The sequence below is a fragment of the Prionailurus viverrinus genome, chromosome C1 (genome assembly GCF_022837055.1).
Source record: "Prionailurus viverrinus isolate Anna chromosome C1, UM_Priviv_1.0, whole genome shotgun sequence".
In the NCBI taxonomy this organism is placed as follows: domain Eukaryota; kingdom Metazoa; phylum Chordata; class Mammalia; order Carnivora; family Felidae; genus Prionailurus; species Prionailurus viverrinus.
This window is the reverse complement of record NC_062568.1, coordinates 170950691-171016678: the sequence shown is the minus strand read 5'-3', so window position 1 is coordinate 171016678 and position 65988 is coordinate 170950691. Positions and strand designations below refer to the sequence as shown.

Sequence of the window (65988 nt, the reverse complement as noted above, 5' to 3'; positions counted from 1 at the left end):
GGAAAGGGGCAGAGGGAAAGAGAGAGAAAGAATCCCAAGTAAGCTCCATGCTCAGTGTGGAGCCTGACACGGAGCTCGATCTCACCACCTTGGGATCATGACCTGTGCCGAAATCAAGAGTTGGACGCTCAACTGACTGAGCCACCCAGGCGTCCCAAAGATGCTCTTTTTTAGAACAAAGAAAACCCCCTGAAGAATCCTAATATGGAACACAGTCATAAAGGACCAATAAAGATGTTCTAGATAAAATCTCAAATATGATTAGGGAGACTAAGAACCAACTGAAAGTAGGAATAGGAAGGAACTTTCTTAACTAGAAAAAGGGCATCTACAAAAACAAAACCTACCATCACACATTTACACTATACTTAGTGGTAAAAGAGGAATGATTTCCCCCTAAGATTAAGAACAAATAAGGATATCTGCTTTCACTATTCCTATTCAGCAATCACACTGGAGGTCCTAAGCAAGTGCAGTAAGGCAAGGGGAAAAAAAATTGACACACACAAGTTGGAAAGTAAGAACTAATATTCTCTATTGGCAGGCAACATTATCATCGATGTATAAAATCCCATGGAAACTATCCCAAAAACCCTCCTAGAGCTAATAAATGATGAGTTTATCAAGGTTGCAGGATACAAGGTTAATATAGAAAAATCCATCACGTTTATATATACTAGCAATAAACCACTAGAAATTTTTTTTTTAATTTTGCCCATTCTCTTTTCCCCATCTTCCGATGTCACCATAATAGTACACATGAACATCCTGGCAGATGCTCTCAAGAGCATTAATGTGACAGGAGAGACAAACGCCAGGGCCTTATTAGGCCATGCTCCAAAGTCATCATCCGGTTTCTAACTGTGATGATGGAGCACAGTTACATTGGCAAATTGGAAATCACTGATGATCACAGAGCTGGGAAAATTGTTGTGAACCTCACAGGCAGGTTAAACAAGTGTGGACTGATCAGCCCCAGGTTTGCTGTACAACTTAAAGATCTAGAAAAATGGCAGAATAATCTGTTCCCGTGTCACCAGCTTGGTTTCATTGTACTGACAACCTCAGCTGGCATCATGAACCATGAAGAAGCAAGATGAAAACACACAGGAGGGGAAAAAAATCCTGGGATTTTTTTTCTAGGGATGGAATACATACATGCAAATAAAATGCCTCAATGGACAAAACAAAAAAAAAAACAAAAAAAAAAGCAACTCAGTTGGTTGAGCGTCCAGCTTTGGCTCAGGTCATGATCTCAGTTGGTGAGTTCAAGCCCTGCGTCAGGCTCTGTGCTGACAGCTCAGAGCCTGGAGCATACTTCAGATTCTGTGTGTGTGTGTGTGTGTGTGTGTGTGTGTGTGTGTGTGTGTCTGCCCCTTACAGGCTCATGCTCTGTCTCTCTCTCCTTCAAAAATAAGTAAACAGTAAAAAAAATTTTTTTAAAAGATATAGTTAGATATAAATCTAACAAATAAGTGCAGAATATATATGCTGAAAACTACAAAACTCTGATTAAAGAAATCAAAGTAGATCTAAGTAAACAAAAGAGGTATACTTTATTCATCATTTGGAAGATTAAATATTATTAAGATGTCCATTCTCCCCAGATTAATCTATAAATTCAGCACAACTTCATTCAAAATGCCAGCAGGAGTTTGTTGTTGTTGTTGTTGTTGTTGTTGTTGTTGTTTTTAATAGAAAGCAACAAGCTGGTTTGAAAAACCTATTTGGAAAGCCAAAGGAATTAGAATGGCCACAGTTATGAAAAAGAAAAAGATGAAGGACTCACTACCTGATTTTAAAACTCAACATAAAGCTATAATAATCAAGACAGTGTGACAATAAATTATATTTTAAAAAATCAAGGCAGTGTGATACTGGCAAAAGGATATTCACATAGATTAATGGAACAGAATATTCCATATTCTATGGAACCTACATATGGCGAAGAGATTTTGTCAAAAGTACAAAACAATTGAGTGGAGAAAGGACAGTCTTTCAACAAATAGTGCTGGAGTACCTGAATATAAATATACAAAAAAACAAACCTCAGCCTATACATCACACGCTATAAAAAATTAACCCCAAATGGATCAAAATGCAAAGCTGCGACTTCTGGAAGAAAATAGAGAAGAAAATACTTGTGACTTCAGATTAGGTGAAGAGTAACTAGATATGATGCCAAAAGCACAATCCATAAAGAAAAAAAATGTTAAATTGGACTTGATAAAAAATTAAATTGCTCTTCAAAAGCCACTATTTTTGCTCTTCAAAAGCCACTATTAAGAGAATGAAAGGACAAGCCACAAACAGGGAGAAAATATTTGCAAATCATATATCCATCTAATGGCTTGCATTCAGAATTTCTGAAGAACTCTTACAACTTAAGAAAAAGAAAACAACCAACGGTTTTAAATGGGCAAAAGATCTGAACAGATACTTCACCAAAGAAAATATGCAAAATAAGTACATAAAAAGATGTTCATCATCATTAGTCATGAGGGAATGCAAATGATAAACACACTGCAATACCATTACACATCTATTAGAATGGTTATAATTTTAAATTTAAAAATAAAAATTTAAAAGTATCAAATGCTGGCAAGGATGTGAAGCAAGTGAAACTCACATAAATTGCTGGTAGAAATGCAAAAAGGCACAACCACTTTGGAAAAGTTTGATATTTTCTTACAAAGTTAAACATAATACTTGCCATACAACCCATACAAGCCAGCAACCTCCTTCCCAGTATGCAATGAAAATCTAGGTTTACACAAAAACCTGTACACAAAGATTTTTTAGGAACATTGTTTGTAATCCTCAAAAATAGAAAACCAAATGTTCCTCAACTGCAGACCAGATAAACCATGGTAAATGCACAGAATGAAATACTATTCAACAGTAACATAAAGTTGATTATTGACATACATAACAACATGGATGAATCAGATGTATCATGCTGAGTAAAAGAAGCCAGACTCAGCGTGCCTAGGGTGGCTCAGTAGGTTGAATCTGACTCTTGATTTTGGCTCAGGTCATGATCCAGACTCACGGTTCATGAGTTCCAGCCCTGCATCAGGCTCTGCACTGACAGTGAGGAGCCTGCTTGGGATTCTCTCTCTCTCTCCGCCTCTCATTCCCCGCCCCACACTCTCAAAATGAATAAATAAATCTTAAAAAAAAAAAAAAGAAGCAGCAGCCAGACTCAAAAAACTACATACTGTATGATTCCATTGATGTAACATTCTGGAAAAGGCAAAATTATAAAGAACAGATCAACAATTGCCAGGAGTTAAGGGTTAGAAAAGATCTGACTACAAGAAATGAGGCAATTTGGGGGAGGAAGGGCCACGATAGAACTGTTCTGTATCTTGATTGTGGCAGTGTTTACACGACTCTATGCATTTATCAAAGCCCTTATATCTGTACACAGTGAATTTTACTGTATGTAAATTAAAAACAGAGTCAAGTTGGTTATTCCTAAAAGTGGAGTCTCTTCTAAATGACGCCTTAGGCTCATCAAACTCTCTCTACAAATAGAAACTGATAAATGGCTTGAGAAGTCAAGTTTCTCCCCACCCCCACCTTCTCCTTTCTCCTCTCCTCCTGTTTTCTCTTACATGAATGATGGCACCATCAAGCTGGGATCCTAGGGGTTATCCCAGGCTCCTTCTCTCCCTCCACCCACATCTAGACTCCAAGGCCTGTAATTCCTACCTCCCGTGTACTTCCTGTAAGTGCTCCTTCTCTCCATCTCCACACTGTGGCCTTCACCAGGCCTCATCATCTCTAGTCTGTATCACTGGACCAGCTTCCCATCTGGGTCTCCTGCCTGGCCCCTGCAATCCAACCTCCTCCCTGCAGCCAGAGTGGTCTTTCTAAATTACGAATCCCACCATGTTGCTCTCCTAGCTAAAAGCCTTCTGAGTGCCCCCAGCTCTTTGGGGGCAGGAATTGTGCCACTCTAGCCCTGGTACTGAGCACCTGGTATGTGCCTGGTGTCCATGCACACTCAGTGAATTATGGTTGAATAGATGCATAAGTTAATAGAGTGAATTAAGGAGTTGCCAAAGGATGTGAAGACCCTCCAGAAACTCATTCTGAGAGATCAGAGGTAGTGTATGCACATTCCCATCCATCTTGATCCAACAATATTGACTGAGCACCTACCATGCCCAGGATCTGTTCTAAGGAGCCAGAGACTCATGGAGCTTCCAACTGGTAGTGGACAGAAAGTATTCAACTAATCATACAAATCCATGCACGTACGTGAATCACACAATTGAACAAAGATATAAGGTCCTGAAGGAGAAATGCCCCATGTGATGAGAGGCTGTGAAGTAGGCAGGGGTGTTGGGGGCTTGATGAAGGGTCACAGAAGGCTTCCCTGAGGAGGTGATGATTCAGATGGAATCTTGGAGGAAACAAAGTCACTGGTCTCAGAGCTGAGGAAGAGCTTTCCAGTAGATGGCCGAGCATGTGCAAAAAGCCCTGAGATGAGAGGAACGAAGATCCCTTCCAGGCAGCAAAAGAAGGGCAGTGTGAATGGAAGCCAGTGAGTGAGGGGAGGGGAGGCCCCAGATGAGGCCAGGGAAGGGAAAGGGCTGGATCCAAAACTGATGAAGAATTTTAGGCTGGAGACTGACATAATCAGATCTGTTCTGAAAATACCATTCTACCTGTTGTGTAGAAAGTGGATTGAGAAAGAGGCAAGTGCAGATGCTGTCAGAATCATCAGGCCTAGTCCCAAAGAGCAATGCTGGGGAGCCTGGACTCAGGTGGCCAGGGTTGGTGGGGATGGACAGAAGTGGCTAAATGCAGCTTTATTTAGGAAGTTAACCTGACAGGCCCGGGTGATGGGGGCGACAGAGATGGAAGGGAAGGGAGAGGTCAAGCATTTGGAAGTTGCAGTTTTCAACTTTGGAACTTCCCCTGGGTGGCCCAAGGCATCCCTCATCCTTAATGGTGGTTTCTGGAAGCCACGTTGCCGCAATTACCAGGCCACTAAGTTATACCCCTTCCTCACTCTCATTACTGGGCAACTGCTCTCCCATAAAAACTTTAGTTGGCTTTCAGCACATCACTGTATTTGTCAGGAAACAGAACCAGACAATATAGTAGCCTCTTAAGTAGTCTCCCTGCTTTCATTCTTACCAGCCACCCCCTCTCCCCCGTCTACTTTCCACAGAACAGATTGAATTTTGAAAAAACATAAGTGGGCCCAAGTTACTCCTTTGCTCAGAACTTTCCGATGGTTGCCTCTGACTCAGAGTAAAAGCAAAGTCCTTATTGTAGCCTACCAGTCCGGACATGGATTGGTCCTCTCCTACGTCGCTGACCTCACCTCTGCCACCCCCCACTGTGCCCAGCCACTCTGCCCTCTTTGCTATCCCTTGAACTTATCAAGCGCACTCTGGTATTGGGGTCCTGCTTTCTGGGACTTTTCTCCCAGTTATCTGGCCAAACATCACTTTACCAGGAAGGCCTTCCCTGACCTCCCCACCTAAAATGGACGACTCTGCTAGTTACTACCTACTTGCTTTATCTACTTGCTTTTCAGAATACTCACCGTCACGTGACGTTGGTTTATATTCATTGCCTATCTCCTCCAACTACAGCCTTAGTTTGCCTACTCTGAGCTACTTGCTATCCGTATGAAAACGTGTCAAATATTTGCTGACAAAGAGAATAAGCCAGTTCCATCTTATTATTTAAGAAGATCTAAAAGGGTAATATGGTCTTCTGTCCTAATAATAACAATAATTGTTATTATTATCATAGTTAATAGCAACCACGAAAACATTACAATTTTTGAAATAAGAATGATGGACTTCAGTATACCAGGCCAATTTGTAAGGCTGACTCCAGAACCCAGTGTCCTTTTATAGCAGCCCAAAAGATACAAAGCTTTTCTTACTGTTCTCACATGACCTCTTCAGTGAGAACGAGGCGGGGCAAACTGACCACTCGTTATCTGGTGATGGACACAGCTGTCCTCTCATAACTGTCTAGCTTTGTGGAAAATCCTGGTGACTTATTCATGTTTTAAAACACGAATAAATAAAAGTCCACTAAAACAGATTTATCTTTTCATTCACAAACAGTACTTCTGTCCAAAGTTAGGAGGTTTTCCATTGGACTTGTACATCAAAATAAGAATTCTCTTTACTAAACTTGATTCGACTAAATAAGTCTTAAGCTTGAGACATATTTGGAGACAATGTTCCATTTTCACGAGGAGAAGGAGCAAAGCCTGACAGAGCATCACAGTTCCGTTTCAAAGAAGACAAGGAGTAAAGTCTAGATTCTGCAAGAAAATCACAGGCTGAAATTTGCAAAGGAAAAATAGCAAGCTATTTCTAAGGTTTTGCTTCAAAAATACATACTCCTCTCACACATTCTTGGGGATTGTTTCTTCAAGATGATAAAATATTCCTTCCTGGGGCGGGGGGGAGTGGAGGGGTGGGGTGGGAAGTACAGCTCCCAAGAAAATTAAGAGCCTGGCTTTGAAGACAGATCTCCATGCATCTGAATCCCATCTCTATTAGTTGTGTGTCCTTGGGCAAATCATGTCATTTCTCGCCTCAGCCTCCTCTCCTAGAAAACTGAGGTAAACGACATAACCCTGACAGATAAATGGCTATTAAAGATAATGTGTATGGAGTACGGAACCTGTTGTCCAGCACCCAGCAGGTGCTCAATAAATGGTAGCAGTTATTGCTCTATGAGCATCTATCTACAGAATCCCACTCAAGCCATCAGCACTTTCAAATGTAAGATACTAAAACAATCGATTTTAAAAGAACATTTAGAAAATACAGAAAAAAATAAATCTCCACCAGTACTATGAATAAAATCTCCCCCCCTAAACAAATGAGAAGTGGTGTGGACTGCAGACATCTCTCCTTTAACAACTTTGAAATAGTGACCTCTGCTGGTCAGTGGAAAACCAGAGCTTTCCAGCCAATTCTTTCATGATTGAGCAAGGGTTGAGTCAGCGAGGCTTGGTCCCTGTCCCTGGAACAAAAACCAGGTGTTGCATTACAAGGGACAGAAATCGTCACAAGGGTTACCACGATGTAATTGGGATGTTAACAAAATTAAAGGCCGGCCTTTCCATTTGCTCATCTGCCCAGAAGAATCTTTTTTTCAAACCCCGTGGTCTCCTATTTTTAAAATGTCATAATTGCATGCAAATGTTACAGCTGAAAAACAACGCAAGGGGCATTAAAAATCAATCTTCCATGTAAGCCTCAGATTTTCCAGCATGAAGATCCAAAAGCAGAAGTGGTGACAAATGTGTAGAAAACAGAGTGAAAAAGTCAGAATGCATCATTAAGAATATTACAACAAAAGGAGGGAAAAAAAACTTTGGGAATGAATACACGTCTGATTCAGCTGGGGTAAACAGCCAACTACAAAGAAGGCTTTAAAGAACCCTGCAAACTTCTTACAGATATGACCCAGAAATCCAATTAGGAAGCCGCCATGTCCCTTCTGTTCAGTCAGAAATACACTTGATGGAAGAGGCTACTTAAGAGTCTGTGGGCTGGGACATTTAGACATGAAACACATTCCTACTGCTTAAGGTGTGAAATAAAACAGAGGTTGAAAACTGGCAGCCAAAGGGCCATGTCGTTTGGTTTGGCACTTGCCCAATTTTTTAAATTAGTTTCCAACACTTTAAAAATGGAGATTTCACATCAAAATCTGAATTTCTGCCTTCTTATAAACAACAAATGGAGAGATCTAGTCCTCTCAGGCCAACATTCTCCCACAGCGACAACCAACTAGGGCCAAGCAGCCGCGGTCCTCCCTCCAGATGGGGCGCGTGCTCTCTGGTCTGCCTCGCTCATCACATCACCTGTCTGGCTTTTGCAAGTGCTTGAGTCTGAGACTCTGGATTTCTAAAAGCCCAAAGGCACTGATGATGAACCCAGTTCAGTTCAAACAAGTATCAACCACATGCCAGGCACTTAATATAGGCACTGGGGTTATAAAAAATGAGATATCACCCCTGAACCCAAGGAACTCACAGATTTCAGTTTCCAGTGAGAGCTAGTAAATTGGAAATTATACATTTCCACACATGCACTGAAAAGGTATAGGAATGGTAAAGACTAAGTTCACTTTCTAGCTTCTTGAGATGGTACTTAACTCACTCATTTCAGTCTTTCTTCTTTTCTGCTATATGCATTTAAGGGTATACGTTTCCCTCCAAGCATAGCATTAGCTGTATCTCATAAGTTCAACATGTATTTTTATTATTGCCCATTTAAAATAATTTTTCCCACCCATGTGGTTTCTTCTTTGACCTGTGGGCTATTTAAAAGTGTAGTTCTTATTTTCCAAACATATGGAGTGTTCTAATTATCACTTTTAACTGATCTCTACCTTAATTGTCCTATGGCCAACATACTCTAAATGATTTTAATCCTTTGAAATTTGTTGAGACTTGCTTTATGGACCCACATATGGCCAGCTTTGTAAATGTTCAGTGTAAGCTTGAAGAGAATGTGTGTTCTTCAGTTGTTAGGTGCCATGTTCCCTATGTGTCCATTGGGTCAGATTTGCTGATCCTGTCATTTAAATATTCTACATCCTTACTGATTTCTAAAACCCACTTGTCCTATCAGCTAAGAGAGGTATGTAAAATACCTTGTTATACTGTGGACTGGTCTATCCCTCCTTGTAAGTGGTTCTGTCCATTATAATGGATATTTTTTAAATTCATAATATTTTTAATTCATATTTTTTTAATTCAAGCGTAACATACATAAAGGACAGAAATCTTATATAGTTCATTGAATTTCCATATGTATACACCCACATAACCCAAATCAAGATAGAGAACATTTCCAGCACTTCAGGATTGCTCATGACTCTCCCAAGTCAATATAACGCCCCTCTCCCCATTATTCATAGGGTGAAAACATAGGGTGCTGTGCTTGAAATGTATGTAAATATAATCACAGTATATATTCCTTTCTGTCTGGCTTCTTTTGCTTAATATTATGTCTATGAACTTCACTCACATTGTTTAACACAGAAGTAGTTCATTCTTTTGATTGCTCTGTAAAATTGTATTGTGAAAGTACAGCACATTTATCCATTCTACTGTAGTGATGGACATTTGAATTGTCTCCAATCTGGGGCTACTGTGAAAAATCCTAAGACTCCTACAAGCATCCTTAGTAAGTGAATTTTGGAGGGGGAGATGCACTAATCTCTCTTACATATCTTGGGATATGCACTAATACCAATTAGTGAAACTGGTAGATTCTGGGGTAGGCATATGCTTAGCTTTAGTAGTTACTGCCCATTTGTTCACTCCTTCCAGCAAGTCTATGGGAGTTTTAGTTGCTCCACATCCTCATCAACACCTGTCATTGTCTTTTTTTTTTTTTAAGCCCTTCTGATGGGTGAGTAGTGGGATGTCAGTATAGTTGAAATTTTTACTTCCGGGGATACCTGGGTGGCTCAGTCTGTTAAGCGACCAGCTCTTGATCTCAGCTCAGATCATGATCTCGCAGTTGTGGGATCAAGCCCTGCGTTGGGCTCTGTGCTGTCAGCATGGAGCCAGCTTGGGGCTCTCTCTCTCCCTCTCTCTCTGCCCCTCCCCTGCTTGCTCTCTATCTTCTAAAACAAATAAGTTTTTAAAATAGTTTAAATTTGGGGGCACCTAGGTGGCTCAGCTAAGCGTCTGACTTTGGTTCATGTCATAAATGCAGTTTGTGGGTTTGAGCCCCGCGTCAGGCTTTGTGCTGACAGCTCAGAGCCTGGAGCCTGCTTCGGATTCTGTGTCTCCCTCGCTCTCTGCCCCTCCCCCGCTCATCCTCGGTCTTTCTCAAAAATAAATATTGAAAAAAAAAAAAAAGAGTCCACGTATCTTTAAAAGACTGTCAAGGTAAAGGTCTGTGATTTAGAGGTCACCTTTTAATGTTTGCCTGCCAGGGAACATCCCATAGATCTTCCAGGACTGCTTTACCACCAGGATCACTTGCAAGGCACACTCAACAGAATCTGATAAGACGTGTGTTCAGAGAGACCATGAGAAGTTGAGAGCAAGGCAGAGTCACACAGCTCCTGCAAAATAATACAAGTGACAAAGCAAGCTAGCACCAGGACACCTAAGGAGATGCTGCATTTAGTGCTGAAAGGGTCCGTAAAGGAAGTGGGCACAAATGCAAGCAACAGCTATTGCTTGGAGTAGGCTAGGGCCAGAATAGATGCTCAATTAGCAAACAGCAACAGCAAGACAGATCAATTTTGACTTCTTTTGTCTTTTGTTTTTAATGTTTATTTCTGAAAGAGCATGAGCAGGGGAAGGGCAGAGAGAGAGGGAGACAGAAGATCTGAAGCAGGCTCTGCACTGACAGCACAGGGCCCAATGAGGGGCTCAAACTCATGAACCATGAGATCATGACATGAGCTGAAGTTGGAGGCTTAACTGACTGAGCCGCCCGGGCGCCCCAGGACACGTCAATTTTGTAAATAAATAGGGAAAGGTTCTGTGGGAACATGCGTTGCCTCCATTTACTTCTCTCACACAGGGTGGAGAACCCTTTGAGGATAAGGTCTATGACCTTGTACGATCAGAGCCTATCACAGGGTCTGGTATACAGTAGGCAGTGAGTGAATGCTGGATGAGTGAATGGAAGAATTAACAGCATTTTGCAAAAATGCTACAACACCTTGTCTTAAATGCCCAAGGCCAGATGTTTCAGAATGCAGTTTTTCAGGTGTTAGGTAATCACGATGTGTATTACATAACACTCTCATGGGGTCTGGGACAGCACCTCATAAGCAAGCATACTACAGCAAACGTAAGCATAGTCTCACTATGTGGAATAAATTAAGTCTACAAAGAGCCTCACATCAGGTCAGGTTTTGCTGCCAAATAAATTTTGTCACAAAACTTACCAACAAAAAAACGCTCTAGATTTCAGACTTTGTAGACAAAGCTCTGCTAAAGATGAAAACTAAAGTAACCATAGAAAGGACTACTAACTTTCACTTATTTATTGGGAAACCATGGTTAGTGGAGCACATAGTCTCCATGGGTTCACAGATAAATTTAACCGCTGATTAGACTTACTGGAAGAAAATGATAGGTCAGAAGAAACTATCCAAAATAAAGCATAGAAAGTCAAAAATATTAAAATAGAGAAGACGAGTTAAGACACATATGGTATATTAAGAAAGTGTAACTGGAATCCTGGAAAGAGAGAGAGCTCATAGTCTAAAAGGAGATACATATTATAATCAGTTAAATTACAAATCAATGTGATAAGTACAAAGAGGGAATGACAACATGTTGAAAAAAACACATCGAATTCTATCTGGGAGGATGTAGAAAGGCTAAGCTCATCCTGAAGACCAGGAAGTATGCCAAGACACAAACCCAGGCAAAGGGAACATGAACATGAGTATATAATGACATGGAAGGGCAGTTCATGTTCTATCACTTGCTGCAATTTCAAAGGAAGTATATGAACACCTATTTCTCAGCCTTTGGGGTCTAACCATATTCTTCACGCTTTCCAATAAGTGCATCAGAAGTATGCCTTATAGCAAATGATGGTTCACATGCTTCAGACACTCATCTGAGAGCACCACATAGAAGACCAGCCACTAGGGCCATGGTTCTCAAAGTGAGGTCTCTTAACTAGCAGCATCGGCACCACCTGCCCCTTGCCAGAAATACAAACTCTTGGGCCCCACCCCAAACTTACTGAATCAGAAACTCTGGAGGTGGGGCCTAGCCATCTGTTTTAACAAGCTTTCCAAGGGATTCCGACGTATGCTAAGTTTGAGAACTCCTGATCTAAAATAAACCCTTCTCACAGTGTGATTCTCAGACCACTGCTTAGAATTTGTTACAAACTACATCTCTTGGGAACCAGTGCACAGGCATCATCTGTACCAAAGGGGAGCCTGGACTCTACACCTCTAATAAGCACTCTCTGAGAGGCTCATGTTTCTGATTCCAAGTTTCAAATGCCACTGCATTAGATTATAAACTTCTCAAGGGCAAGCAAGAACTGTCTTGTTCACAGTTCAATTTGTTTCCAATAGCTGGACTGTAACAGACATTCAGTGAATGTTTTTGAATGATTAGCTAGCTCTGGATCAACCTGCACATCAGTACAGCAACTGCCAAGGTTGCTTAGGACCATGACTGAGAACTACAGGCCTATGTGCTTGTCCTACCTTGTCTTATACCCCTTAAAACAAGAACAATTTTGTCTATTTTAAAACAGTGGTCAGCAGCTTGCTAATAACAACTGGATTATTAACTGAGGAATTAAAGCCATCTTTGTTTTAAGCTATTTGGTTTTAAAGAAAGAGAACTATGGGTTGGGAGAGCATAAGAGGGAGTTGAGGGCCTTAGGGTAGTGCCTCAACAACCTCGAGGTGACGTTCAGACTGAGACTAATTTAAGTAAAGTTGACAGACATAACCGTGAGCCTGGGGAATATGAGCCATTCAGAAACAGTATACTGGCAAGAAAAGAAAATTCTATTAAGAGATGGCTTTCAGCACCTACATCCTTTGCTTAGTTCTGGAAGAAAGGCAGCCAAGACAAGGAAGAAAGAGACCTTCAGAATTCAGGTTCCTTGGTTATCGTTGAACACAGATATCCACCAAATTAGTTCAGTTAGGGGCAATAGCTAATTTATCAAGAAGTTAAACCTTTTCAAGTTTTGTAAGCAACTGAGGCTTGATTGAAAGGGCTAAAAGAACACACACACACCAGATATTAAATAAATGACCTTAAGGATACACGTATTTTAACAGTCCCATTTAGCAAAACTGTTGATTTATTTTTCTACCCAATTCAGTATCAGTGATATACAAAAGGATAAAATAGATTACCACATTTACAGGAAGATACACAAACCAACTATCAAGGAACAATCCAGCAAAGTAACAAATTGTTGCTTACACACATCTACTCAAGGGTATATACACGGTTCATTCTAGGACAGTTTCCCGGTTCCCCAGGAAAGAAGCTACCTGAATTTATACCCCCCATAAGGTGAAGCAAACATTACAAGTGCTGAAAAGAACCATGTTTTGTACTGACAGAGAAACACTTTTAAAGAACACTCTCTAATTTTCAGGCCAATGTTATAAAGCACCTGTGGGCTCACAGGCAGGATAGGACTTCGTCAAAGGAAATGCTTCCCTCCTCTTAGCCTTTCTAAGACCCTCCTCCTTGTACACAGGAGAGGGAGCTCCCTTTAATAACAGGTGGCCGAGCAATACCCTACCTCAGCGGATGGTGTATAGGTTATCAACACATAATGGGGAAAAGGAACTACCTCTCTTATCTACTGAATACAATCCACATTTGGGCGGAGTTTCCAAATCTCCACCAGGCGGACATTATGTGACCTGTATTTTGTACACAGCACATTCCCTTGAGAGAAAATAGGGATGAACACCTCTCAAATTTTCACATTGCTCATCACATGTACCTTTTCCCAAAGCATATGAGAAATGGCAAAAACCTAAGCCTGGCCAGATACTTTACCCAAGTCACTGAAAGCTTACAGGAACCATCTCTTCGTCAATCTCCAGGATCCAGTGGGTGAAGTGCCACAATTCTTTAAGGGAAGCAGAAGGTTAAGAGTCCTTTTCTCCCAAAATGCCTCAGCCAGAGACAGCACAGACAGTGCAACAGAAAAAGCTCAACGGCTCCAAAACATGGAATTCAACAGTCTTCAGTCAACCTCGCCACACTCTTCTGGCCATCTCCAAGGAATTACCACATTCGAAATTCAATTTTCATATTCAAAAAAGAGATCACTCCACTTCAGATGAGAAAAAATAAAGCAATGGCAATTAGCCTAAATACTCCAAACACTTGACAACTGGGGAACTGTCTCCTAAAGACGCTCAAAAGGCCAGCAGGATTCATTTATAATTTGGCATGCGCTGGTTGATGGGGCAACAAATAAAAGGAATAAAGATATAATACATCAAGTAATCAGACAAATGGCAGACATACATACCACATTAAAGATTCATATACAATACTGTGCTGACTTTAAAGAAAAAACTGGGAAAGGGTGGAAGGAAAAGATAATAGGGAAAGAATTACAAGGGAGCATTTCAGTCTAACGCTAGTCCAGTGAATACTACCAGTGGGATTTCCAATCTTCCATCTCCAAAGAAGCTGATCTAATAAATTGTAAAATTACTTTGCTCATTTTGGGGGCATACAACATACTCCCAAGTACAGTAAGCCCTCTGACATTTTGGTTTCACTTGCTATTTGATGACTAAGTTGTTTCTGGTTGTAAAGATTTTCCTAATATATTTTTATTAGCCAGTTAACACAGCAAAGGCTGCTCCCTCTGTGAGGCCAAACGAGCTTCACCAAATAATTTGATCTAATGAAGATGAAGGGGGGGGGGGGCGGGGGGAAAGGGAAAGTTTCCTGGTTTTTGTTGCAAAACTTCTTCTCTCACTTAAAAAGCTCTGCAATCGCTTAATGTTTTGTTCCAGAAAAAGAAAGCAAAACTAGTTAGGGAAAATACCCGTACACTTATTGTTTACTAGCATGATACAAAACAAATTCATAGTTGTCAGTCAATCGTCTTTCAAAAATCAAATATGAATGTTTGATCTTGTAACTTAAGAACTGAATTTTTCCACATTCCTTTATAGAGAGTTAGCATCTGTAAATTGAGACCTTTTTTTTGGACAATCATGCAAATTTAATTTGTCCCTGGAAAGAAAAACACAACCTACCAGATTAACAAAATATGTCCTTTAAACAATAATTTTTCTGTGAATTTTTCTCCACTATTACCATTTCATCCTTCAGTAAGCAGAAACCACTCTTAAAAAGTTTATGTATTTGGAGTGCACAGAGAGTTAAACTCACAGCAATCAGGAAGACTGAATCAAGTCAATCTATTTTACCTTCTGAACTGGTTCTACTCAGCTCAAAAGTAAATTCTAAACATTTTCCAGTTATTATTATTAAGCTATAGAAGCTAAAGACATTTCTACTGCCAGAGAGGCTTCTGTAAAATTGAATAAAGATTTTATTATACCACACACACAAAAAGCCATCGGTACAGAAAAGGCAGTTTTCGGTTATTCTGTTGAGAATTTCTTTCCATGATTTCTCCCATTAAAGTATAGTTTTCAAAGCAACCACCACGACAAAGGAAGCATCTAATTAGTCCATTTTCTTCTGATCCAAGAATGCTGAACATTTACTGTCCCATCTGTAGCTGTATCAGCAGTGTAATGAACACAGTTTATATTACTGAGCTATTCTTTGAACTCCAAGAACTGTTGAAGTCTTTTCTGATGTTCTGCAGATGCTTGCACAGCACTAAATGAAACATAAATTCAAAGCATAAGCTTTATTTTACATTAAGCATATTAAGTGAACCACAGAGCACAGAGTCAATATTTTTCAAAACAATTAAAAATGAATAGAAATCTTCACTTATTTAGTACTTCTGAGAAAGCTGGATGAAAACCCTCCTTAATCTAATGAGGAGGAGGGCTTGCATTCAGTAACAGCATGCTTCTACCTTCTAAGAGACCAAAGCAAATTAAGACTGACAAGTGAAAGCATCGATTTTAACCTGCTCTGCTGTGGAACCTGCTGTGCAGAGTTCCAGGCCTTGCAGTAGATTTTCTGGATTTTATTATTTTATTTAAACCAGATTCCAACATTATCTTTGAGTTGTGGAGTATTTGAATTGCCTTTAATATAAAATCCTTTAAACTAAAATGTTTGGTTAAAACACAATAGACTCCACTAATCGTTTTCAAAGGTAACAGCTTGGTGGTTTAGATTTAGTTTTCCCTTTGAACATAAGTTATGTCTTGGATGGGGAAATAGAGTTCTCTCCCTACCCTTGCCTCCCACAAAAATACATTACCTTGATAAAAGCGGAGTAAATATATTCTGTAATTAGTATAAAACTTCTTTTCAAATTTTTGGGTAAAAAATGAATAAAGATTCTGGTCTTCTAGTTGAAGATGGTATTATTAAATGATTTAAAAAATCCAGGTTATAAAAGTTACCACTTTTAAAAGTGCCAAAAAAGTCTTCTTACAATAATTCTGCTTCAAATCATCCCAAATCGCCTTATAAATACGCATCTCTGCTTGCTGAAACCAGAGTACTGAAACCAGTTCAGTTAGGGGCAATAGCTAATTTATCAAATGAACCATTTCAAGTACTTTACTGTGTGGACTCCCTCCGGGTGCTAGTGAGGCCAGATAACATACCCATTTCACAGGAGGGTAAACAGTATCACAAAGGTCAGAGATTAGGGGAGACAACTCAGCCTACTGGTTAAGATTATAGACACCATTAAATAGAACACTAGGTCAGAGAGACTGGAGTCTGAATTCTGGTTCTACATAATCGTGGGCAAGTTAAATCATTAGGTAACTTGACTGCAACCACAGATAGTCAATGATGTAACCAGACATAAATCCAAATGTTTTAACTCCAAATCTTTTTTCCCCACCATACCATTCTGTCCTGGACATACAACAGTCTACTGACCTCATCATATATAAAAGATGGCTCTTCTCAGAGAAAAGAAACTAAGGCAGAATTTCAATGTCATAATTTATCAGTCATGCATCCCCCATTCTTATCTAAAACTCTCTATTTCCCCCTTTCTCCCTGCTTTTGCTCTATCATCATATACATATTTCATGCTCCACATTCATCAAGCATCCTCCATGGTGGTTTATATCTCAGAGGCAGTCTATAATATAGGGAGAAATGGTGGGATTTTAAGAGTAAGTAAGACCAGATTTCAGATTCATGTTCTAAACCCAACTAGACTGTGCTATTAGGCAAGTCCTTAATCTCCTTGAGCCTCAGTTTCCATATCTGTACAGTTATGATAACCTCTATACCTCATAGATGCTTTGAGAGAAGGAAATGAAAAAATGTATTTAAAGTGCTAAGTGTATTGTCTAGAACAGTGCTGTCTTGATAAACTTTCTGCAATGACACAAATGTTTTTTTTTTTTAATTTTTTTTTTTTTAACGTTTATTTATTTTTGGGACAGAGAGAGACAGAGCATGAACGGGGGAGGGGCAGAGAGAGAGGGAGACACAGAATCGGAAGCAGGCTCTAGGCTCTGAGCCATCAGCCCAGAGCCCGACGCAGGGCTCGAACTCACGGACCGCGAGATCGTGACCTGAGCTGAAGTCGACGCTTAACCGACTGAGCCACCCAGGCGCCCCAACAAATGTTTTAGACCTAAGATGTCCAATACAGTAGCCACTAGCCACATGTAGTTACTGGGGACTTAAAATGTGGCCAGTTTGACTGACAAACTGAATTTTTAGTTAATTTAAATTTGAACAGTAATATGGAGTTATCATATTGGAGAGCACAGAGGTAGAAGGCACTCCATAAATTGTTTTTTTTTTTTTGTTTTTAAACAAGTGAATAAGCCTCTGAAAAGAGAGAGGATTATCTAGTGCTCTTTACATTGCCACAGAGCCACGTGTCCCATAAAAACCTGCTATTACTGCTGTGCATTGTGGAAGTAAAAGGAAATATACTACTCTTTCTAAAAGTAGGCAGCATGCAGAAGTTCTAAACTACTCATTGACCGCATACAGAAAAAACAATCTTTTGTGCCTTCTAAAGTTCATTTATAATTGTGATAAACACAGTTTAGTTAATAAACTAGCATCCCTTATCCTGCCGAGCTGGATTATTTCATGAGAAGAAAGCAGTAAACATCAATGAAACTAAATATAAACAGGCTTGGCATTTGTGGTTTTCTTTCTGGTTCTGTTTCCAAAGGTGTCATGATCTGTCATTGTTTTTCTAGCATGATTCACAAAGCACCAAGGACTCATTTATGGAACACTCTGCTCACCTAAAGTCTTAGCTGACTAAGATGTAATATCAGAATTATTTTTAATATGCTTTTCTGGAAAGGTACTCAATTTTTTGCTTTTTATCTCATAAGGATGTTTGCTGCTTTTATAACTTTCTATCCTTTTTTGTCTGTTTGAAAGAAGGCCCCAAAGCTTATATGATAGGCCCAATTTTAAAATATAACGTCGATATCAAAGCTGTTAATTCCCAGTAGGAATCATGAAAGTCACATGTTGAACATGTGAGCCTTTATAATTCTCATACCTGTTCCTCATGGGAACTCCTGAAAGTAGATTATCATCATGGGTTAAAACAGGTAAACTTACTTCAGATGTTCACCAAATGTAGTAGTTATTCGATAGATGGCAGTTTTTAATGATGCTCTAAATGCAAATCTTAGTGTTTTATAAGAAGTGTCCACAAGGCTTCCTGAAATCCGAGGTGGTTTACTGGAAGCATGAGGAAGCTTGAAGTACTTGTCAACTGCCTAGATCAAGAAAGAAAGAAGGCACATTAGTTCAGAATATCAATAAAGCCATATTAGTCCAAAGAATCAAGGAGATTTTATTTCAAATAAATTAAGAGAGAGAGATACACACATCATACAGGCATTCTAGAAAACATTTATTTTGGATCACAGTCAAAAGTTTGAAAGACAATGCAGTGGATGTTTAGCCACTACAGCAGTTAGCAGAGAAAAGTTCAGACCTGTCGTCTCAAGAGGAGCCATTCTGCAATGGTCTTGAAAATGCAAAGCTGGGAAGTGAAATACAGATATCCTACTTTGCTTATGGTGTGTGACAGCTAAGAGTACTTTTATTATAAATTTCAGAAAAAAAAAAAAGACCAAAACTTTATGCTTTACATAAATAAACTTATTTACTATAAGCTAGCTTATCTTCCTTTCTAGATGATAAAACATCTATGAGCAAGAATAGGTAGAGAGAGAGAGAATCCATAAATGAAAGTGACTTTATTTATACTTGATAGAAAAAGAAATATAGATTTAAGTGTATTTTTTGAAGGCCAACGGTAAATAATATAATTTTTAAATGATATAACCACATTAAGAAAAGGAAGAACTAAAGATACAGAAGTATAAGTGTATTAAACTATTACAGAAAGATGATACTATAGTGACAAGAAATAATACTTTAAGATTATTGTTCATAGTTATGGAAAGAACCACCAAAAGAACTAAATACAGTTAAAATGATTTCTGCCATCATGTTTTTAATTTCAAGAGCTCTTTTATATCATCTGAGTGATCCCTTTTATTTTAGCATCCTATTTTTGTTTCAAGGATGCAATATCCTCTCCTATTTCTGGGGATTTTGATGATTGTTGTGGTGTTGGTTTTTGGTTTTATAGTTTCTTCCAAGCTACTTTCCCCATCTTTGTTTCTTTGGTCTCTATTTTCTGCATTAGAGACTGTCCTCGGAAATCTAGTGATCCCTGGCTCATGAATGCGAGAGGGACCTCCTAAAAAGCTGACCAAAAGCACTGAATACATAGAGATTACTGACAACAGGCTTCACAAGAGGTGACCTGCATGGATTTTTTAGGGTTGCCCAACTCAGTAACTTTGTTTTTCTTCTTGGATTAGTCAGAGTTCCCAGAGAAGAGTTTTCCAGTACTCTGTCTGGTGGGCCTGTATTCAGGGGAGTATACCCCTATCTATTTAATACAGAAGCCACAAGCGTGTCTGTCGTGTCCACTCACAACTCTGCCAGCCCAGAGAGCCCAGTGCTCTATCCTCTCTAAAGGACAAACCTCAGCTGCTGGAGGCGGGGGCACCAGCAGCAGAGAATCTACAGATCTAATTTTCGAACAGCTCTCAGCCATCGTTCTTATTTTGGTACCTATCTCTTCATCCTTCGTTCCAGAGGTACTGGGGGCCTGTCTCATTACCAACTTCAGATTTGCTTCTGGGGTCTGCCAAGTTAGTTATCTCAACCATCTCCTCTCCAGCTTTGAAGACTCTGTTGCTGTTGTCTCCTCTCCTGTTTGTGGATTTATGTCTTTTTAAAAGTCCTTTTACTGTGGTTTAGCAGAGTGTGGGGGAAGGAACAAGATTTAGTGTGTGTGTTCGGTCTGCCACGACAAGTTCAAGTCCAATCATTTATTCTTTCAACAGTAACTTATAAGAGTGTTTCCTGAGACCAGGACATACCTGAAATAATTTTAGGCAGAATGGGAGGTGGTATTCAGTGACGTACCTAAGCAACATTAGATAACACCGAATCATAATGGAAAAGTTACTTCCTTTTCAATTTTCTTGCAAACTTTGATTAACCCTCATTAGACCAGGAAAAATAGCTATCATCATTTACCGCCTGGGTCCAATGGTCCCTTTTTATAATTTAAAGTCACCTTATAAAAAATCTACAGAAGAATGATACCATCAAAATGCAATTATTTTTTGACAGCTCATAATTTTGTTGAAGAGAGTTTATCCATTTTCCTTGCACCATAATGGTAAAATATTTTCATTCTTAGGTTTATAAAGAAAAATTCAAATGACGAATCTAGTGAGTTTTTTCATTTCAACATCATCTATTTCTTTCCAATCACCTCTGTATACACCTTTGTATCCCTTCAGCATTTATCCACTTATAAGCCATATAAAGTAAATTTTGGTGTAAAATATCACAGAAAATGAAAGAATACTGTCACATATACTCTCAACAAAATGGGATGATCCACAGGTTCTTATTATAAAATATTTTGGGACAAAGTCCTTCCTCTTGAATGACTTACTGAATGAGAATATCACATATATTTCCTTTTTCCTTAAAAATACATCATTCTGGGGGCGCCTGGGTGGCGCAGTCGGTTAAGCGTCTGACTTCAGCCAGGTCACGATCTCGCGGTCCGTGAGTTCGAGCCCCACGTCAGGCTCTGGGCTGATGGCTCAGAGCCTGGAGCCTGTTTCCGATTCTATGTCTCCCTCTCTCTCTGCCCCTCCCCCGTTCATGCTCTGTCTCTCTCTGTCCCAAAAATAAATAAACGTTGAAAAAAAAAATTTTTTTTTAAAAATAATAAAATAAAAAAAAATACATCATTCTGTCATCAATTCTTGAGTTTGAAAAAATACATCTAGAATATTATCATCTGAAGATTTACGGTTTAAAATTTCTCTTCTATGATCCTCATTAAAATCTAGAGCTGTGCGATCCAATACGGTAACCACTAAGATACATGGAAATGTGGCAGGTTTGAACTGAGATTTGCCTAAGTGAAAAGTACACATCAGATTTTGAGGACTTAGTGTTAAAAAATATATAAAATATCTAAGGGTTCCTGGGTGGCTCAGTCAGTTGAGCGACCAAACTCTTGATTTCGGCTCAGGTCATGATCCCAGGGTCGTAGGCTCAAGCCAAACGTCAGGCTCTGTACTGAGTGTGGAGCCTGCTGAACTCTACCCCTTTCCCTGACCCGCAAATGCTCTCTCTAAAATAAAAAATAAATACGTATAAAATATCTCAATAATTTTGTATTGATTACATAATAAAATTACATTTTAGATAAACTGAGTTAAATAAAATATATCCTTAAAATTAACCTCACCTGTATTTTTTTAATGTAACTACTAGAAAATGTAAAATTATATTGCATTATATTTCTATCTGACAAAGCTGGTCTAGAGTGCTATTTGCATTCATCTTCTGATTTATCTAAATAATATTGCACATACTGGCAATTTTCTTCCAATTGCCAAAGTGAGTAAAAAATGTTTTTAATTCTGAATTAGCAACTATATTCAATGAAAGTTTAAAAAAAAAAAAGACTATAAAAACGTATGTCCATATTGCTTATATACTTTTCTTGAAAGATGATGGAATACTATGTGATTCCATCATTTTCCTGTTTCTTATTGGGCTTTTCTACCACAATTGGGAATAAATAATGAGTAATGATGAAATAATTCCTAGGATGCTCAAACAGCAAATCTTGAAATCTTTACATTTCAAGATACCGGAAAACATCAAATCACTAAGATTCCAAAATACATCTTGGGTTTTATTTACTTATTTATTTTAAATGGTTAGCTTACTTTTCTTTAGACTGCTGATTTTTTTTAAATGTTTATTTACTTTTTCTGAAAGGCAGAGAGAGAGAGAGAGAGAGAGAGAGAGAGAGCACGCGCGCACGCACACACACAAGTGGGGGAGAAGCAGAGAGACAGGGAGACTCAGAATCAGAAGTAGGCTCCAGGCTCTGAGCTGTCAGCACACAGCCCTATGTAGGGCTTGAACCCACAAACTGCAAGATCATGACCTGAGCTGAAGTCGAACACTTAACCGACTGAGCCACCCAAGCACCCGCATCTTAGATTTTAAAAGGGTCTGAAGGGTAAATGCAAAAGAATGAATTTTGTTAAATTGTTTTTTATCTGTTCTCTGAAAGACCTCTAAGAGTAAAAGTCATAAAATATCAGCTCTTAAAAAATAAGGAACGACAGACCCTAATGAGATAAGGGTTAAACAAGGGAGGAAAGTCTGGGTTTGGAGCTAATGTGTCCCTAACACATCTTGAATCCTCATTAATCTCTTTCTATGACAAAGGACAAATAGGTTTCAGGTTCAGGGACTTCAGCAAACAACAGTATCTACAGCTAGAGCTTTCAATTATTATCTTTTCTCACTTTGACTGTCTTACCCTTAATACTGAAATCCAAAAAGCCCTGAAAACAAAAACTTTTCTAACTGTTGGTGGCAAAAGCTGACCTGACTTCATCTGGCAGTAAAACCTGACCTGAGCTGACACAGGCTATTTACAGTCTTTATTTACTTAATATGAAGACCCAGATATTTCACTGCAGAAAAGTATTAATGTATCTGATTAAGGGGATTCTGCCTCAGATTCCAATAGGAGTATTTTGTAATCTAGGATATATATACAATGTTATATTTTTAAGATCCAAAAAAATCTGAATTTTGAAATATATCCTAAGGTTTGAGATAAGGAACTGTGCACCTATGTTCTATTTGTAGCAATTCAAGCTAGTTTTCCTTTTACAAAAGTGATATAAAATTTCCTTTTAAGTAAATTTAAGTTAGGGGTACCTGGCTGACTCAGTTGGGAGAGCGTGAGACTCTTGATCTCAGGGTTGTGAGTTCAAGCCCCATGTTAGGTATAGAAATCACTTAAAAATAAAATCCAAATTAATGAATTAATTAAGCTTATAATGAACGACTTAAAATACTAAATAAGTAAATAATAGTTCAGGTGGCAAATAGGACTAAAATTATGGCAATAACATGTGGTAATAAACAATGACAGCAAAAACTATGGAAGTAGCACATGAATAACTTCACTCTAGGAAACACCAGTTTGCAGTATTTAGTGATATATGCCATAGTTAGAACCAAAGTACTTAATCAGCTGTGAGGTTAAACAAGTATCTATTGACCACTCATTTTATGCACTACACATGGTTTCTGGCCTGAAGATTGAGATTACACAACTGGGATCTCAAATATCCAGTTAAGAATTATCCCAAACAACGAAAAGGGTAAACAGTGAGTAGAGTACACCACTAAACAACATACTCTTCAGTAAAAATGAAAAATCCCCAAAAGGCCTTACGTTAGCCCTTATAGAAGCCTGAAAAAGGGCTATACTATGAAAACAGGCACTTTTGGCCCATTTATATTTATATGCACCGTATATGCACAAAAGCCGAATAAAGAGAAAACTCTCGTTGCTCTCCTGTGACTATTTATCTGTCAGTGTCATTAACAAATTGTCCACCGTGCAGAGCTTTGAAAGCACCTCGTCTCAAGGATCTTACTCACAACCTAGTTAAAATAGAGGTTTATTCCACCAAAGCCAGAGTCCCAAACAAATGGCAAGGAGAACACCAGACTCTGTTAAATGTAATCATGACTACAGAGTTTCTCAACCTCAGCACTACTGACATCTTGGACTGGGTAATACTCAGTTGTGGGGGCCGCTTTGTGCATTATGGGCTGTTTAGCAGCATCCCTGGCCTCCACAAAGGATGCCAGTAGCATTCCCCTCTATCTGTGACAATCAAAATGTCTCCAGACATTGCCCAAAGTTTCCTGGGAAACAAAACTGCCCCTGGCAAAAACCATAGCTACAAAATGATACTCTTAGATGATTCTGATAGCTAAATTTACTGATGGCAGTTATTGTGTGCCAGGCACGGAGTTTAACTGCTTTATATATGTTACCTCATTTAAATATTAAAATAATTTGCTAACAAAGACACCATGCTGACATCACAAGCATTTCATTTAATGTTCATTTAATTGTTATTTATTGCATACCTGTTTCATGTTCTCTGATCATTCTACATTTCTGTACATTGTGGCACTTATTACAATTGTAGTTAATTATTCATAGATTATCTGTTTTATACTCTGTAAACTAGAGGGCTGGAACCATGTCTGTCTTTCTCTATTCTGTATCTTAGCACATGGTAACTGTTTGATTATTGTCAGGCAATTGATAACTTAGGACACCACTCTAGACTCTGTATACAGATTTTATCTTGAACCCTCATAATAACCCTGCAAGGTACTATTTCTGTTTTAAAGATGAAGACTCTAACCTGACAGATGTTTTATAAATTACCCTTGATCATTCAGAAAGTACAAGAGCCTGGACTTGAACTGGGCATCTGTCTGACACTATGTCTCTTAGACTGCTTGCTTACAGTAGTGATAGCAATACTTTTTTTTAATCTTGAAAGATGTTTTCTCCTGTACACTGTATAAGAATTCTGTCATACAACATGGAAATAATAACGAAGTAATAAAAGCTTACATTTGTTGGGTACTTAATATGGGACAGGCATCCTGAGTACTGATCTCATTCATCGTTCACATCCCCATGAGGTAAGTACTACTATTACTATCTCATTTTCCAGATACAGAAACTGATGTTTAGAGATTACTATTTTCACTGGTTATACAATGCACTCCCCCGCCCCGCCATTTTAAAATTCCTGAAATGGAGATGTATCTTCTAATTAATGATATCTTAGACTCAATGAAATATGGTAAATGTATTTCTAAGGTTGCACAGCTAGGAAGTAGTAGGAGCTAGGACTCAGACACAAGTGGGATTGATTCTAGATCTTGCGCTTTGGTCCATCTAACATACTGCCATTCTATCTCAGGAAAGGTTAGGAGATGCATAACCCTCCAAGCCCTCACAGAGGCAAAGGACTAGGAGTCCGAAAGCCTGGTTTTCAAATCTGACTTGACCATTTACTGAGCATAATCTTAAGTCATACCAAAAGACAGTAGCCTTTTTGAGACAGATACAATCATGTACAACAGCCCTTATTCTAACCTTAGTTGTTAAAATTTTAAGAAAAATCATTTCTTTGGAATACCACACAAACGTTAGGTAGAGCAGCAGAGGATTCTAGAGGAACAAAAAATGAACTGCGACTTATAAAAGAATATTGGTCAAGTGTCTCTGAGCCTTCAAACCCACAGTTCTACACTGCTAATGCCCTGCAAACAGCTCAGGTTCAAGTTCCAGCTCTGCCACCTGAGACTTGTGAGCGAGACCTGAAGCTAGCCTCCCTCATCTCTAAAATAGGCCTAAAATACCTCCATCCTACTTCCTTCACAAGATAGTTATGAGGACCAAAAAATATAAAAATAAAAATAATAATAATAATAATGGTATGAGTGAAATTGTATGGTATTTGTCTTTTTCTAACTTATTTCTCTTTTCTTACTTTTTAAGAGAGAGAGAGTGTGAGCTGGGGAGAGGAGCAGAGAGAGAGGGAGAGAGAATCCCAAGCAGGTACCACACTCAGCATGGAACCCGATGTGGGGCTCAGTCCCACCACCCTGGAATCATAACCTGAGCTGAAATCAAGAGTCGGACGCTCAACTGACTAAGCCACCCAGGTGCCCCTAATCGACTTATTTCACTTAGCATAATACCCTCTGGATCTATCCATGCTGTTGCAAATAGCAAGATCTCATTCTTCTTTATGGCTGAGTAATATTTCATTGTGTGTGTGTGTGTCCCCCCCGCACATCTTCTTTATCCATTCATCTATGGATGGACACACTTGGGTTGCTTCCACTATCTTGGCTGTTGTAAGTAATGCTGCAATAAGCACAGGGGTGCATGTATCTTTCCAAGTTACTGTTTTCATTTTCTGTGAGTAAACACCTGGTAGTGGAATCATTAGATCATAGGGTAGTTCTATTTTTAATTTTTTGAGGAACCTCCATACTGTCTTCCGCAGTTTGTAGCAGTTTGCATTCCCACCAATAATGCATGAGGGAGGGTTCCTTTTCTCCACATCCTCACCAACACTTACTTCTTGGTGTTTTTTTATTTTAGCCATTCTGAAGGGTGTAAGGTTAGGTGTAAGAAACAAACAAAGAAAAAAAGAGACAAACAAACAAAAACACCCAGACTCTTAACTGTAGTGAACAAACTGGTGGTTACCAAAGGGGAGATGGGTGGGGGGAAGGGTGAAATAGGTGAGGGGGGTTAAAAGTACACTTACCGCATGAGCACTAAGCAACAGACAGAACTGCTGAATCATTATGTTGTACACCTTAAACTAATAACACTGTATGGTAATTATACTTGAATAATAACTATTTTAAATAAAAAATATACTTTAACAACCCCAGAAGTTTGGTAGTTAGAGAATTTAAAACTAAGTCTTCCTAAATGAAACAAAACAAAAATGGTAAGTAATCGCTCTGTAGACTACAAAGCACTGTACTGTTATTGTTATTTTATTGTAAACTACACCGCCCGAGTGATAAAAAACAAACAATGCTATGTGTGTTAAAGATACGCCCACATTAAAAAAAAAAAAAAAAACATTAAAAAAAAATTTTTTTTTAATTTAAAAAAAAAGGGGGCGCCTGGGCGGCTCAGTCGGTTGAGCATCTGACTTCAGCTCAGGTCATGATCTCGTGGTTTGTGAGTTCGAGCCCCATGTCGGGCTCTGTGCTGACAGCTCAGAGCCTGGAACCTGCTTGGGATTCTGTGTCTCCCTCTCTCTCTGCCCCTCCCCTGCTCATGCTCTGTCTCTCTCTCTCTCTCTCTCTGTCAAAAATAAATAAACATTTAAAAAAAAAAATACACGCCCAAATCCTGGGTATCCTACTGTGTTGTCAGGCAAGCCAAATACTAGAAGTTGTGGGGAAATACTAGGAAATGATTTCTTTAGAGAAAGGTATCTGGGAAAAGAGCACAAATAAAACTATACACATGTACACACGTCTCAAAACACATTCGTGAGAAAGTGGGCACAAAAAGAACTCAAAGGAAAAAAAAAATGAATCACTGGCTCTGATGCCTAAGACTTTGTAACAGGCAAAATAAATTGAGAGTGGAAGAAAAGAACGGCAAAGCATGTTTTCTTCTCGTATTTTACATTCCCTCCCAAGACGTTCTTGCACAGATGCACCAATCGTTCTTTGAGCCTACTTCAACACCACTCCTCCGGAACACCTACTGCACAACCCAGCTCCCACCTGGAAATGCTTTTGGCACTCAGTGTTTGCATCTGTCACCTGGCGTACAATGACAATGCCAAGACAGCGTAAAACACACCACCCAACATGAAATGAGGAAAGGCAGCCTATTCAGAAGCAAGAAGCATATGTTTTATCTTTCTGTCTTTAAGTCTAGGACTAAAAAGTCCTACTACTTTGAAACTGTTCACCCAGCCTGGCAGCAAGGGATCTGGCCAATAGGTAACATTTATCTGCAAGGATCATTTAACTACAGGTTATTTTTAGTAGCTACAAGATGTGTAAGGATCCAAATTTATATCACTGAACAGAATTCTAATACTCTAAGTAATCTGATTAATACCAGAAGTTTAGTGACTTCCTTTTTCTGTTTCTATAAAATTATTATTTACAAACGAATTAGAAGTTTCTCTTCCTGGTCTCTCTTAGATTAGAATTTCCCATGGGTGAGAACAGTACCACATTTTAACTTCCAACATATGTTTTGTTACTCAATAAATGTGATAAGTGAGAAACAAACTGAAAAACCTGGGAGGCAGGGAAAAACATGACCATCTACCTCCCCACAACCCACACACTGCCTACCTCTTGCAGCGTCAACAAAGTGTTAAGAATAGCTGGTAGTGTAGTCTGGACAACTCCAAATCTATCTTCGGTGAATGATGCTGCTACTAAGTGAGACAGACCTCAAGAAGAAAAGAGAAAAAAAATTAGGCAAATCTACTGACGATACATCTATCGAGAAGGGATTAATATCCTGAGTATCTAAAGAACTTGAAATAGAGGAGGAGGGTATTACGCTAGAAAAATGCACAAAAGATTGGAACATGCACTGAAAAGGTCCTCACTACACCAGTCTTGAAAAAGAGGAGTCTCTACATTCTAGTAGGAAGAAAAGTTTTTAAATGATATTGTGTCTGGTAGTGATGACTGGTAGAAAGAAAACCAAAGCAGGATAAAGGAAAAGAGTGACCGCTATTGAGGGCACTTTCATTAGGGTACTCAGGAAAGGGCTCTCTGAGGAAGTATTATTTAAGCATTGAGAAGGCAGTATCTAGGAGATAAAAACAAAAAAACAAAAAACAGTTCTTTAACAACTAAATTTTCATATTCAAGCTAAATATGAAATTCAAGTTAAATACGTTAAAATGTTAAATGTTAGGTCAACATAAGTTGACAGTTGAAAACAATCTATTAATTGTTGCAGTTTTTTGAAGCAGAAAAAGATAGGTAAGAATCCCAGGCTCAGTTTCTCTGCTTCTATATAAGGAAATTTTCTGCCCAAATTAAAGCACACCTAAGTATCTAAGAAAGAAAAATGATCCATATAAAACAAAGATATAAAAATGTATCTAAAAATTCAAAGACTGATATCAGAGTCTAGAACTGACCTTTCATGGATTATACTTCAGTATTTAACTGATAATGAAAATCAGAATCGTAGTTCACTGAGGTTGCTTACCTTCTAATGCCCAAATATGCATTTGGGCATCTGAAAAAACAGCCTGAATAGATGCCTCTGGGTGCTACAAATACAACAAAAACATTTCAATAAGTTCCCCTGGGCAATAACTCTTATGTCAATTATCAACTACATAGCTGTAACAGTACAAAATTCACAGCTGGCTCTCAAGAATTAAAATCTGAAATTCTTACACAATATGATTTCACTGCAATAAAGCAGTCTATCACCAACTTATTGTGTGACTCTTGCCCAATCTCTAAATCTCTATGTGTCTCAGTTTCCCACTTAAAATAAGAGTTACATACACTCAACCCACCTCAGATTGGTATACAGATCACCTGAGAGACAATGGTTACAAATGCTCAGAACACCTAATGCTCAGGCGTCAAAACCTCAGGACGCCTAAATACATATTACCCATTCTTAAATTGTCTACCCTTAGCCCCACTCCAAAGAAACACCATCCAACCTTCTTTAATACAGCAAGGTCAAATAGTATGGAGCATTTTAGCAAATGCTGGCTTTGGTAATGCCCAACAAAGCCTATTAAATACACCAGCACGTTACATTTTTCAGCATCCAACGGCAGTGTCTACAACTCCTCATCTTAAAAGAGAGCCACTTGCAAAATCAAAATCAAAAGTAGACGTTCACTTCCAAGGGAAAAGGAGATCTCGTTCAGCATCTGCTCTGCCACTTACTGGCTATATGCCCTTAGACTAGCTACTTGACCCCCCCCACCCCCCTGAGCCTCAGGTTTCCTTATCTGTAAAATGAGGACAGAAAGACATCTGACAGGAATGCTGTTAGAATTAAATGAGGGAACTTAAGAGAAAAGAACATGGCATACATAAGACACAAAGGTGAGTTCTCTTCCCATCCTTCTGAAGTAAAACTTCGGACAACCCCTCTTCCTCTTGGTGGAAGACAGGACACCTTCCTCGGGGGGGCTGATAGTTTTCCCAAAGCTCTAATGGAGAGCCTGAGGTAGATTCTTTTTTGTAAAGGTAATTGCTAGTTGGGTGGATCTTCCCTGCCACCAAAGCGAGAAAAAAGTTTCAAGCACTTGAAATGATTCTTTTCTTGTGTGTGCCTATGTTCCATCAGAGTTACTCAGATCTCTCTCCCCACAGAATGAAAATGAATAACGTATGCCAGTGCAAACTTTTCACTTTAACAAAGTACAACATTAGCTAATACTGCAGTATCTTCAGAATGAAAGAAGTTAGATTTAAATAGCTAACACAAAACAAAAATTCTTTCCCCTACATATGGGCAGAAGTTTTGCTTATCAAAGGATTAACATGCAACAGCTGTAGTCAGTGAAACAGGATTGACTCTTTCGCTTCTGCAATTCAGAGTTACTCTCCTGCGGCAGCTGGGCGGCGGACGGACAAGGTGGAACGTCATTTCATTTGTGGCCTGAATCACAACTTTTTATCCCACGCAAGCGTAACATGTATAATCTAATCCAGTCATCTCTCTTCTGATTACCAAATTGGCCACAAAGATTTTGGCAGGACAATGAGCCATGAAGGATCGCCATGGATTTGATCACTCCACAGGAAGAGGCTGAATATGAGCACAAAGCTGTCCTCAGCCAGGAGACTCGGGAGGCCAACTGCAGTCAAGCCTCGGGAAGCCACTGAGGTGAGGTGGGGGTCTAGGGCAGCTACTAACATGGAGGTTTAGCAGAGCACTACGCCAAGCTTCCTAGGATCGAACTAAATATTTAGAAGTCAAATCTAGTCTGGTACTTCATTTCGTTTCATTTCCTCTCCCCCCATTCCCAATGCTGTAACTACATATTCTTACCTTACTGAAAAAATACATTATCAGCACCCGTTTTGATAAGAAATTCTTAACCTGAGTTGGAAAGAAGGAAGAATTAACACATGGAAGTTTTCAGATCTATTCAAACATAATGTTAACACATCCCCAGTTTCTCCCTGACACTACATTAAATGAAACACTTCATATCTTACAGAGAATAGTTATAGTAAACCACATAAGTAAATACCTTCGTATTATAAACTGGAAAACGAAGATGGGCCATCTCACTTAAACTGCATTCTCAAGTACACATGTCTAACCCCACAATAAAAGGAATCTGAATTGGTTCTGGTGATACTTTCTTACTCAATTCTTGACAACTGTCTTGCCCTTTAACTTCTTAATGCCAAAAAAGAATGTTTCCTTAGAAAGCAACAAAAAATCTTAAGACATGAAATTGTTTTCTATTAGTTGATATTTACATGGGAAACAATTTTCTTAGTATTAAGCTGAAAGCTATATACCCCAACTGACTTGAAAGGGAATTCACGATACGGCGGTACTTACGACAGGTAGGGCAAATGGGATCCTGAAGTTTGTATAATGCCTACAGTCCCTCTCTATTAATCAATCATTCCGTCAAAATAGATGTTATTCCTCCCATCTTAAAATATAAAACCCTTCCTTGACCCCTCAACTCCTTCCCGCTATTAATTACCCCATTTCTCTGTACCACTTATAGGAAAACTCCTTGAAAGATCCAGCTTTTCTTGTGGCCGGCAATTCCTCCCATCTCTCCTGGACCCATCCAATCAGGCGTTCATCCCCAAGGCTCCACCCAATAGCTGGACAAGGACTCAATGACCTCCACATTTCTAGCACAATAGTTCATTCCTAGTGTGGATCTCAGGCTACGTATCGGCAGCATGTGGCATTTACTTCCCCTTTTCTTGGTTCTCTTCTCACCTCAATAGTTACTTGGTCTCCTTTGCTATTCCTCCTCATCTCTCAGACCTCTTTAGTCATTGCAGAGTCCGGTTTTTACATGTCTTTTCTTCTGTATCCACTCCCAAAGCATTTTTTCATGGGAGTCTCATGGTTTTAAATACTGTCTATATTCTGATGACTTCCAAGTTTGTATTTCTAGCCCAGAACTTACCCCTACACTTTGGATATACGTCTCAGTTCTTACTCAGTATTTTCAATTGGTTGTCTAATAAATACCTCAAAATGGATGTAAATAAAACTCATAATTTCCCTACCTCATCTCTACCAAATCTCTTCAAATCAGTTAAATTTACTCCATAAATTGTAACTACATTACTTCAGATCCTCAAGCCAAAAACTTGAAAGTCAACACTGTCTCTTTCACACACAACCAAACAGTAAGCAAATCCTATCCCACCTACTTTCAAAATACATCCAGACCTTGATCACATCTAACATCTCCACCACAAGTACCCTGATCACAGATACCATCCTCTCCCACTACGTTACTTCAACAGCTTTACAACTGTCTCTCTGCTTCTACTCCTGCCATCTGAGAACGTAGTCTCAACACAACAGCTAAAGCAGCACTTTCAAAATGTAAGGTTACATCACGTCATTCTTGTGGACAAAATCATCCTGTGGCTTTCCATCTCACTCAGAGAAAATGTCAGTTTTCACAATAACTAACGTGCCTGATGAGCTCTGGGTGCCTGCTGCCTCTCTGACTTCATCACCACCTACTAGTGTCCATGCTGTTCCTCACACAAATCAAGCACACCCTCACCTGAGGACCTTTGCATTTGTCTGTTCACTGCCTTTCCTTCAGGGTCTCTAATCAAGTATCAACTTATCAAGGAGACTTCCTTTAATGGCTCTATTTTCCTATACAGCACTTAAGACATCAAATTTCTTCCCCTTTAAGACACATATTTTTCATATTTTGAGTATAACATATTGGGACGCGTCTTAACAATTGACAGCATGTCATGGCAACTTTTTTTCTTAATAGCATATGAAATAAGTCTCACAATACTTTTTTTTTTTTTATTCAGAGAGACATGGTTTAATACATTTGCTTGCTCATCTATTTCCCCTCACTAGAATATAAACATATGGTCAGGGACTTTTGTTTGCTGTTTTCCCAGTGCCTAAAACCACACCCAGCATATATAAAGAACTTTGTAAATATTCATTAAACGAAAGAATTCACAGATCAAAGGCATTGTATTAGTCTCAGTCATATGAAATTACAATTTATATAGCTCAAAGCCCGTCAAATACTGGCAATTTCATTTGGGTCAACTTAATACATGAAGCATCAAAAAAAGTCCTATTTATCCCTGATGGGTTACTCTTGTGAGATTCCTGATGCTCTCAATGTTACGTGCAAATATAAATCCTATAACCATATCATCCTACCTGTTCACGTTTATTCTGAATCCATGAATAAATCATGCTAGGCTGTCTTGCTGTCTTACCCTCCCCACCAACACAGGTAGATGGAGAAGGATTAGAAAATTCAGGCATTTGCTGATCTAAATAAAAAAACAAAAAACAAAACAAAATCAAGAAAGTGAAAACTTAGGATATCAGATTCTCTACAACTATGACATTTCAAACTTTAGAAAACAATCCTCACCAGAAGTCCATAATCTTGGCCCTCTTCTTATCAGCTGAGAACTCTGAGGTGACCCATAGCAGGTATTTACATCAAAAATTCCAGCCATCCGATTCACTACACTAGAACCAAATGGGGTTCCGAGGGGACTTGCCACATCAGGAGTAGACAATTTTGAGGAAAACAGTGACGTCTTAACTAATGGTGGCACTGACGGCCGAGGCATCTGGCTAGATCTCGGGGTCTGAAAAGTAGTTTCTTCTGTAAAAGAACAGAGCCAGTGCTGAACAGGCAGCCTGAACAAATTTTACACATCTCAGTTTTTGGGCTAATGCATTTACCCAAAGTTCAGTAGCTTGTTTCCATGTATGTTTACACTCTCAACATCCAGCTTTTACGACAGCAACTCAGCGACCACTCACGGGGGTGTTCTACATCTTCGGCCAGACTGGTGCAGCTTCCCTTGTTTTCTCCCCCCAGAGAAGATCTTCACCTTCAAGGTCAGTTTCTCTAAACCTACGCTATTTTGAACGAACCTATCAATTTCTATTTTATTTTTAAATGGCAACAATCTCAGTTACTGCGCTAGAATGTGTCCAATGTTACTGCAAGCTCCTACTACAGCTATTACTTGGCTAAAACAAATTTGTATTGTGAAATGTACTGATAAATGCACACTTACCCATTTTCCACAGAATTTTTTCAAGTTAACAGAAGTCACACCAGAGATGAATTTGCCCAGGGTTATCTACAAATATGATCTATAAACACTTTCTTCAAAATTCATCTTATAATCACCAATTTATAAATTCCGTTGTACAAAAACAAAGGAATATTTTTCCAGCCACTCCAGTGCAAGGCACAAAGACAAATAGATTACACTGGTGTTCTAGCTTCTTAATAAAACCACCATAAAACATCAAACATTTAAAGTGCCAAACGTTTTTGAATGACTTTTTAAGGTTAGTGCTAATTGGAAATATTTGAAGAATCAATTTAAAAATTGAGACTGGGGTTTTTAAGTTCTACAAAATGTGAAATACTGACTGAGCAATGGGATGTGACAACAATTTAAAATAATGAATAATTCCTATTTGGTCACCCCCATGATTCCCTCCTAACCTGGGACTGCACTGATCTAACATGCTAATTTGATATAATTAGCCTATTCAAAATTCTCTAACAGTTCCATAATGCTACAAAACATAAACTATATATGCCAGGCCTCCTTTTGTTATCAACAATCATCCTACCCATTCAGAATCTGTGACAGACTTCTTTTTTTACCAATTCCATTGTCTTGTAATTATTTGTGGGTCTCCCACTAAAAGGTCAGTTCCAAGAGTGTTTCATCTTTGATTCTCTGGTTTCTAGCACATTGCCTGGCATATACTAAGCATTCAATAAATATTTGTTGAATAAATAAATGCTAATCTGAATGTGGAGAACAAGTGAAACACTAGAATCTTTTAAAATCTGACATTCACGATCTTACCTAAATTGTTTTCCATTTGTAATCTCTAATTTTGGTCTATGACCCCCTCAGAATCATGATGTTTACTGTGACCCATGTAGTGATTTTATAAATATCAAAATTAGTTACCAACATTTAAAAAGTGGAAAATTTCAGGGCACCTGTGGTAGCTCAGTTGGTTAAGCATCCAACTCTTGATTTCAGCTCAGGTCACCATCTCATTGGTTTGTTAGATCGAGCCCTGATTCAGGCTCTGTGCTCACAGCATGGAGTCTGCTTGGAATTCTCTGTCTCCCTCTCACTCTGTCCCTCCCCCCAGCCCCCGTTCACAACAATGTACTCTCTCTCTCAAAATAAATAAACTCAAAATAAAAAAAGTGGAAAATTTCACCCAAAATATTTTCAGATTTCAGGCTTCTCTTAAAAGTAGGGATGGGTGGGGGGGCACACAGAAGTTCAGATACTGGGTCCAAATTCCAACATGGGAACAATGAACCGAAGCTAACCCACAGCTTCCCCTACAGATGAAGCCAGTGCTCTCAGGTTTACCACAGTCCTCACCCAGGCAGTTTTGCCCATTTTCATTAAAGGCCTGGCTCTAGAAGGCAGGTGAACATTAAGTCCGTTCGTTAGTCTTAACGTTCCTTGGCATTTTTTGACATAAGGAATTTGGTCAAATACCCTAGGTTCCTCCACTGTACTTCTTCCCCTCGGCTTTCATCTTTCAAACATTCTATCAAGCTCTCTGAAAACCATGAATGCGATGCCCCCACCATGAAATCACTCAGTCATGCAGTTACTCTTCTCTGGGCATTGGCCAGCGACTTTCTGTGTCTGGGATACTGCACCAGTACTATATGTAAAGCTTCACCTGGCTTTGTACCTGAGGAACCTGACGCTTCCTTCTATTTGATGAGCCACAGTTAACCTTTTTAACACCATCAGCACACCAGACTTAATTTCTTCAATCTACAATGATACTCAGGCCTTCTTCTTGGTTCAGTACAATATCCCACTTATGAGATCAATTTTCCCTAAAAATTTAGGATTTCCCTATAACTCCTTCACACTCATGTATACATATCCTTAGATTAACTACCGTCATCTTTCTTAGGAAACATAATGTATGTACTTTGCCCTCTCTCACTAGTACAGGCATTACCTGGAAAATTCGATTTCTTAGGCTCCACAGAATACGAGGACACCATTCTCCCATTCGTAGCAGCTGCTTCTTGATACAGAACCAGTTTCTGAGTCATATCATTTAAAAGACTCAAACACTCCCTTGAAATGGCTGTCCAATTGTGGGGATGTCCACCTAAGGGGTCAAAAAACCAGCTTTCAAAATGTACATAATCTTAGAGTCTCCTCTCAAAGTGAGGAGAAAACTCTGCAAGAAACACTACATTACACTTTGCCTGAAGGTCCACTTGCCGCGGCTAAGCTACTATTTACACCACTGCCATCTACACAGAAGGAGTTCAATAAATATTTGTATGAAATAATTTTCCAAAAAGTCTACAAGCGAAAACTTGCCATCTTACCATTAAAAAAGAAAAAACAAAAAACCTGCCAAATCGGTTGCTAAAATAAAGCCAAATACTAGAGGATGGTGTGAGTGAAAAAGACTAGAGTTACTTCCCTACCAGCACTGAACAGACTGAAGACGAAGACAATGAATACAGGCATGTCTCATGAGATGCGCCCCACGGCCCCCAGTGACCCATAAACTTGTGTCTGGCCCACTAAGCTTCCTTACATTTTCATTTACAATGGCCCCTATTTCTTATTATGTCTGTAGGAATGACATGTTATTCCTAACGATCATATTTTATACACATATCTGTTATTATTTAACTGAAACTACTACGATCCACAATTTTGTAAAAATTCCCTTACTCTCATTATCTTTTCATTTTCTAAGACCTTTCTCTCCCACAGCTGCCACATAAAAATCAACCATGCTACTTTCTATGTTGAGAATAGCCAAGGAGTCCACTGAAAATTTGTTTCCCATTCTGGGTGCCAAATAACCTTTCTGTCTTCATTTAGAGCCCCCCTTAAACATTTCCCCCACCTACAGCTCAAGAGGAATACCACTTAACCTCCAAGCAAACAAAATACTTCATCAGTAGGTCCCAGAATGTTTTGTATTGCTGTAACTCAGAACCACTAAGCAACTATGTGATTGTCCAGGGAAATTTTAATAATATGCCCTAGAATGTAAGTTCTCTAGCAGAGAACATGTCACCTTGTTACAGTTCACTGGAATATCTGGTGAAAATATTTAATGCATACAGAATTCCTAAGTGAACCTAAATCTGACAAAAAAGAATTGCTAGTTAATTTTCTACAGCATCAGCTCTGGATTTTTCATGCTACTAAAAGGAGAGTGTGGCTCCAATCATTTATATTTTTATGTAACTGAATTTCATTTCCATGTAACATTTAACCATAGAAAGTTTCTTTTATAATGTGGGAATTGGCAAGTTTAGCAAAATAATGAAGAGCTGATTACAGAGATGAAAAGCTACCTAGGTTAGGTTGTTCTCCATTGCTGGCTAGGCTGGAATGCTTTCCATCCAGGAACAGGCAGAGCACTGGCATAGTTGCAGTCTTGATGAGTTTGTAACAACTGACAGTGGAAAAGTGTTTCAGAGTTGCCAAGGGCATCCTCCGGTCACCATCAAATCTAGTTATTTTTTACTTTTTTTTAAAGGGAGGCAAAGTAACATGACAGAAGGAGGGAGCTCTGCACTTGGGAGTCAGATGACAGAATTTCTTATTCCAACTCTGACATTAACTGTATATAAACCACTTAATCTCTCTGAGACTTAGATCCCCCATCTAGGGAATTAGACCACCTGATTTTCAAGACACTTTGTAACATGAAAACTCTGAGGATACTTAAACTGTACTCTTCTGCTCTAAAACTGTCAATCTACCTCATCATTTCTTCAGGGTAAAGGAATGAGGAGGCTGAAGAAAGTTTTAAAATACCTTTCCTAGAAATATAACCTCTAACCACAGCAATGCAAACATTTAGGTGCATTAAAATCAATACTTCATTTAATGGACTCAACAGTTGTGTATTTTATTAAATACATCTCTGTCACCAAAAATTTTAAGTGGAACACCTTCTGCACACATATGCCTATATCTGTTACTTTTAGCAATACCTGGTTGGCTAAGGCTAAAAACTTCTTGTCTTCGTGAGGGAGAATACTGAGAAAGCAACATCAGGTCCTGCAAGGCCAAATACTAAAAGGGAAAAAAACAAACATTATTTAATTGTTTTAACTTTTTTTTTTAATGTTTATTTTTGAGAGAGCGCACGCATGCGCACGCATGCACACGCATGCACAAGCAGGAAAGGGACAGAGAGAGACGGGGGGGAGAGAGAATCTGAAGCAGGCTCCGGACTGACAATAGGCCCATGTGGGGCGTGAACTCACAAACCGCGAGATCATGACCTGAGCCAAAGTCAGACGTTTAATGAAGTGAGCCACCTAGGTGCCCCTAATTGTTTTAACTTCTATATGAAATCTTAGTTATGAATTGGGCTCAGTATTATATGTAAGGGGAAATCGCTGAAATTTTTCATGAAGGAAATTCAGTTTGTCAATCAAGCTGGCCATAACCTTCCTTTCCAGACTCCCAGAATTGTCTTGCCTCTACCCTCTGTAAGCTACCCTACCCACTGTAGGCTCCAGCTACAAGAAACTCTCTGTGTTCTCGCCCATCTCTATGGTGAGACACTTAAAACATCACTTCCTTCTAGAACTTCCCAGGCCTCCCCCACATCAACATATACTTACACAGCTCTCAACCATGACACTTAACATAATTTATTGTAACTGCCTGTTTACTTGTCTCATCTGGTTCCACCCACTAAACTCTGAGGCAGGGACAGCATCTTACTTGCTACCACATCCAAAGGCAGTGCCTGGCACACAGCAGACACACAACATACGTTGAACTTTTTTTACTGAAAAATCTTCATTTTGTTTCCTGGCAAAATCGTTCACTCATCATTCAAGACACCATCACTTCTATGAAGCTTTCCTATTTTGGTTCCAAGCAGAAAAAGTGGCTCCCACTGCACTCATCACAATAAATTTTCATTATTTTGTGTATCTGCCTTTTCCATTAGGCTTGCTACATCTTACTCGTTATTATGCCTTAAGCAACTAGCAATGACTGACACCTACCCAGTAAATAAAGATATGTTAAATAACCAAATGAGTAGCTGATATTTTTGTATATCTAATAAATTAGTCATAATTGATGTTTAACGGTAATCAGAACCTCACTGGTTCATTTTCTTATTCGTTTACAACTTTTCGGAATGTATTCCAAACTCTGGGTTCCATTTTCTTTGAATTATTTTTTAAGTACTAGGACTTCTTAACAGGATCACACATATTATGTATAGATCTACTTTAAAATTTCAAAATGCAATTTGAATCAAAACAATTTATTCTTTTTTTTTTTTTTAATGTTTATTTTCTTTTTTAAATTTTTTTTTTTCAACGTTTATTTATTTTTCGGACAGAGAGAGACAGAGCATGAACGGGGGAGGGGCAGAGAGAAAGGGAGACACAGAATCGGAAACAGGCTCCAGGCTCTGAGCCATCAGCCCAGAGCCCGACGCGGGGCTCGAATTCCCGGACCGCGAGATCGTGACCTGGCTGAAGTCGGACGCTTAACCGACTGCGCCACCCAGGCGCCCCCAAAACAATTTATTCTTAGTTTAATTTGTAAATTTGTTAGAACTTCTTTAAACTCTTTTGATTAAAATTTAATTTAGGATCATTATCATTATTCATCTTTTTTTTTTTTAATGTTTTATTTATTTTTGAGACAGAGACAGAGCATGAGCAGGGGAGGGGCGGAGAGAGAGGGAGACACAGAATTCGAAGCAGGCTCCAGGCTGAGCTGTCAGCACAGAGCCCGATGCGGGGCTCGAACTCACAAACTGCGAGATCATGACCTGAGCCGAACTTGGTTGCTCAACCGACTGAGCCACCCAGGTGCCCCTCATTATTCATCTTTTAAGACAGCTCATCGTATGTGTATACCTACCAAGCACTACCTTTGATCATAACAACCAACAATACTACATGAGTAGGGGCCCTTGGGTGGCTCAGTCGTTTGAGCGTCCGACTTTGGCTCAGGTCACGATCTCGCGGTCTGTGAGTTCGAGCCCCGTGTCGGGCTCTGTGCTGACAGCTCAGAGCCTGGAGCCTGCTTCTGCTTCTGTCTCCCTCTCTCTCTGCCTCTCCTCCACTCAACACTGTCTCTTTCAAAAATAAACAAACATTAAAAAAAAATTTTTTTAAAATAGTACATGAGTAAAAACATGTCGACTCCATAATAAATAAACCAAAACAGTATTTTGTTTTGCTATAATTATAAGTTTATGAAAAGCTAATGCACACATACGGTTGTATATCATAGTATTTTGTGCCAGGAAATATTTTTATGTCTAATCTAAGTATAGTTTAGTTTGCACAAATTAGCTTAACTTGTACATACACACTGCAATATATCCTTGCATTTTAGTCACTTGGAATGAAAACTAAGAAAGTGAATGGCATTCCATGCAGTGTGTAGTTGATGTTTTACAATACTGGTGCTAGAATATTGTAGGCCCTCAAAAAATAGATCTAAATACGCTAAATATTAAGTCCATTTCATAAATAGGTTCGAGATTACTGCGTGAAGACACAAAACACATAGCTCAGGCACCTTTATGATGAGGGGAGGATTGCTGTTTAAGACCTTCGGGAGGCATTCGTCCGACTCTTCTGAAAATGGTGGCTGAACAGGGAACAGATGAGCCTATCAAGTATAATCAAATATAAAGACTATGAAAATGATTATTTTCTTGACTCTATTCAGTAAGTTAGCACTAATTGAAATTTATTACAACAGGAAACAATACAACCAAATTAACATCTTCAGTGTTTTAATAATGGATTGCATCAAAATTACATATACCTAAACACACTACTTTCTGAAATGTTACTCTCCCCATTTTATTAAATCTCTGGCTTCCAGTAACAAAGATTCTCTGAAGCCACTGAAGGACACAAACCTACAAAGATGGTAAACTGAAAAACAAACACTCATTTCCTAAGATAAACACCTGGATGATAAAGACAATGTAATTCCCATTCATTTAAAATAATTTCTATACAAATTTTAAGACTTTCCTTCAAAGAACAAATATTTTATTGCTTTATATTGAATATTTTCAGAGTAGCTATACCGATAGCATGTAAAACTAATTTAAAATTCAGGCATTTAGTATGTGCTCACTAGAGGAATAAGAATTACACTACAGATAAAGCACAATTAAGTTCCACTAGCAGTTCATGCAGTTTAGTTTCCAAAGATCAAGAACACTAACACTGTTCCTTACACACACATACACACACAGCAAATTATGGTTACAAATGATACATCACTAGTAAAGCCTCAGAAAAGAGACCAAAACCCAATTTATCAGAATGGCTTTAGGCACAATAGCATACTGCTTAGTGCTCTGCTAAAAATACCCATGCACTCTAAAACACAAATGTATTAACAAAAAACTCAATACTAACCTCTGTGGCAAAGATTTTGAAGAGTATCCATGAGATATACCAAGTCATCAGAAGAAAGACACCACATAGCCAGACATGGTAGAGTAATGAGAGATTCAAGAGGCCACTCAGAGTGTCAAGAGGCCTATGAAACTGCCTATGAAAGCAGAAATTACTATTTAATCCAACGGGGAAAATACAATCTCAGCATTCAACAGCTTCACAATGACAAATCAATCTTATTTATTAATAATAATGGTGATATGGGGGTGCCTGGGTGCCTCAGTCGGTTAAGTGTCTGACTTTGGCTCAGGTCATGATGTCAGTCTGTGAGTTCGAGCCCCACATCAGGCTCTGTGCTGACAACTCAGAACCTGGAGCCTGCTTCACATTGTGTCTCCCTCGCTTTCTGCCCCTCCCCCACTCATGCTCTGTGTCTCTCTCTCTCAAAAATTAAAAAAAAATTTTTGTAATGAATAAGTAAATAATGGTGCTATAGACTCCCCTCCTTTCGCACCCTATACAATTCTTTCCCTAATACCTACTTACGAACTACATAAGGGAGCCTTAAACGAAGAAGAGACCTAAACTTATGCTCAGTTTCTTGTGCTCCAAATCTTCACTGTCATTTCCTATGGAGAAAGAATGAGCCAAGCCTGTAAGCCAACCCTTAGCAGCTGGGTAAAATTTTACTGTTACTTTGTAGCTTGACACATAAACATTCAATAGGACTAGCACCTCTCCTGGGCCAAATTTCAGCTCTATCTGTATACCCTAAAAAAAACGGTTCCACAATAGTTGGGAGCACATAGCACTATCAGAAAATCACAATCTTTACTTTTAAAATAATTTAAGGGGCACCTGGGTGGCTCAGTTGGTTAAATGACTGACTCTTCATCTTGGCTTAGGTCATGATCTCATGGTTTGTGAGATTGAGCCCTGCATTGGGGCTCTGAGTTGAGCACAAGGAATTTGCTTGGATTCTCTCTCTCTCGGTCTATCTGCCCCTCCCCAGCTGGTGCTTTCTCTCTCTCTCTCAAAAATAAATAAACTTTAAAAAAAATAATAATTTAAGAAACTGTTAGAAGGCTAAATAAAGGGAACACTACTTTACCAAAACCTTGAGTAGATCAATTAGCAAAGTCATCATAATCCTACAATCACACAACTAGTAATTTTAAAACAGGATTAGAACCTCTGGCTCTGCCATCTAGGTGTGTTGTGATTACCTTTAACTGCTTGACCTAACCCACACCCAATTTCTTCATCCATACAATGGTGCCATAATCTTTTCTTTTTTTTTTATTTAAAAAAAGGTGTTTTTTTGTTTTTTTTTTTTAATGTTTATTTTTGAGAGAGAGTGAGACAGAACGTGAGCAGGGCAGGGGCAGAGAGAGAGGGAGACACAAAATCCAAAGCAGGCTCCAGGCTCTGAGCTTTCAGCAGAGCCTGACACGGGGCTCGAACCTATGAACTGTGAGATCATGACCTGAGCCAAAGTTGGACGCTCAACTGACTGAGCCACCCAGACACCCCTCTTCTTTCTTAGGGCTATTCTGACATTTAAAACACCTGATGTTAGGTGTGTCTAGCATAGTGCTTTACAGTTTCTAGGAGAATAAAGTTATTTTCAGATTTTAAGTATCTGCCATATATTAAGAACAGGATATTTGACACTGCCATACAAATAAAATGTATTTCAAGTGAAAGAAGGAAAAAAATACTACGTTCAATTACAGTCAAATGTCATTATCATTTTTCTCTTTCCATTAGACCCAATGTAAAATCCGGACTAACGTAATAAATGACCCATGCATGTGGTTTCATTATCTAGCAATTAAACCGAGGACAAAACTAAATTTACCTAGAAAATTTTAAAAGTTAGAAACTGAGAGGTGTCTGGGTGGCTCAGACTCTTGATTTCGGCTTAAGTCATGATCCCACGGTTCGTGTGTTCAAGCCCCGCATGAGGCTCCACGCTGACAGTGCAGAGCCTGCTTGGGATTCTCTGTCTCCCTCTCTCTGTGCCCCTCCCCTGCTCGCTCTCTATCTCTCTCTCTCTCTCTAAATAAATACATAAACATTAAAAAAAAAAAAGTTAGAAATTGAAATACACAATGTAGAAACCATAATATCTCAAACACCTACAAATGTCAACATCCCCACCCCCCCAAAATGCTATTAGTTAAATGTACATGATATAAAAAGTCTCACAGTAGAATAATAAAAATTAAAAGAACAAATACTGATAGAGAAATTTACATTTTTTTCCAAATAAAGATTAAAGCCTTATCTATGTGCAAAGTACATGGGAAAGAACCAGAGTAAGACACCCTAGTGCTGCCACTCGATTATCACTTATTGACCTTCAACTGGTCACATGACCCTGCTCAATTTTGGTTTCTTTAGTGGTAAAGTTAAAACAATACCATAGCACTGTGCTTACCTACCACAATAGCAGAGAATGATTACTGAGGAGAAAAACAAGAGAGGTATGCCCATACAACTCAAGAAGTCCACTTTTCTATAATATAAAAGCTATATCTAACAAAAAACAAATTATCACTGCTAATTTCCAGGGAGAGGAACCTTGGTGACTAGAGACAGGAGCAAAAGGATTATTCTTAACTGTATACTCTTTTATATGACACTGGAATTTTGAGTTATATGAACTAGGTATATTCCAAAATGAATACAATTGGTTTTCAACTTTAAAAATTTAAAGGCTAAATCTAAACAAAATACCTGGAAAGTGGTAAACACCTACAATGATGGAAACAACTAACAGATTTAAAAAACAGACTTTTCATATATCACTTACTCATCTATCTGAAGGTCCATTGCAGTGCTAATCCAAGCTTTGGGAATATGGCCTGACAGGAAAAAATACAATGCTATAAACATAAAAAGTTAATAAATCTTAATCATACTTTGTAACATGAGGTTGATGAGATGACCAAGTAGACACTAAGACCTGGGTCAAAACGCTAGGTTGTTTGATCAGGAATGGGCAGGAAAAGAGAATAATTTCTAAATACAGGAAGTCCTTGCTTTGCACAGGTCTGATTATGCATATATTTCAGTCATATTTCAGTGGTGGTTTAGTTAAATCACACTAGTCCCCCAACAGCATAATTCAAATTTCAGTTGCCAATGGTATATTTACAGTGAGCAACTGAATATATTTCCAGCTTCTCACTACACAAATCAGTATGTAGATAATGGAAACACATCACAATCTGTGACTTATCACATCCCTTCTTTCTAAGTCTGTTTGTGATTGGTCACTGACATCTGTTATTCAGTTCAGGAGCAGACAGCAAAGCATAACATTGTGTCGCCTCCTTGTTTCCTATGAAAAGCCCACATGACATTTTATAAAAATGAATAACTGAAAGAAACTGGCCAAAAAGACCCAAGTGCAACAAAGAAATGAAAAGTGCTAACATCTGAAATGAAATCTGAATGGAACATGTACGGAGTTCTAGAAGAAATAGTTGACCACGGAAATAGTCACACGGCTGCTATGTCAGCCCAAATGTACAATGGTGGGGAAACATCCAGGCTGAAGATAGTAGGTTAATAAAAAAACAACAAGGTGTTAACATCAGAATGACAGTTGTAAGAGCTATGTAAAACAATGGGTTATATAAACTAAGGATGAAAGAAGTGGACAACAGAACAGCCCATACCGAGTAAAAACAATTCTATAAAATGATTCCATAGAAAAAAGTAGGATCAGAAAGTTATGCAGATATCCCCTGCTTTTTGAAAGTTCATGTTATGCCACTTCGCTTTTATGAAAGGCCTACGCTAGCATTTGTTCTAACTGAAAGAAATCCGAATTTATGAAAAAGGCAGAAAAGTGAAAACAACATTCAGCATTTGTTCTGCACCAAGCCGAACAGCTGCTGTATAAAGGCAGCACACCCTGAGCAGCAAGAGCAGCCCCACCAGGCTCCTTCCTGCAGCTCAGCATCAAGCCTCCAAAGCTTTGAACTGTGGCTGTGAGCATCTGTGCTTTATCTCAATTTGTTTTGTGCATCCATTAGCAAGATGCGTCCTAAAGTATCAGAAAAGCCTAAGAGAGGTTATTTTGGGATACTCAAAAATCTTTCCATATCAGGGTGCCTGAATGGCTCAATCAGGTGAGCATCTGACTTCAGCTCAGGTCATGATCTCAGGGTTCCTGAGTTCGAGCCCTGAATCGGGCTCTGCGCTGACAGCTCAAAGCCTAGAGCCTGCTTTGGATTCTGGGTTTCCCCCCTCTGCCTCCTCCCCGGCTCACACTCTGACTGTGTCTTCTCAAAAATAAACATTTAAAAAAATTTTTTTAATCTTTCTATATAAATCAACAGTAATTGCTTCTTCACTTTGTGCCATTTCAGCTTACAAAGTTTCCCAGGAACACTCCACTTTCAGATAATGCGGGAAACCTGTAGTCTGAAAACAGTATTTTAGGATGCTGAATTTTGTTTATACTATTATATGTTGCTATTGAGATTAATGTTTTCCATTCATCTTGATCTGCCTCATTATATTAAATAAGCTATATTTCTGTGCTTAAAATTCATGTTAATAAATTCTATGTTTCCCTTAGCAGCAGGATATTCTAGTATATTAGTACCAAGTTACAAAAGGTTATAAAAAAAGAGTATGTTATTTATAGAATGACAAAATGACATATATTTTCTTCTTTTTTTATCATGGTAAAAACCACACAACAAAATTAACCAGCTTAACCATGAAGTGTACAGACACTATATGCACTTTGTGCAACAGATCTCCTGAACTTTTTCACCTTGCAGACTGAAACTCTCTACCCACTTAGCAACAACTCTCCTTTTTCCTTCCCCCACACAGCCCCTGGCAACCACAATTATACTTTCTATTTCTAAGAGTGTGACTGCTTCAAGTAACACCTCATGTAAATGGAAGCATGCAGTATTTGTCTTTTGGCAACTGGCTTATTTCACTTAGTATGTTGTCCTCAAGTTTTACCCATGTTGTAACATGTAACAGGATTTCCTTCTCTTTTAAGGTTGAATAATATTCCATTGTTTGTACATACATTTTCTTTAACAATATTTTCCCTTAACTTAATAAATACTCTTTATCAATCTAAACATTGAATCAGGCTAGTCACATACCTACAATTGAGAAACAAACAAAACCAAAAATGACTTGGTTAATTGACATTTTCTGAGCTGTGAGCTAACACATACACTGTATCAAAAAGCAGAAATTCTTACCAAGAAAATAATACACAATGCAGAAATTTCTAATCAGGAACAGTGATTCCACACAACTATGCTTAACTAACAAGAGCAGAGATCTCCTGAAGCGCAAGAACTTGTATTGCTGAGAAAGAAAAGAAAAACAGAATCAAAGGACACTTCCAAGTAGAGGTTCTAGTTCATTCTAAAGCAAACACTAAAACAGTCCACATAATTAAAAAAAATAATAATCATTGCATAAAAAGATGAAGTTTATTCCAGAGGTAAAAAATCAACAATTTCTGATGTTAAAATATTTAATATTTACATATACAACATCTCATTGATAGGAGATCGGAAATGACAACATTAACAATATCTATAGTTATACTAAAGACTATGGAAATAGAGTGTGTACATACAAAAAACATGATAATCACAGCAGCAGCAGCTGACATTCTTTGGCCGCTTAGCATGTACCAGATACTACTCTAAGTACGCTATGAAGGAGGTTCCATTATTATCCTCATCTTACCAATGAGGAAGCCAAGGTGCGACTTAACCAATTTAACAGCTAGCAAAAGGAAAATCTGAGATTTTAAACCAGGCAGGCTGGTTTCAGAGACTACAATCTTCTGCATACTGCCTCTACACTCAATGTTTTCAAATGCTGTCTACAAGAAAAATAGGCAGAAGACACGAGACTGAGTCGGGAGACCTGAGTTTCAGTACTCCTCTCTGTGTAGCACTGAGCAAGTCATGTCTCCTAATTATCTGTGAGATAAGAAGGCTGACCCAGCCAAACAGTGCATTAATGGGTATCTTCTATTCTAATCATCTAAGAGAGAAAAATCAATTAAGAAAAAATATGAAATGCTTTTTTCCTGGAAAAAAAACAAACTATACTTCTTGTAAAATAAGGCTTGTTTGCTTCTTTCCTCTCCCCTCCCTGCCCCAAAAATGCCAATGGAAAAATATTTTTAAATTATTGGACAGAATCTAAAGGAAATTTAATGAAGCAAAGATGAATTTCCCAAATTCTGGTCTTCTTTTCTGCTTCTATTATGGCTGATCCTTCTTTAAGGAATTTCAGGAGCTAAAGAAGAGCAAATAATTATATTACTCAGGTGGAAATTACAGCTTCATACAATGTCTGTGAACTCCTACAGTATCTTTCAAAAAGCATCCCATATGAAGACTTGGTCACTAACCACACAGTTCCAAGTGTCCTGGTTTATTTGGATATATTCAAAGTCCAAGATACAGAGCGGCACAATTATGCACAGCCACTGGGTGCTACTACCTTCTTACCTCGATCTCCCAATAGAAAGGCTATAGTTCCTATACTGTTCCTACTGAAGCTCTCACCTCAACCACTACTCACAACTATCCAAAGAGGTTAGGCAAAGAGGTAGGCATATCAGTAAATATGCAGAGAATAACTAATAGAACCTCTTCGTGCTCCCCAATTCCCTAGTGGGTTTCTTCTGTGATGTGGTTATAAACTACCCTTCACTGAGTATTAACTATGTGCCAGGCTCTATAAATCTTATCTTACTTAATACTTGCAGTCTTGTTGGCCTAGAGCTTGCCAAGCCCTGTCCTGATGTTCATCCACTTCTTTGTCTCCTACTCCATGCTGATGTTCTGTTTTTCCCCATCAGTCTATCATTAAGAACTCAATAAGGACAATGGAACTGGTTGTAGTTCTATAGGCTAGTTTAGAGAAAAACTAATAGGCTAATGGTAAATTGCTTAGAATTAGATTTTTAAAAAGAGCTAATTTTTCATACTGTTACATGAAAACAGTAGTTACTGAATAATATGTACCATATAAAACTTTATGGAAGCTCCATCCTACAAAATATATATGGAAGCTCCATCCTACATATATATAATATATATGTAACTATACAGTAAAGGGTTTAGCAGAACATACACTAAACTGGTCACAGTGATCTCTGAGGCAAAGATTGAGATTGGCAGCAGAATGACTAAAGGAAACTTTTGTTTTATCTACGGTATTGGAATATTTTATAATAAAAATAGTGTTACCACTCTACTCTTAGGACGTAAGCTGACAGGCAGCACCAAAAATAATGATGATGGTGATGCTAATAATAATGCCGTTATGCTTATAAAAAAAAAAAATTTAAGGTCTAACATTCTCTGGTCAGCTTGGCCAGTTAAAGAAAAAAAGTAAACAGCTATTACCATCATCTCATTTTATGGAGGTTCAGAAGAACAAATGGGCCTGATCTCACTTTAAGCTTGCAAGTTCCTATCAATATTGCTTTCCTTAGCAACTGAAGTGCATAAGGAAAGGTCATACGATGTGCACCATGCTCTTAGGGCTAATCAAAGAAGGCTAAGCTATTGTATGTTCCTTCCCCGTCAATCTTCTGAAGAGGCAAATCTATCTAGCCAGGCAAAGACATTACAAACTTGGTGGATGAGAAACTATGATCCTGGTTACAAAGATCCATCATTTCAACTACTCTTGCCAAAAACCTGTACCTCCCTTACTCCACTGCATCCACCCATAAAACCCCTGTTCCAACCATCCCGGGGCTGGAGAATAACACCCACCTGGGCAGACCAAACAACACTGTTTCTGTACACTCATGGTTATGAGAGATGCCCCCAAAATAGATTTTGGCCAAATACAGAATGGCCCAATGTTAAAACAGTCAACATTCTGCCAAAGTTGAATCTGAAGCCAAAGCTGAATATTACCGTTAGAAAAGAAACTTCAGGGTGCCTGGGTAGCTCAGTCGGTTGAGCATCTGACCTCAGCCCAGGTCATAAACTTGTGGTTCACAAGTTTGAGCCCTGCATTGGGCTCCCTGGAGCCTGCTTCGGATTCTGTCTCCCTGTCTCTCTGCTCCTCCCCTGCTCACGCCCTGTCTCTCTCTCTCAAAAATAAATAAAAACACTAAAAAAAAACAAAAAAAAAACCTTAAAAAAAAAAGAAAGAAAAGAAACTTCATGGGCATAAAAATAAATCTAAATTTTTATCAAAGGACGGGGAGCCTGGATGGCTCAGTCAGTTAAGCGTCTGACTTTGGCTTAGGTCATGATCTCACAGTTCTGGAGTTCGAGCCCTGCAGCTCGGAGCCTGGAGCCTGCTTCAGATTCTGTGTCTCCCTCTCTCTGCCCCTCCCCTGCTCACACTCTGTCTCTATTTCTAATAAAATAAAATTTTATCAAAAGAAATTACAAAAACTTTAGTAGTAAAATTAGTAGTAAAAATTTAGTAAAATTTAGTAGTAAAAAAAGAAAGAAAAGAAACTTCATGGGCATAAAAATAAATCTAAATTTTTATCAAAGGACGGGGAGCCTGGATGGCTCAGTCAGTTAAGCGTCTGACTTTGGCTTAGGTCATGATCTCACAGTTCTGGAGTTCGAGCCCTGACAGCTCGGAGCCTGGAGCCTGCTTCAGATTCTGTGTCTCCCTCTCTCTGCCCCTCCCCTGCTCACACTCTGTCTCTATTTCTAATAAAATAAAATTTTATCAAAAGAAATTACAAAAACTTTAGTAGTAAAATTTTACAAATGTGACATTACTGGGGCACCTGGGTGGCTCAGTCAGGTAAGCGTCCAACTTCGGCTCAGGTCATGACCTCACGGCTCATGAGTTCGAGCCCCACGTCCGACTCTGTGCTGACAGCTCAGAGCCTGCTTAGGATTCTCTCTCTCTCTCTCTCTCTCTCTCTCTCTCTCTCTCTTTCTCTGCCCCGCCCCCACTTACACTCTGTCTCTCTCAAAAATAAACATTTAGAAAAAAAAGAAACAAAAAAACAAATGTGGCTTTCCACAGTGGGAACCCTCTATTGGCAGGCACCGTCAGTTACCAGACCGTTCCTACTTGTACTCTTTTGCCATCAACTGAGGTTCATGGAGGAGAAAGTGATTTCGGGGTATCTCGTTTTTCTCTAACACTTTTATTCTTTATATTCTTAATTACATTTGGATCAAATATGATTTAGCATGGATATTTCTGTACAGAATTTGGGGTTTTTTCCTCCTAAAATTTTAAGGTGGCAAAGCTGACACTCTGCTTTTAATTCATCTTCTCAAGATGTGAAGAATTTCTAACCAGGACTCTTCCTTCATACACTCACAGACTGCAGGGAGGTAAGGGCCAGCTCCTGTTCTTTTTTTTTTTTTTTCATGTTTATGTATTTTTGAGAGACAGAAGCAGAGCATGAGCAGGGGAGGGGCAGACAGAGAGGGAGAAAGAATCCCAAGCAGGCTCTGCACTGTCAGTGCAAAGCCCAATGCGGGGCTTAAACCCACAAACTGTGAGATCATGACCGGAGCCGAAACCGAGTCAGACGCTTAACTGACTAAGCCACCCAGGTGCCCTCGCCAGCTTTTTCTGTGAGCGCTATCTCCTTGCAATAGGTCTATTTTTAACAGATCGTTCTCATGGAAGCAACAGGCATATGGGACCTTCAGTGAAATCAGGAGAACCCTAATCTACATTCTCACACTCTCACGATACATCATTTGTTTGCACATCCCTCCCTCCCCACCAGACTGGGTCTCAGTGGGAAAGGGCTGGTTCTAATAGTTTTGCTCCAAAGCCCAGTCCTTAGCCTGCCACAGCACAGGAATGAAGCGAGTAAGAGCACAGTCAGGAAGAGTGGGAACAGTCTGGAGACAGCCTTCATGCCACAGGAGAAATCTCAACCGATCTTTCTCTCTCCTGCCAAAGGAGGTGGTTCTGAGTTCCACCAAAGACTCCTACCAGATTAGATTTTTAAAACCCTAACTGAAAGATAGTTTAAACTGTTCAGTCAAACCAGCCAAACTGTTTGATTTATTTATATACACCATGCCTCATTCTGGAAAAGATCTGAGACAGTAACTGGCATTCTGTACTTACGTGAACATCCTCAAGCCCATGAGTTCTCAGGTGCAAAAGGAAGCTGGCAGCTGCACAGAAGTACACTGCATGAATGTCATCCTCCTCCTCCCCCAGCCCTGCTAGGTCACAGCAACTGCCACTACCTAGCAGCAGGGGAAAGAGTGGGGCAAAGCAGTATCCGCAGAGTGGCAGTGTGAAGGGCAGCTACAGCTCTCAAACATATGCTAAAGTCTCATGAAAACAAATCACTCTCCTCCAAATGGCATTTTGATGATCTTAGTCCTAAGTTTTGTTGATCAAATCTTGAATCAATCAGATGAGGCCAGTTATATACACATATACAAAGGCAATTTTAACTCTGCTAAATTCTGACATAACGTAATGCTCAAATGATATCTTACCTGTATGATAGGAAATGGAAGATAGTTCATGTTGTTAATAAAATACAGGAGACTGTAGCTATAGCCCATAAATGCACCAGCCAGGAGAAAAAACAGGTGATACTCATTTAGGCAGGTTTGTGCAGCAGGGCTATTTAAACTGGAGAGAAAAAGGTTATTAATTCAACAGTCAAGGACACAAACCACTGTTTTAGAAAGCTCAAACTTTGACATAATCACTTAAGACATGCCCCAAATGCTAACTAAATGGTTCATTTTGGGTTAAGTGTGGGCAAAAGATTAATAAAACCCTTTCCCGGATGCATGAGAATTTGACCTCTCTAAAGGTTAACTCCTTAGCTCTTCCTGTGGAAGTCTGCCAACGGGAAGAACATGCCCTGTGATAGCATGCAACACTGCTTACAAGCAGGTACGCTGCATTTGGACTGAGAGGAGCTAGAACTGAAGGGTGTGTGCCTGCTAGAGAGGTCATGCCTTTGGCAATGACCTCTCTAAATGCCTCTAAAGGGGCAATCCCTCAAGAGGACCCTTCTCACTAAAGAAAATTTATCACATTAGGGGGAAAAAAAAAAAGCCCTATGTAATAGTAACTGGGGGGGGGGGAGGAGGGCAAAAGGAAATCAAGTATTAAGTAGTACTCGTGAACCCTAGATTTTAAAGGCGGTAAAAAATAGGGAACTTAAGACTACCGTAATCTTTTTTTATTTTTAAGCTCAGAATAGCAACCTGAAATTTTTATCAGGGCCATGTGTTCAAGAAATGTATCAGTTTCAAAGTGATAAAACGACTACTGAAGAAGGTGGTTGTAATTATTTTAAAGTTTTTTCTTCATTCTCCCCACACAATCCTTCCTTAAACTCCAACCTAAATGCCACCTCCTCCAAGAAGCCAATGATCTTCCCTGCTTTCTGAACTGCCACAGGTTTAATGTGTACACATTACTTTCTTATTCCCTCCCACTTCACATAAATTCCTATTTCTCTTCTATCACATCCATTTGTGTCCATGTCTTAATTCCCTTACTGTTCTTAACTTTCAAAGACCTTATAGTGTATGTGTGAATCACTCTCACAAATCCAACAGCACCTAGCATAGCACCTTGCACAGAAAACGGTTTTAAAAAAACTACGGAAATTCAACAAGCACAAATATCAAAAACATCTGATGTTATGTATAAAAGCACCTTCCGTGTAATCTAGAACAAAGAATGCCCACAAACTATTAACCTATACAGGTCACCTTTGGATTAGTAACTAAACAAGTTCCATAGAGAAAACATATTTCATATTACCTCTCAGTACCAGTGCAGGAAACCACAAGAAAACCGTATCGACCCTTGGTTATCACTGCAGCACACCAAGCCACCATCATCCCCATTGCAGCATGAACAAATGAGTGCATGAGCTGCTGAGGGTGAATGATCTTCCCAATCAGTGCCAGTCTGGAGCAGGGAATGGAAGGCACAACTGCAAATAAAGCACGTTACTGTGGCTTTATAATCTGTAGCATATGAGGTCAGGGGACACGAACCATATCGTTCCCTCTCGTCCTTGCACAGATATTCCAAAGGCACAAGGAAACCCAGAATCAATGTGAAGTAAAGAAAAACTCTACATTAAGAATTCTAAGTTAAAATAATTAAAATAGTTTAATTAAAATAGTTCAAATACTGTCTACCCTGCCAACCTTGTAGGTGCCATAAAAGAACAAATAATGATCATTTTTGAAAGATAGTGCTTGCCCTCTGACAAGTTACCTTTACTTCAGCATTTGAACTTGTCAATATATAGCCCAATTGTAAAAAGTAACCCACAAACTAGGTAAATGATGACAACACTGAATACTAAAATAAATTCTTGTACAGGAATTTCTAATACTTGTGATAATCAAAAACAGTTTTCAGGGGGCGCCTGGGTGGCACAGTCGGTTAAGCGTCCGACTTCAGCCAGGTCACGATCTCGCGGTCTGTGAGTTCGAGCCCCGCGTCAGGCTCTGGGCTGATGGCTCAGAGTCTGGAGCCTGTTTCCGATTCTGTGTCTCCCTCTCTCTCTGCCCCTCCCCTGTTCATGCTCTGTCTCTCTCTGTCCCAAAAATAAATAAATGTTGAAAAAAAAAATTTAAAAAAAAAAACAAAACAGTTTTCAGGAAGTGTGCTAGGGCAGGTGAGTGTGGGTAGGAGGGATATTGACTTTGACTTTTGAAAACAGCTAGCAGAGGGTTTCCTGACCTACCCATACACACATTCTTTTCTTTTTTTAATGTTTATTTATTATTTTTGATAGAGTGAGCTGGAGAGAGGCAGAGAGAGGGAGGGACAAAGGATCCAAAGCAGGTTCCACGTTGACAGCAGAGAGCCTGACAAGGGCTCAAACTCACGAACTGTGAGATCATGACCTGAGCCAAAGTCAGATGCTCAACTGACTGAGCCACCCAGGCGCCCCTATACATTCTTCTTTTAACAGACTCCAAGTAAAGAGAGAGTAGAGAGATGAAAAATTCCTGTGAAAGGAGAGGGCTTAGGTGTTTTACATTTGGTAAAAGAGATTGCTATCCCCTCTCCCTGCCCCCCAAAAATGCCCATGAGACCCACTTGCGTGCAATTGACTTATAATGCTCTGAACATACCAAAGCTTCTGTCTCTAAGCCTTTTTTTTAAGAGAGCACACGAGTGAGGGAGAGGGGCCTAGGGAGATGGAGATAGAGGGAGCAAGCAAGAATCTTAAGCAGGCTCCACACTCACCATGGAGCCCATCACAGGGCTCGATCCCATGATGCTGGGATCATGACCTGAGTTGAAACCAAGAGTCAGGAGCTCAACCAAGCCACCCAGGTGCCCCTAAGCCTTTCTATGTGCTGTATCTTTTCCCTGGAACATCATTTTCCTTCTCCCAATTAACACAACTCATCCTTCAAGGCTTGGTTTAAGCATCATCTCCTCCACGAAGCTTCCCATGCTGGGTAAATGTGTTCCTATATATTCCCATACTATCCAGTGTATTGTAATTGAATATGTTTGATTAACTGAGATCCTCTGGGGACAAGTGGGACCATAATACTTATCTCTTATCCCCATACAATGTATGGCACATAGAATGCTTTTGAAGGAATGATTCAAAGTGACTAATCAGGCTTTAAGAATGACAAGCTGGACAGCCCTAGTGTGGCATCTACATCAAGATGACCTGAGAATGTGGGACTGTGTAAAAGAGCACAATGCTATAAGCTAGGGAGAGTTGTGTATGGCTTGAACAGAAAAAGAGATCCATCAGCTAGGCATGAGGGATTAAGAAAGCAAGGGAAAAGGGTATATATTATAGCATCCAGAGTAGGACTTGAAATTTTATCCCATCTCTAAGAAGCAACTACTGAAGAGCTAAGAGAGGGATGATGGTATAGTCAAAAAAAAAAGAAGTGTCAGAAAAAGCTTCTTACAGTACCATAAGGACAGATGCAGGAATCAGAAAAGGCATAAAGAGTAAAAAGAGAAACCGAAAAAAATACAAAGCTCTGGAATCTAGCAGGTGATTTTCCCAAGGCAAAACATACAGTTGTTGTTGTTTTTTTAACTATAGAATTATAGACTTTTATATTTGAAAAGGACCTTAGAAATCATCTGGTCCTGATCTCCTACCCTTTAAAGGAGTTATTTTTATAATACATCTGCTGAGTCACAGCTTTAACAGCAGCTGTAAACTATTAAAAGGTCTAAATTTTGTTATTGTGGTAAAATATACAGAAGTTGACCATTTTAACCATTTTTTCCCATTTTAACCATTTTTAAGCATGTAGCTCTGCAGCATAAGTTCACTCACACTGTTGTATACCCACCACCACCATCCACCTCAAGACTTTCCCATCCTGCCCAACTGAAACTGTGTCTGTCAAAGAACAGCTTCTCATTCCCTCTCCCCCAGCCCCTGCAACCATTATTCTTTCTGTTTGTATGAATTTGATGACTCTAGGAATCTACTATATAAGTGAAATCAAATAATATTTGTCTTAAGAGCTCTAAATATTTTAAATAGGCTTCACACCCAACATGGGGCTTGAACTCATGACCCTGAGATCTAGACCTGAGCTGAGATCCGGAGTCAGATGCTTAACTGACTGAGCCACCCACGTGTCCCAAACCTCTAAATATTTTTAAACACAGAGAAACTGGCATTCAAATAAATTTTTAGTTAAAACATTCAAAGCAGATGATTCTGTATAGATATCTTAAACTGACTCAAACTGACTCAAAACAAGCCTGTTATATACACCTACATACAAAATGCACTGAGTATGCCCTTAATAATATAAAGTCACATATTTTTAAGACAATTAACATTTGAAAACTCACCTGCATAGAACTCCACGTTAAAAATACTTATTATTACTACTACCACTGACAGCAGCAGGAGGTAAAAAATTACATAGGAACTATATAGATCATTGAAAGAATCTAAAACACAAGAGAGATGAATTAGTAAATTCATTCAGTCATGTAGTCACGATCAATACACTGCAATAGAAAAGGGGTTTGAACCACAGCTGCAAGTTTCATTGTAAAAGTTATCTTTTCTTTAAGAATTTACTCATACCCTGCTGACAGGTCCTACAGAACATCAACTCAAGAACTACAGTGTGAGTTACTTATACCAAGCTCTGGGTCCTTTAAAATTATACTAGAATTTCCTTTAGATGATCCAGATGTTAACATCAGACAAAATACTACCATATGCAAATGTATTTCATCGTGTGAAAGAGAGAAGTACCACATTTAGTAATATACCAACAAGGTTTCTTTTTAAAATGTATAAATAGCATTTTTCATATCTCTTCTTAATAAATGCAATTAGCTCCTACAGCAAAAAATGTAACATTTCCGGAAACAGCATAATCCATAAATCATCTAAGTGAGCTGAATTAAAAAAATTTAAAAATCACGATATTCCTGTAAAATACTAACATTCACATTTTAGAGTAGTCCGAACAAGCAAATATTCCATTTCAAAAATATGGCCAAGTTTAAAATATGTATGTGTATATAAAACACCTAAAAACATAAATAAGAGAAATAACAAGGAAATATATTTGGTGTATAGGCTGAGACTTAATAATAAAACCTATAATTTTTAGGAGTATAATTTATTGACCAAGATTAATAAAGAATATTTGTTAAGTATTCACAATTAAAGCCAAACATTATACTGACCTAAAAGAATGAAAGAAAGGATTCATGTGACTAGAAATAAGAAAGGGAAGAGCACAGTTTCTCTGAAAAGACTTTGTGAGCAAAAGTTGAAAGAGATGAGAAACATTTGATGAGAAAAATGGCACAAATAAAATCCCATTTGGAGGGAAGGTGTTACTAGGATTAAAAAACCCTTGCCCGTGAAATGGCAAAAAGTTTTTCTTAAGTGCCAATTCAGAACAACTGGTAATGGTTCTCGATTTCAGTGCTCAATACTCGGAGGTTGGGACCAGACAGCCAAGATCAATGAGCGATGCAGACTCAGGCAAGGTGGTTACAGAAATACCTGCCATCCCTGTGCTGGCTTAAGGCTTAATTTTATCTGCCTTGTAGAACCCCTGCAAGAAGGGACTGAGGTGTCTCAACAAAAAACTTAACACGACTATAATTCTTTAGCAGCAATGTCTCCAAAGACCACAAGGTAAAGCTTCTGACTCCCTGAAAATCGGCATTTTCTTCTGAAAGTTAAATCAACAACACACTTTCCACTTCCCAAAGCAAAAGAAATTTGTTGTTCTTGTTGGGGAGAGGGAAATAAAAAGAATTAAGATTATTTGTGCTTCTTAGCCTTAGGCAAGAAGCTTTAAACTTTAAAGAGTTCAAAACCTATCCTGGCAACATTTCTCCTTTTAATTCTAGTGTAGCATAGTGGAAAAACGCAGGCTTTGAAGTCAGAGCTCAATGTTCAAATTCTGGTTCAGTTACTCGCTAACTGTGTGTCTCTGCACAGACTTATACAACCAAGTCTCAGCTTCTTCATTTATAAAGTAGGGATAATACCTCTTTATTATATAGGGCTGCAGGAAGGATAACAGCTAATATACTTAAGGTGCTTAGTACAGTGTGTGGCACACAGTAGATGGCAATAATTGGTCGTATTATTAACATAATCATATTGTAATAAATGTAGTGACTTTTTTGTCTCCACGGAGAAACATTTAGTCTGCTCCAATCTTTTCCTCCTCATCACTCTTTGCATTTAACTCTATGTTTCTTAGTCTTTAACTCTTTCCCCCTTTTCTCTCTTCTCTTTTTCTTATTAATCACAATATAGAAATGAAGGAGTCTCAATTTTAGACAGGCTTTTTTAAAGAGATAGATGTCATATTTTCTATTCCAAATTTTTAAATAGATAAAAGGAACAGTTCTGGTCCTTAAAAAGACAATGTCAAAAAAAAAAAAAAGGCAGTAAAAAAGACAAACAAAAATTAAGGTACGTTTTCATTTATGTGATCTTCTAATTATCTTTTTGCTTATGTGATAATACAGTCTGACAGGTTTCCTAATATTATATAGTGAAAAGGTGATTCATAAAGGGAGTGCCTTAAGATTACCTCAAGGTGAATGTTTTGCCATATCAATATAGGCAATGATGAAAAACAAATTATTTGATAACACAATTTTTATGCTGAGAAGTAGGTCCTGTAAATTTGATTTCCCCAAACTGAGTACCACTTACCAGACAGCCACTGAATAGGATGAAATAAATCAATGCTGCTGAAGATTATAAATACTGTGGTACAGATGGGTAGAAGCAGCACTGACCAGACAATACTCGCAACTATCCTCCAGCCCAAAACCTATAATTAAACAAAATCCCTCAATCATGAAGTCAAACTATTTCAGTTATTCCAGTTATGCAAATCCTATCTTTTCATACAGGACGTTAAGCACTAATATTTACACCCACATCATAACGGTTACTCCTATGAATAACACTGCATACGACTACAGAATCTTGTAATTATCATTGAACTGATTCTTGTATTAGTCCAGAGTCCAATGCCACATTAAATATCACACTTTGGGGAAGGGCAGGAATTGTCTTATCTAGTTTTACAACTGTATTTTACAGCAACTTGTACTTGTCTCTCTAGGTTTAACTGATAGATATGTTAGTATCTAAAAGATGTATACACTGTATGGAATCATCTGCATATCGTAATTGCGTTTCCATTATTAGCTACAGCAATTATCAGGCAGTTACTGCATTGTATTCATGTGTGATCACCAGAGCCTGCCACTTAAGAGACACAAGATAGAATGCCGAATAAGTCAATAGAAGAAGAGATACTGAGGGGTCTGAAGAAAGAAAATGACAATCGGATTTACATTTTGGAAGGTAAAAACACTCTCGTGTTTGTAAAGTGGCTATAATGAAGATGGATCAGAAAGGACAAGACCCACAAGAGACAATTAGGAGGCAGTCTACCACAACTGCCCACAGCCAAAGTTTACAGCCTGTGCCTGAAGGAAGGCAGTGGCAATGGGAACGTTTTGAAAAGAACTGCAGCCATGTTTTCTGTCTACTGAACACCAGTCATGGATAACATAGGTGATAAAGAACAAGTAAAACTTAAGGACTCAAAGCGTTTAGCTTGGAATACAGCCTCTGCTAAGACCACACCACAGTCTTTCCAATTCTGCACATTCCTTCCCGCTTCTTAACCCTAGTAATCAATAAGCTATTTATTTTGCACCTACCAGGTAGACCACACCTGCATGAAACTCTTGCCCATTCCCTGCCCCAATTCCCACACAGGTCATCCCTCTCATTCCAACCAGCTTCCTCTTGGGACTCCTCTCCCACCCCATAACAAGTCACTCAGGACGTCCCGCTCGCACACACTAACCAGCTTTCCTCAGCCCGCTCCGCCCACCCTATAACCAGATCCCACTCGGGATGCCCCCAGCACATTCCCGTAATCGGTTCTTCGGGTCGCCCCCTCCCCACGCGCTCCCCACGCTACGCTGGAGCCGCCCTCCACCCACCCGCTCACCGCGCACGCGCGTTTAGCACCCGCCCGCCAGGCCCGACTGCAGCGGCGGGCCGAGCGCGCGCCACAGCGCGCGCAGCACTCACGCGCCACAAAATGTCCCGCGACCCGCCGGCGGAGGGCCGACTCGCAGCCGTGGCCATGGTGATGGCGGCCCCGACTCTGAGGGGTGCAGGAGACAGTGTACCCGCCCGCCACAGCAGTTCAAAGGGAGAAAGGCCCCACGAGGACCCTGTTGGGGCTGCCTCAAACGCTGCCTGAGTGAAGCCCGGCCCGGGCCCCAACCAATCCCTTCGAGGCTTCTTCTGGACAGGCGCAACGCGCCAGAACTGCCCCACGGACACGTTCCCCAAAGGGAGCTGGGACTTCAGGCCCCGCCCCCTGACGTCCTAAAGGTCTCCCCGAAGCAGGGACCAGCGGGGCGCCAGAGACTGGGGGCGGCGCTGCATGCTGGGAACTGTAGTCTCGACCGCAGTCTAGGAGCAAGGGGAGCGTTGCATTCTGGGACTCAGTTCCAAAGTGCGGCATGCCGGGAGTGGAAGTCTTCCCAGAAGTACCTTGTGGCATGCTGGGAATCGTAGTCTTTTATAAAGCCGATAATAGGAACAGTGACAATTGGTCGGAATTTTACAGTTAGATCTGGCAAAATGATCGGCCCTTATTTCTCCCAGTTTTCTTTATCGACTGCCTGAAAGTGAAATCAAAGGATGGTGTGGCCTTCTCCACAGAGGTACTTACTAATTTTACTGATGGAAAAAATTTTCTTTCCATAAAGGTGAATTTGGTTTTCTAAGATCTAGTTCCTAGTTCCAGCTCTGCCACTTGCTAAGTGGAATGTCTTGACCCTCTCTTAGCCTCCATTTCTTCACCTATAAAATAAAGATAAAAATAAAAGCATCCAGTGATGTTGCCAAGATATGATAAAATCCTATACAAATATTAATTTCCTGCCAGTAAGGAAAAAGATTTTTACCAACCCAAGTCCCACTTCATGAAATCTTCTCTGATTGCAGCAGCCCTCAGTGGGATCCCTGGAGGCATACTGCTAACACCTTTTAATACCCAATTACATACCACGGTCAATGTTCAGTACTCTAGTAACAGAGATTCAGTGATTTACTGACTGGAGAAAGTCCCAGTCTAGTGAGAGAAATTGAGATCACACATAGTGCTTTGTAATGTTTGCTAGTAATGGTTTCCTGAGTTGCTTTAAGATTATATTCACTTCCAAAAACATGTTAATATCAATCATGTCTGAAGCACTGAAGAACAAACTGGGAATACAAAGGTAGATCAGGTATCTGACAACCTTCTATCTGGTGGTACAGAAAGATTATAAAGAATCAGTCTAAATGAGTGTCCTTAAACACATCCCAGGAGGTACGCCTGGGTGGCTCTGTTGGTTAAGTGTCCTACTTCGGCTCAGGTCATGATCTCACGGTTCGGTTCATGAGTTCGAGCCCCACGTCGGGCTGCCTGGAGCCTGCTTAGGATTCTGTCTCCCTCTCTCTCTGCCCCTCCCTACTCACACACTCTCTCTCTCACTCTCAAAAATAAACAAACATTAAAAAAATTAAACACTCCAGGTTACTTGCGATCAGATTACCTTGTTTAGTTCCTTTCGTATCTTGTTCAGACTACTGGTTGTCTACCCTATCTATTCTTCCCTTACTTCTTAGAAGTAGAATCCCCAATTTTTAGCTAGGCATGTGGCTACATTTCCTAGTCTCCCTTGCCGCTAGGTGGAGCCAGGTGACTGATGAGTTCAGGTCAATAAAAATGTATTCAAACTGTTACCTGGTAGCTTCCCAGAAACTCCCCTTGAAGGAGAGGTATCCAAGGTCTTTGCCCCTTCTTAAACCCTTCCTCCATCCAGCTGCATGGAATATGGATAAAAGGAGACTTGATTATTTGGAGCAACTAAACCAATCCTTAGGCTACCTGCCCTTACCTCCTGACTTCATTTATACAAGAGACAATTATTTATTGTTTACACCACATTTATTTTTAGAGCACTTACCACAATGTGAAATCATCATGTGTAACTACTTATTTATTGTCTGAGTTCCTCACTAGCATATAAGCTTCACATGGGCAGGGGCTTTGTCTATCCTGTTTATCACTGTTTTGAAATGCCATAACATTCGACAGTAGTCAATAAATGTTTGTTAAATGAACAGAAGAATGAATGGAAGTAACTACATCAGAAAGCGTCTGTTCAGGACAACAAACTTTGTTATCCAAATCAAAGAGGGACTGAATGCAGAGAATTGATAACAAAAGTATTAGAAGGGCTGAACAACATAGGGGAGAAAGAATAGGGTTGCAGTAGCAAAAGGGAGGAGGGAGTCCTTATCCAAACATTATGAAGGTGCTACTCCTGTATTAGAGCCATAAGCACGCACGCACGCATGCACGCACGCGCACGCACACACACACACGCACACACAAAGGGAGAGCCAGTATTGCTGTTAGAACTACCCCATGGCTGTTGAGCAGGAACTTGCACTATTTCCTTAACTTACTTTAGCTTATTTTGAAATACTAAGTTAGCCTTTTCATGTGATTTTGTGGGTGTGTCTTCTGGAATGTTTTCAGATCATTAGGGATATCATTCTGCTCTGTATTTTCATTTTTCTAATAATAACTTCCCGATGAGATATGACTGCGGTCCTTTCTGTTGCTCATTTTTCTATGAAATTAGTTCTCCTGCACACTTAGGAAGGATGGGTGACTTAGGTTGGCTTCGCTAAATTCAAGATTCTACAGATTCTTTTTCTGTTTTCACAAAGCGTTCAAACACATGGCTTCACACTTTCTGAGACCTCCTGGCTGTGTGCCCTTCCCCCACTCTCCTCTGACTTCCCTTTTCTGTGCCCCAAATATCTCTGGCCTACTCTATCTGTATCCCATTCCTTGCAGTTTCTGCTCTGATGTCCTGGAAAGAGCCTTCGGCTGGTTTTGAGAGTCCACAGGACCTGGACTGCTCCAGCTTCTTCAGACCTTACTTCAGACCCCCTGCGCTCATCAGCTGCAAACTGGGTTGCACAAAACTGCCCTCGAATCCAGCTGCTGTTCTCCCACTGGCCTACTGTCCTCTCTAGGGAGTACCTCTTGGCTATTTTGAGGTTCTCTCATTTTTAGATTTCTCAGAAGCTGAGCTGCTTCCCTTTGCTTCTTTCCACAAAAGTGCTAATACCATGTGAGTCTTTGAGTCTTTGCTAGTGGTTTCCACCAGCTTGATTTTTGGGGTTTGATATCTTGTCACCCAGGTTTGTTGTAGATGTTGTCCATAGGTTTTGGTTTTGCTATCCCAGATGTTCTGTTTTTAATGGAGGAATTTGGGGAGATTCAAAAATGCCACTGCCATCTCAGAATTCTTTTCTCTTAAATCTTCATATGATGCCAACCAGTGAAATCAAACTGACAATGGAAAAACCACCATCCATCAACTTTTCTAAAAGTTCCAAGGCGTAATAGCTATCTGTTTAAAACTCATTCTGGTTTCATTCAGGGTGGCAGTGTGTCCAGCTAAAGAGCATTTCCCAGCCTCCCTTGCAGCTAGGGATGACCATGTGATACAGTTCTGACCAATGAGATATAAGCATAAGACATTAAATGCAGTTTTGGAGAAAGCTTATTCAAAGGTGGGTCCAACTGGTCAACCCCTTTTGCCCTTTCCCTTCTTCCTGTCAAAAGCTGAGCTGAGCTGGAGAGCTGAGCTGCCAGGTGTCTGAGTAGTAAACATGAATAGTTACAGTCAAGTCTTAATCATTTACTGCGATGGTATAAGCAAGACACTAAATAGGAGAAAGCACTGACTCCCCTAATGTTCCATTTTTCTCCATGGAACAGTGACAGGCAAGGGTCAGGTGGATTGGTACAGATGTGGCGCGGTCTTACTGCCAAAGGATCCCTAAACAAAAGTTGCCTGCCATTTTATAGCCCCGAAGGGTAGGAGGAGGGAGAGGGCTATGGGTAGAAGGTACCGAATACTGGGTCAGAGTGGAGAAAACATCTTCAAGACCCCAACCTCACCCCAACCCCCGAGTATGTTGGTCTAGCAGAGGCACCTGAGAGAGGCCATGGCTAGGGCCCTCATCCCTTAGCTCCATCAGGACGCCTCCAAAGGAAGGAAGCTGCGCTAGAAATGCAGATTTGCAAAAGAACAAGGCTGGGGTGGTGGTAGGGTGAGCCCAGAGCCCCTGACTGCAACTCCCCTCAGAGAGCACAGTGCTAAGGCCATGCACCTAGTCTGGTGTGCAGTGGGCAGCTTTCCCAGAGCCTGTCAGGTAAAGGTCTTTAGGTACATAGCCCCTCACTGTCTGTGGTCAAGCCTGAAAGATATAGGGTTCTGGCTTGGAGCTGGACTCCTTACGGCCTACACTTTGCTGGAAGACAGCAGACATCTTGGGATCAGATGATGGCAAATTCATGCTAAAGACTGTTGAACCAAAGAAAAATGAAAAAAAGACTCCCTAGGGGCATCATGGAGCAGCTATATTAACCTGGGTGGGGCTATCTCTAAACTTCTATTTGTGTGAGAAAAGTAAAACTACTAATTTGTTTAAGCTATTGCTTTTTAGAATTCTTTTAAGGTTGAATACAATTTGTAAGTGCTTCACGGAGGTCCCAAGAGCAGGGGCCCCCAAATGGCAGGGCCGTCTGGTTCATGAAATGTTCACTGGTCCTTCATAGGTGAGAAAAAATGAACAAAGTAGTCAGCTTCTTTAGTACTGAAATTATGCCCCTCCAGATTATTTGATATTATGATGTTCTCTCTTTTATAAGATGATGGTGATAATTTATGAGGGTGGTTGTGTCTAACATCCTTACTTAGAAATTAAATCCTGACCAATATATTAAATAATCTTTAAACATTTTTTTTTAACTTTACCAGTAATACCACACTTAAAAGTACTCAGTAGTAACTAAATTCTCCCTCAAACATGGATATTTATATGTGCCTGGGAAAAACTCACTACTCTCCTTCACTTTAACGCTTAACAACACTTCTGTGACCAGATGTGTGGGTTTTCCACACCAAGCAATTCTGCCACTAACTGCCTGGAGGTAATACAGACCCAAAAGTTAAGGGCACCCTCCCACAAGACCACCCTGCTGACTTCAGACATCAATTGCTAATAGTGGGTTCCCAGGTTACCCATGATTTCTGTCTGACCTGGCTATAAATCATTGGTTCCCATGACCTCCTCCCTGAGTTTGACAATTTGCTCACAGAACCCAGGAAAACAGTTTACTCACTATTGCTGATTCATTACCAAGAACATTTTAAAGGATACAAATAAACAGCCAGTTGGAGAGATACACAGGGCGAGTTCTAGAAGGGTCCCAGGTACAGGAGCTTCTGTCCCTCTTGGAGTTGGGGTGCACCACCCTCCAGGCATGTGGTTGTATTCACCAACCTAGAAGCTCTCCAAACCCCGTCCTTTTGGGACTTTTATGGAGGCATCATCACATAAGCATGATTGATTATTACCTCCATTTCCAGCCCCTCACCTCTCTCCAGAGAATGGGGAGTGGGGCTGAAAGTTCCAAGCTTCTAATCATGGCCTGGTCTTCCTGGTGACGAGCCCCCTCCAGAGCCTCCCAAGAGTCACCTGATTAGGAAAAAAAAAAAGGGTGCCTGGGTGGCTCAATCGGTTAAGCATCCGACTCTTGGTTTCAGCTCAGGTCACGATCTCATGGTTTCGTGAGTTCAAGCCCCACATCAAACTCCAAGCTGACAGTGTGGAGCCTGTTTGGGATGCTCTGTCTCCCTCTCTCTGCCCCTCCCCCACTTGGGCTATCTCTGTCTCTCTCAAAATAAATAAATAAACTTAAAAAATAAAAATAAAAAATAAATGCTCCAGGGACACCTGGGTGGCTCAGTCGGCTGAGCGTCCGACTTCGGCTCAGGTCATGATCTCGCGGTTTGTGAGTTTGAGCCCCGCATCAGGCTCTGTGCTGACAGCTCAGAGCCTGGAGCCTGGTTCAGATTCTGTGTCTCCCTTTCTCTCTGCCCCTCCCCTGCCCATGTTCTGTCTCTGTCTCAAAAATAAATAAAACATTAAAAAAAATTTTTTTAAGTGTTCCACTAGCTAGGAAATTCCAAGAGATTTGGGAGCTCTGTCAGACACTCTTTATCATCCAGGAAATGGCAAGGGTCTTAGCAGCT

General features: G+C 39.6%; 1 protein-coding gene across 5 annotated transcripts; it reads right to left on the bottom strand.

Annotated features, from left to right (window-relative positions):
* Nucleotides 1-12792: 12792 nt before the first annotated feature.
* NDC1 (NDC1 transmembrane nucleoporin) lies at nt 12793-60154 on the bottom strand. 5 transcript variants are annotated; one of them, XM_047873791.1, is made up of 18 exons: nt 59897-60154; nt 58493-58613; nt 56140-56241; nt 53089-53263; nt 51798-51936; nt 46560-46668; nt 44129-44180; nt 41329-41464; nt 40469-40561; nt 37897-37978; nt 35880-36035; nt 33265-33504; nt 33045-33160; nt 30678-30728; nt 28860-28923; nt 27983-28083; nt 18224-18384; nt 12793-15358 (listed from the first exon to the last, which is right to left on the bottom strand). In XM_047873791.1, the coding sequence occupies exons 1-18, from the start codon at nt 59951-59953 to the stop codon at nt 15295-15297; spliced, it is 2019 nt and encodes a 672-aa protein (XP_047729747.1). In that variant the 5' UTR covers nt 59954-60154; the 3' UTR covers nt 12793-15294. The 5 variants fall into 5 exon arrangements, 4 of the variants coding, with proteins under 4 accessions (XP_047729747.1, XP_047729746.1, XP_047729745.1 ...); XM_047873790.1 differs by lacking the exon at nt 59897-60154 and adding an exon at nt 59518-59596 and having other exon boundaries at nt 33265-33501; XM_047873789.1 differs by lacking the exon at nt 59897-60154 and adding an exon at nt 59518-59595.
* Between the last annotated feature and the right edge of the window lie 5834 nt (nt 60155-65988).

Bases quoted from the DNA above. Each gene is read 5' to 3' on its own strand.
- NDC1 (XM_047873789.1), bottom strand. From the start codon at position 59,589: ATGAGAGGGATGACCTGTGTGGGAATTGGGGCAGGGAATGGGCAAGAG. The intron at 28,924-30,677 runs GTAAGAATATGT...TTGTATTTGTAG, and splicing joins TAATGTATTTTTTCAGTAAG to CACCCAGAGGCATCTATTCA. The intron at 18,385-27,982 runs GTAGGCAGTGTG...TTCTTGATCTAG, and splicing joins CTTTGTTGACGCTGCAAGAG to GCAGTTGACAAGTACTTCAA.